This window comes from Phyllostomus discolor, chromosome 12, assembly GCF_004126475.2.
Source record: "Phyllostomus discolor isolate MPI-MPIP mPhyDis1 chromosome 12, mPhyDis1.pri.v3, whole genome shotgun sequence".
Taxonomy (NCBI): Eukaryota; Metazoa; Chordata; class Mammalia; order Chiroptera; family Phyllostomidae; genus Phyllostomus; species Phyllostomus discolor.
The window spans coordinates 43,734,643-43,795,590 of record NC_040914.2 but is presented as its reverse complement, the minus strand read 5'-3'; the positions used below and the strand labels follow the sequence as shown (position 1 = coordinate 43,795,590).

The 60,948-nt window shown below is 57.5% G+C and overlaps 2 protein-coding genes across 4 annotated transcripts; one reads left to right on the top strand and one right to left on the bottom strand.

The window, feature by feature from the left end:
* Positions 1-1,256: 1,256 nt before the first annotated feature.
* On the bottom strand, positions 1,257-39,375 carry SH3GL3 (SH3 domain containing GRB2 like 3, endophilin A3). Of its 3 annotated transcripts, none has more exons than XM_036013175.1 (9): positions 39,186-39,375; positions 26,370-26,438; positions 25,580-25,652; positions 23,072-23,215; positions 20,801-20,934; positions 19,502-19,660; positions 15,332-15,435; positions 14,096-14,205; positions 1,258-1,526 (listed from the first exon to the last, which is right to left on the bottom strand). In XM_036013175.1, exons 1-9 carry the CDS (start codon positions 39,228-39,230, stop codon positions 1,321-1,323), a joined length of 1,044 nt encoding a protein of 347 aa, XP_035869068.1. In that variant the 5' UTR covers positions 39,231-39,375; the 3' UTR covers positions 1,258-1,320. The 3 variants fall into 3 exon arrangements, with proteins under 3 accessions (XP_035869069.1, XP_035869068.1, XP_028358040.2); XM_028502239.2 differs by lacking the exon at positions 1,258-1,526 and adding an exon at positions 7,663-7,750 and having other exon boundaries at positions 39,186-39,374; XM_036013176.1 differs by lacking the exon at positions 39,186-39,375 and having other exon boundaries at positions 1,257-1,526; positions 23,072-23,208; positions 26,370-26,384.
* A 5,313-nt stretch (positions 39,376-44,688) lies between these two features.
* LOC118497828 (60S ribosomal protein L7a-like) lies at positions 44,689-45,237 on the top strand. Its single transcript, XM_036013554.1, has one exon. It carries the CDS (start codon positions 44,689-44,691, stop codon positions 45,235-45,237), a length of 549 nt encoding a protein of 182 aa, XP_035869447.1.
* The last annotated feature ends 15,711 nt before the right edge of the window (positions 45,238-60,948 follow it).

The window sequence follows — 60,948 nt, the reverse complement described above, 5'->3', positions numbered from 1 at the left end:
TAAATAAATAAAATCTTTAAAAAAAAAAAGAAAAAGTTTACTAATGCTCAAAAAAAAAACAAAACAAAAAAAAAAACGTTCAGCGTGCCGATGTCTGGACAGCTGAACAGGAACTGGAGAAAGTCATCACAGAGACAGACACCCAGGCCCAGGCGCCAGCGTCCGAAGGCACCTGCCCAGCCTCTCCCGCAGGTGATCCCCGGATACCTGTCCCCTGCGTCAGCCTCCAAGTTCCTGCACCCACCGGCCAGACGTTGGCATTTCAAGAGGCCCCATGAAGAACCGAGCGAGAAGACCCAAGATGAGAAGCAGGGAAACTGAATCCATCTTATCCCTGGAGAAAGCTACGCTGGAGAGTGCAGCTGAGCTCTCCGGGCCGCCTCATCCTGAACCCCACAACCAACCACACTGACCCACCCGGCCACGGAAGGCCCTCCCCCAGGGTAGGATCTTTATCTCTGAACCACAGGGTGCTCAGGAGGGATTCAGGACTCTGCTCTCTGCAGACAGGCCAGGTCCTAAGGGGAAAGGGAGAGGGAGCTCCCGGTCGACACACCTGCCTCTGTCTAAACTCAGGTGCCACGTCCTCCCTGGGCGCAGCTGGAGGGAGGCTGGCTCACGGATAAACTCCACGGCGCGCACTCTTGACAGCACGCACGGAATGGTCTGCATCCCGAACTGGAAGGAGTGTGCTGCGTTCCAGTCGGGCGCACAGTGCAGGCCCACGGCGGGGGACGGGGTGTGGGCTGACGACCCCCCCCGCCGTCAGCCACGCAGCACCGGCGCCTGCAGCTGGACCACCGTGCCTAGAAGTCCACTTCACGTCAAGAACAGGCAAGGCCGTTTGCCAACAACACACGGTCGCATTTATTGGGCTATTCAAGGTCAGCAAACACAGGAGGCAGGGACGGGGCCGGCCACCACCGGTGACGTCGAGAAGGAGAGCCTTCGGCATTTCTTCCGCTTGGACCCCGCATCTGGCGATCCGCCGGCGTGCACCCCCACGGCCCGATTTACTTCTAGCGACTGACCAAGAGCACATCCGTCCGTGGGCGGGGCCCACGGCGTGGAGGGCGACAAGCGAAGAAAGAAAAGCTCTACCTTGGGGAGCTACCACAGGAAGGTCATTTATACAAACGGCATCGATATAAAATACGTTACAAAGGGGACACACTTCCAAAAGTGGTTAAGCCGGTCACAGCGCGAGGGTGTCACGGGCCGCCACGCGGTGCGGGGTGGGGGGCGGCGGCGGGACACGGGGGCAGGGGGGCGGGCCTTCCTCTGGGGGCCGAGGGCTGGTCCGGCGTCCGGGCCCCACGCTCACGGAGGCAAAGGCACGACCACGTCCACGTAGTTGATGGGGAAGAACCCGGACTCCCCGCGGAGAGTCCCCTCGTACCAGTTCTCGTCTATCTGGCTCGTCAGCGTGATGATGTCCCCCTCTTTAAACCCTAGCTCTCCCTGGTTCTCCGGCTCGAAGTCGTAGAGGCCGCGGCAGCAGGGCTGGTCCGGCGGGGCGTGGGGGCCTGTGCACGCACGGCGGGGAGACAGAAAAGCAGAGGTTAACGGGACGGGGCGGGTCATCCGCGGGGCGCTGGCGAGGCGGGGGCTGGCCCGTGGCCTCTGTCCCCCTCAGTCATCCCCACTGTCCCCTCCTGACCGCCGGGGCCCAGGGCTTCTCTCGTGGGTCCTCCCAGCCAGGAACGCCAGCCCAGCCCATCTCCGGGCAGCGGCCACACAGCCCCGCCCAGCCCCCCGGGACCTCTGGAGCTGCAAGGCCCTGCCCCCGCCCTCGGGGGCTTCAGGTTTCTCCTCGGAGACTGGACACTGCGAGCAAAGCTGCCCCTGAAAAGGCCAAGACGAGGTGGGCGCGCTCAGTGATCGCTCGGACGCTCGGGGCAGGGGAGGAGCCGGGAAAGGCCTGGGCGTGCGGGGACACGCCCCCAACCCCCGCCAGAGCTGGTGACCGGCAGCCTGAGCATTCCCGGGCCACCCCGACCTCCCGGGGTTGGCGTCCTGACCCGGAAATCCTCCGAGTCACGTTGTTAAAAATAACTGCTCTTTTATATTTTCAAAACTAGAACCAGGTCATGGCGAGGAAGAGGCAAGGAAACAAAGGAGCAAAGGCGGGTGCGAAATTAAGGAAAGTCAGCGGTAACCACCAACGCGGGCACACCCAGCGCTGGCCTCGCCTGTTGGCGTACGGGCCGCCGTACAGGTGCGTTTGTGTTCTTACATGCAGTCGTTTTCGTAAAAGAGTCTCCCTACGTGTTACAGTGAGCGTCTTTCCAGATTACTTTTTTTAAATTAATTTATTTATTTTTAGAGCGAGAGGAAGGGAGGGAGTGAGAGAGGGAGAGAAACATCCATGTGTGGTTGCCTCTCACGCGCCCCCTACTGGGGACCCGGCCCACAACCCAGGCATGTGCCCTGACTGGGAATCGAACCTGCGACCCTTTGGTTCATTCGCAGGTTAGCACTCCATCCACTGAGCCACACCAGCCACAGCTTCTTCCCAGGTTACTTCTCATCATGGATCAGTTGTCAACTATATTACTAGACCATGCCTTTATCAATATATTATTGGATATTTGAGAACCCTTCCTACCTTCCTTCCTTCCTCTCTCTTCCTTACTTCCTATTTTCCTTCTGTTTTCCCTTGCTTTCATAGATAACTGTGAAAAACGCTCTAACAGACGTGTATTTACAAATGTGCACAATTAACTCCTGAGGGTGAACTTCTGGAAAGGACTGTGCTATATCCCCAGGACATAAATTTTTCCAGGACTTTCATCACTTTATGGTTCTATCATCCTTTGCATTGAAAGCTTTAGGAGTCCCTGTCATACTGTAAATATTGAGCCTTTATCTTTCCAAGCATGGTTACTCACTTATCCTCTGGTTTTATCGTTTTGTTTTTAGGAAGGAGGTTCTGGTTTTTGGCACATAGGGAAATTTTTAACGGTCAAATGCATCAAGTGTTTCATTCATGGTTTCTCTTCCACAACAATACATAAATGTTCCTCTAAATTCATCCCGGTTTTTAAATTTAATTTTTCATGTGAGCTTTTTTCTTTTCATCTATGTGGAACTGGGCAAATAAAGGTATTACTTATTTTAATAACGTTTCAGCAACTATCTCCGCACATTTTAATGAATAGCCCATTCTTTCTCCACGGACTTCACATACCTTTATCTTTTTTATATGTTTAATTACCATGAGCACTGGGACCTACTTTAAGCTTCTTCTATCTTGTTTCTCTGATCCATTCCAGTAACGACCAACCGTTTAAAATACACGTAAAGAAAAAAACAACAACTAGTAAAGTATGTTTCTCCTCATTACGCTCCTGTTTCAAAATTTCCCATTTTCACAAAATCATTCGAGCAGGTGAGCTTCAGTAGCGACACTATCAAGCCCCCCCCGCCCCGGCCCCCAACAAAAACCTCTCATTTTGACTTTAACTGGGTCACGTTTTGGAGTCATCATAAGATTCACTTTAGAAGATTCTTTAAAAATGAGTGACTGTGGCACGCCTTCCGACACCACACGTTTACGGGTTATGTATGCACTTGCATCGTACAGCGAGGCGAGTTTGTTGCTACCTGAGAGTTTCCCTCCCGTGTTTAAAAGTGAAATTACTTCCTTTGTATATTCTGGCCAGGTTCTGGTATCATGTTAACTCTGTCAAGCAAACGAAACTCTCCTCTTTACTAAAATAGCCAAAATTGAAGATTTGAAGACACAAAGAAAAAAAGCGCCCCCAGCGCTCCAGGCCTGTGGATTTCTGACCCCAGAACGGTTTCTACAGGGGGTTGTGAGCGTGACTGAGCAGGTCGGGGAAGATGCAGTCCCCCCGTCCAGTGTGCTAAGGCCCCCAAAGGGGACAAGCGGCCTCAGGGGTGGGTCCCCACGCTTCCAAACCACAGGGCAGCCTTGGGGAGCAGCACCTTCAACACACAATGTCAGTGTCAGGGGGTCGCCCGTGAACCCCCCTTTTTCTGAAAAGGAGCCAGATTGCGACCCCAGAGCCCCACCCCCCAGCCCGTGGTTGCCGTCCTGGTGTCACCACCTACAGGGTCTGGGACCCCACTGAGCACTACCGAAGCCACAGTCACGCGGACCCCAGGGCTGGAGACACATCCGTCACCCCCACTCTGTCAGCTGCCTGCTCGGAGGGAAATACACACACACCACACGGGGGACCCGCCCTCATCCAAGCCGCCACCTCTGGGCGTGGGCACGGGCGTGACCCGCACACGCGCACCGACCAAATCAGGGCAATGACCCATCGCTCACATCTCTCCCTTCCCGTGTTTCAGGGCAGGGACCCTGACCACACGCCCGCTCAGGTGTTCTAAGACCTGGAAAGAGAACTACAGGCTCCATCGGCAGGTGAACCGGAAACCCGGCATCTCCCGCAAGGACACAGCGTGGCCAGAGCCCCGGGTGAGAGTCCCCTGACTCCGTGGCGCCAGAGCACCTGGCTCTCCTGCCGCGTCTATGCAGCCTGAGGCCCGAGGGTGGCTCTCGCCGGCGTGGACCCCGGGCACGTCCACCCCCACCAGCGCTCGGGCCGCTGTCCTCGGGGACACACCCGGCAGGACGATGTTCTGAAATGACACACCCAGGGCATCTGCCGTCCCAGATCGCTGTGGCATGCTGGGGCCCTCCACCCCAGGCGCTGCGCCCCCCACCCCATGCACGTGGGGAGAGGTTGGAACCTGCACGCAAACAAAGCCTCACGTGTTTGGCCCTTCGGTTCCAAACGAATACCATTTCGGCCGGGGAGAGCTTCGGAAGCCAAGGCTGTCTGGTTTCTGTGCCCGGGCCAGAGAAGCTTTTATGAGATTTGTCAGAGAGAGAGAGAGAGAATATATCACTGGGACTTCTGGGCTCCAAGGAACCAGAGCTTGAAGCACTCGGAGAGTGGAGACTCTGTCACGAGCTGCGGAGTGGGGAGGGCTCTTTCCAGGGAAGAGACACGAGCCCTTGCTGAAGGCGGGGAAGGGGCATGGAGAGGGAAGAGGGTGCGCAGGAAGGACAAAAGGCTCCCTGGATTCCACCCTGGGGGGTGGGGTCTGCGGCCCTAACCCTTTCCCCTGGGAGCTCTGGGGGCGGCTGAGCACCGTGAGGGCGGAGAGAGGGGGTCTCAGGGAGCCGCCCGGCTCCCAGCGAACGGAGAACCCACCTCTGCCGAGGCGGCGGCTGGCATGGAATGGCCAGGCGGGGTGGGTAGGGCGGGGTGGGCTCGGAGGCAGACAGCTGGACACCCGGAGGCCCAGGCCCGAGGTGGACAAGGTGAGGACCCCGGAGGACAGGCCTCCTGCCCTGCCCCCGGGACGTCCTGTGAACACCCCACGGCACCCAGGCGACACCTTGGCAGGTACCCTGGGTGGGGAGAGAGGAGGGGAGGAGAGAACCTTGGAGGAAAAAGGCCCACGGCCCTGATCAAGGGCTTTCGACTGCATCGGGTTTAAGTCCTGACTCGACCAAGTAATAAACGGAGAGCCTGCCCCTTCTGTGGGAAGACACTGCGTTACCTGGAAAGGCAAGTTACATTTTTTTTGCATCGTTCCAAGAAATGGAAAAAAGATTAGTTGTTGTTTTCTTTTTGCCAACTGTAGAAATAGAAAAAAGGATCAAGTTGTTTCCGCCCTTGGTTGCCACGGAGGCTCCTGGGCAAGGCTGGCGCAGGTGGAGAGAAACCAGGTGTCCGCCCCCCTGAGGGACGGCGTGGGGCTCCCCTCCCACACCAGAGAAGTCACCGTCCCCGGGGGTGGCACCGGCAGCCCCGGCAGCACCGGCCACATTCCCCAGTGGGGTCTTCCGGACTGGACCCCGCACACGCGTGGGCAGGGTGCCGGGGCGCCTGGCTCACCTCCGCGAAACCGTCCTAGAGAAGAAGACGGGTCCCACCCAGGGGACCCTCTGCCACCCCCTCGGCCACCGCCGCTGCTTGGGTTCAGGAGTCGGCACCCGACACCTCCGCCAGGCAGCACCCAGGAGTGCTCCCGGAGGTGGTGGGTGCGACCGCCACCGCAACACCATGGCCACAGCCCCAGCCCCGTGCTGCCCTGGGGCGCTAAGCCAAGCGTCCCGGGAGAGCAGAGGTGGGCAACACACGGCCCTCCTCCTCCTCCTCCTCCTCCTCCTCTGGGTGGCACTGAGACAGAAGGTGACTGTGACGGAGAAGGGGGCGTGTGTCCGTGAAACACTGAGTGTCCACGCCCTGGCCCAGCCATCGGGGGGAAAGGAAAAGGGGAGGGGACCCGAATGTGGGGCGTCTGCCCCAGCCGTCAGTCGCTGCAGGTGGGGGAGTCACGTGCCCCCTAAAATAAGCGTCCCTTCCCTCTTGGCCATCGTAGGGTCCGGTTTCTAACACTATCGGGTCCCCTCGGATTTTAGCAGCAGGAAAGTGCCCCTCCCCCAACCCCAAGCCCCGGATGCCAGGGGGGCCGCTCGCTCCTCCGTCCAGAGATGCTGGGCGCATTCTGTCCTGGCCGGGCCCCCCTATTCCTCAGCCCCAGTCAGTTACAGGGTCTGCAGGGTTTGTCACCTGCTGGGAAGATACCCTAAGCGGGTTGAAGTCTCAGGGAAGCCCTCTGGTAGGTGCCCGAGTCAGGGGAGGGAAGAGGAGGGGAGGGGAGGGGAGGGGCGTGGGCAGAGGCTCAGAGCCAGGAAGCGGCAGGGGCTGCTCAGTCACTATGTCCCAGCCCCAGCCCATGGGCCCGGCAGGGAAGGAGCGGTGGGTCCCTGCCTTGGAGCATTCTCCACCTCAGTCCTCCCGACGTCCAGGAAGGTCTTCCCAGGGTCCCGCCTCCCCTTGCCGGGCGAGTCCTCGCCTGGGGGGGACATCGTTCAGGTACTTACACTGAGCCCTGCCTCCCTCAGCCTGAGCTGCTGGCCCACAGTGAGCAGCTCCAGGCTTCGATTAAAGCCAAACAGGCCCTGGCCGGGGTGGGGGGGCTCGGTGGGTTGCAGCATCCTCCTGCGCATCAGAAAGGTTGCAGATTTGATTCCGGGTCGGGGCCAGTACGGGAGGCACCCGATCAATGTTTCTCTCTCTCCTCCCCCCTCTCCCCAATCTGTTTATAATCAACAAGCATACCCTCGGGTAAGAATTTCCAAAGGAAACACTGTGGCCCTCCAGGTGGCAGACCAGCACCGGAGAGGTAGCACCCAGTGGGACTGGCATGTCTCCGGCAGGCCCTCCTCATGGGTCCTCCCCCTCTTCCTCCCTCTCTCCCCACCGCAGGCCGGGACCTGGGGGTCTGTTCTCCAGGGCTGCCTTGCTCACCCTGACTGGGAGGTGGGGGTGGGGTGGCCAGCAGGGCAGGAGGGCACTAGGAACCACCGCTTTCCCGTGGCGCTCGGACTTGGGTTATGCTCGGACCACCCGAGGGTGGGCCCGGACTCTGCGCATCTCATTACCAGAGGCGTTTGGTCAGAGCACCCCCACAGAAAGGCCAGGTAGACCCCTCCTGACTCCTCCTTGCTGGGGGAGAGAGGGGGCAGAGAGAGAGGTCCCCCACACGACTCGCGCCCTCACGAGTTCCTACCAGGGCACGGGGGCGGTGTCCCCGGGGAGCCACTGACCTGCGGAGGGCTGTCTGTCTCCTAGCAAATGCCCAAGACCGCCGAGCCTTTTGCGAGTTTGCTCCCGCCTTTTATAGCTTTTGCTCTCGCCTCCCCTGGAGCCGGCTGCGACCAGGCCTCGCTACTCTGCTGCCTCCAGGCGGCTGTAGGCTGGGAAATCAGACAACCCGTTCATTAGCCGCCGCACGGCGGGCTCTGCCTCGGCCCCGAGCCCCGTGCCTGCCGGCGCCTCCAGTGCGCATGAGCAGACCTGATCCTTAGAATAACCCTGCGCGGTCGGGGGCGGGGTGGGGGGGGGTAATTCCCGGGCTTTGGTTGATGACCTCGAGACCTAGCGGTATGGGGCCAAGGTCAGGGCCTCCCTCTGACTCCAAAGCCCGCTCAACAGGAAGGCCTACAGGTGACCGCCCCCCGACCCCACCGTGGCTGGTGGACCCACTCTGCTCCCTTCCTGGTCTGACGCCCGGGGGTTCTCAGTGCGCCCTTAGGACTATGCCCCCCCACCCACGGGGCCGATGGGGGCGGAGAGGAAGGGGCCCATTAGTGGGAGAGCTGGCGGTCCCATCTGGAACGGGACCCAAGTCTCCCTCCTTCTGGGTGGGGGCTTCGGTTCGACCACCAAGACCACCCTGAGACCTGACTGTCTGACTAGAGTTTTTCCCTTGACCTGTTGGAGCAAAACACGGACGGAAACTCTCACGCTTATCTCTGGGCCAGACTCTGGGCCAGGCACCAGGCTCAGCCAACGAGGCACCATCTCTTAAATCAGAACCATCATCGTGGGGTCCGGTACCCTTCAAAAGTTACGCCATCTTTTCTTCTAATTAAAAACGTCTCGAGCTGTGGTCGCAAACTCTTTTTCGAAGCGACCCGGGCACAGCACGGGTGTACAGTTCTGATAAAGATCACGGAATCCGACTCGTTCAGAACCACTAACATGGCGTTTCTGGCCGTCGGTAAGAACATCCTGGAGATAAACTTCCGATCCCTGGGTTCTAGTTCTGGGTCAGCTCTGGGCCCTGATTTCCTTATCGGCAAACTTTTAGGTGTTAATCCATGGTTAATGCAAGTGATGCCATGTGTGTGTCACCCCCAAAATTCATGTGCTGAAGTGGGTCCGGGAAGGCAGCCACCTGCAAGCCCACCAGGGAGCCCTCACCAAGCCCCGAATCTGCTGGCACCTTGACCTTGGACTCCCCGGCCTCAGGAACCGTGAGAAAGAAATGTCTGTTGTTTAAGCCACGGATTCCGTGGTCTTCTGCCATGGCGGTGCCAGCTGACCGAGACGGTTCAGCAGTGACCTTCTAAGGCACATCTAGTAGAACTCTACGAGCTGTCTTTCCAGGGATAAGAACCTTCTATCAGCCCTGGCTGGCATAGCTCAGTGGATGGAGCGCGGGCTGTGAACCAAAGTGTCGCAGGTTCGATGCCCAGTCGGGGCACATGCCTGGGTTGCAGGCCACGGCCCCCAGCAACTGCACACTGATGTTTCTCTCCCTCTCTCTTTCTCCCTCCCTTCCCTCTCTGAAAATAAATAAAATCTTAAAAAAAAAAGAAATGACACTCAACTTTAAAAAAAAAAAAAAAAGAACCCTCTATCGATCCCTAGGAGATGCGGTTGGTGGAAACGACTTGCCAATGGAACTCAAGCTCGACCAGGGCGACCCAGGAAACCCAGCATGTGGTTGGTGTTCACCTTCATACCCCCCACCCTCCACAAGTTCCAAGGGTTTTTAACAAGCAAAGTCGGTGCCCTCGATATCACAAAGCCAGGCTGGGTGACAGGCTCGGCGACTGGAAGCAGAATGACGCACATAATGTCACCCACGTGGCCCTGGCTAAGCGCTCCCGAGGGCAGCCAAGCTCCTACTAATCTCACCGACGTCACAGTGAAATGACGCGGAACGGAACGGCACCGGAGGACCCGCTGTCCTGAGCTCACTTCTGCATACATTTCCGAAGCCGGCTGCATCTATTCACCAAAAGTTCCCAGAGGGGCTACCACGCCCCGGCGCGGCGCCCGCGGCTGCCTCTGCCGCTCAGAGGTAAGGAGCCAGGGAAGACGAGGGAGAGCCTGGACCCGGGGTGGCCTCCTGGCCACCGCTGGCAGAGGGACCAGCTGGTGGGGGTGTTTGGCTGTTTGGCGTGGCCTGCTCTGTGCCTCATGGCCATGTGCGTGAGTTGCCAACATTTAAAAATCAGGAGCTTGCACCTGGATATACCTGCGTTCGCTAGTGGGGCCACCGGCCCTCTCTCCCAGGCACGCTTCCGACTCGGAGGCCAGGGGGCAGCCGTCTGCCACCGGCCACGGGCTGTTCTCCCGCCCTTTCTGATGTCTCTCATCCCCCAAAACTCTGGCGTCAGGGTTGGCGCCCGAGGCCACATCAGTGGGCCACCACCAGGGGGCGGCAGGGGGGTCATTCCTACGGAGTCCACACACAGTCCCTGGAAACAGCTGGTCTCCACACTACTTTTTCAGACCTCACTCCTTCTATAATGACACTTAATTTAACATGTAGATGCTGGTATTTTAAAGTCTAGCTTGAAGACCGGACATATCATTCTAGGATATGCACATACAGTTAACATTCTTCAATATGCAATATTTGAGATAATATAACCGTATCGGCCTTTTAGGCAAGCGGTGGTGAGACCGCCACAAGTCGCACCTCGCAGGCTTTCGGAACGCCCTCCCGACAGGCTGGCAGCCGTACAGGAAACCGCTCCCGGCCGGGAGAGGGCCTGCTGCTCTACAGCTTCCTTTGGATCGAAAAATAAGAAAAGGTCTCTTCCCCTTCCCCACGTCAATACCTACTGATACAACAATCATCATAGCTCACATATTCATTTTTTAAAATATTTAAAAAATATAACCCTGGCTGGTGTGGCCCAGTGGATTGAGCGACGGACTATGAACCATAGGATCACCAGTTCGATTCCCAGTCCAGGCACATGCCTGGGTTGTGGGCCAGGTCCCCAGTAGGGGGCGTGTGGGAGGCAACCACACATTGATCTTTCTCTCCCTCTCTTTCTCCTTCCCTTCCCCTCTCTCTAAAAATATACAAATAAAATTAAAATAAATACATATTTTTAAAATATAGAAATTAGAAAACGTTCAACCTGAGTACTTTTCCAATTTCAAGGGCTGCTCAGTGCTTGTAAAAGATAAACGTGGCAGCCACAGAATTCAGAGCTGACAGAACACAGGACCACGGGGCAGGGGGCGGGTAAGGAGGGGAAAAGAAAACCAGAAACACAAGAACGGGAAAGAAAGAAGAGAAAAGTAAGAAATCACCTCCTGACTGAGCAATCCCCACTGCCGTGTGAAAATTTCATTTCCTCTTTGGAAATTTCGGTTAAAAAAAAAAAAAAGGCATATGTCTCTTTGCAAAACGCACGTCTCTTTCAGTTTTCAGACTTCACACTTCACTTTTGAATCTGTGTTTCTTTTCTTCACGTAATCCTGGAGAGTCTGTTCCAGTGAGGGGGAGGGCCGCACCGAGACATCATTTCCGAGCCCCCTTAGAAGCATCCGGAAGGGCACAAAAGTCTCTTTCATACCAAGAAGAGGCTAGAGTGTCCTCGTGCGAGCCGCGGGGGAGATTTATGTGGCATCGCGCTGACACGCCCTCGGCCCACCTTGGGGACCCGGGGTTGGTCGCCAGCCTCAGCCTTTCTCGTTTCTGAAGCTGACCCCAGTCTGCAGGGTATTACCCCTCAGCTGGGTAATTCCACAGACTTGTACCCTCTTTAGGAACTTCAGTGGAAAAAAAAACCTTCATAAAATAAATGCGTTGGTAAAAAAAATATATAAAATATACTGTGTCCTCTAGTCTTTACATTTATAATTGATTCGCCAAGGGACAACCTGGGCCTGGTGGAAACAACCTGGGGGGGGGGGGGGCGGGGGAAGAGGCGTGAGCATCGATGGCCAGTTCTAACGCCGCCTTCCTCAGCCCCAGTGGTTTTCTGGGAACTGCCCGGCCACACTGTTCCGTTCGAGGGCTTTTCTTGGCCTCCTCGGCTGTGTGGGGACAGCGCAGGCTGACGAAGCGTCACGACTCCATACTCACGGGCTTGGACTGGAGGGGCTTTCTCCCAGCCAGGGCCTGCACTTGGACTCGGTCTGCAATCCATCATTTCAAGATGTGATTTCCACTCCCGCCCCCCCGCCCCCCTTCTCCAGGGTTGGCTCTCGCCCTTCCCGTAAGCACCTAGAAATGATAGTCTCTGAGACTGCATCTCGGCCCCACGACAGGTTCTGCCTAATTGACCTATGTCCTTTCATCTCCCCCCGCTTTTTAAAATTTTTTTTAAATTTATTTTTGCTGTAGGAAGAAGAAATGATGAAGAAAATGTTCTTGGATTTCATTTCTGGCAGAATCCTGGGAGCCTGGCCTTCCATCGTTAGTGAAATGCTTGACATTTTTCCTTCGCTTTATAAACATTATGTGCAAATCATTCAGAATCCTAATGGAAAGTAACTTCCCATTAAGGCAGGCCATAAAATGCCGTGTTCTTTTGAAACCGTGCCTCAGAAACAAACGGTGCGGGACCCTCTACGCTCGCAAATTCCACCCACAAATCAAGGGGGCCGGGGCCGGGGCCGGGGCCGGGGCTGGCGGGGGTGGGAGCTGGAGCTGGAGCGGGGGGCCAGCGCCACCGCCGAGGGCCGTTTAGGGGGAGGCAGCGAGGACCCGGAGGAGGGGCAGGCCCGAGTCAGACAGTGCCGATGAGCCGCCTTCAGAGCCACCTTCTGCACATCTGTGAACTCCGGTTTGACAACGTCATCCACCCAGGGACCGAGCTACTGGCCAAGAAGGAAAAACCCAGAACGGACAGGCGCGGTCCACATGAGGAAGCCAGGACCTCTGTCCTCACCGGGGTTCTCTCGTCCACGTCAGAGCCCGACAGCAGCCCCCTGGCCGGCCGAGGGTTCCCTGGGATCGGGAATCTTGAAAATGAACCCATTCCCGAGGTTCTTGAACACTTTACACACGGCCCCGCCCCCCAGCACTCCCTCTGACGTACAATGAAACCCCAGTGCACATGCCCAGCTCTGGTAGACGGGCTCGGGGACCTTCTGGGGAAACTGCACTTACTCATCTGGAAAATGGGGAGGCAGCAACACCTCAAACACGCAAGAAGGATTCGGTCTACGCCCTGGCCCACAGCCAGTGCTCATCAGTAAGTGTGACTGCTGTGTTGGTCTACCAGTTGTCACTGTTTTATTTCATGGGGTCGCTTCCTATAATAACGGATGTCGACTGTAATTGGAAAATTTAAAAAACGTTAAAAAAAAAAAAGAAAAAGAAACCCGTCAAGCATAGCAATGGTGTGAGAAGAAAATCCCACCTGCAGAGCTTACGGGGGAAGGGTGTTAGGGGGGAGAACTCTGGCCAGAGTCTCACACAGACACAAAAACTAACTCGAAGTGGATCACGGGCTAAAATGTAAAAAAGTGTAAAATTTCTGGGGGAAAAAACATGGGAGGAAATCTTCGGGACCTAAGGCTAAGAATTCTCAGAACTCACACATTGAAAGCATGAACACAAAAGGAAAAATTGGTCAATTTTTGTCATCAACATTTTTAAAATTTGATACCTAAAACACTGCAAAGAGACTGAAAAGAAGTTACAGAGTGAAACACAGTACTTGTAAACCACCAGTATGTCCAAAGACTTGTATTTGGAATATACAAAGAATGCTAAAAACTCACTAACAAATTTGGGGGGAAAAAAAGCCTTAATCTTTATCCACATAGGTAAAGAATTCTTATGAATCAAAAGAAAACATGAATTACATGCACAGACAACTCAGACATAAGAAAAATACAAATGGCATATTTAAATACAGAAAAAAAAAACATTTAACGTCACTAGCTAATCCCAGAAAGATTAAGATCGAGTACCATAAAAAAAAAAAAAAGATGGAGTACCACTTTTTTACCCATGAACACTCGGCAAAAACCGAAGTCTCATGGCTCGGGTTGGGGAAGTCAGGTGTCTCAGCACTGACAGCATCGTGCGCACGAGGGCGGGCAGCTCGGTCACACACTATCTACTGTCACTTAAAACTGGCGGTCACGCAGCAAAGCGACTTCATTTCCAAGGAAGACTAGCCCACCAGGGTCTCTGAAATAGTCCACAGATACTGGCTTTCACCGGCAACAACCCTCGTGGCCGTGAACAGGGAAATGTATGTGTAATAGAAAAGTAGGAGGCTATTAAAAAAACAGTGATCTACACGCATGGCATGGAAATAACTCCGAGAAACAGTGACGCGTTGACAAAAGCAAGCTTCAGAGCGGGAACCTGGTACCATCTTGCATATGGGCAGGGGGAGGAGTCACCAAACAACCAAAAAAATTTTTTTTTCAGGGTCTCAGGACATTCCACAGAACAGAGCACAGCACACTCAGTTAGCAAATGCTCCGTGGTGGCAGACGCCTCCCCCCCGAGCCTGAGTGCAGGGCCCACGGAGCGGGCATCTCACCTGTTGACTTCGCCGTGGAGGAGGTGGGCACCCCGTTGAGCTCGCTGGGGCTCCGTTTCAGGGGCCGAGGCTTGTACTCTCGCTTGGGCAGGGTGGATGCGACCGATATCCTGTAACACACAGCAGCGGAAGGGGAGTCACCAGCCGCCAGAGCCACGCAGAGCGTCCAGCCCCGAGGAGCCCCAGACTTAGGGGGTGACTCCTACATGCTGATTCTCGAGTGTAGCCCCAAGGGCCGGCGGTAATACCCCACAGGTCACGGTTCGACCGCGCATTTGCAATATGTGTCTCTAGGAAAGTCTCTCTGGGCAGCTGGCAATGACAACTGCCTTCTTCCTCCTTCCCCCTGAAAGGAGGCAGAAAATGTAGACTCACTCGTGTGAGCTCCAGGTGACCGCCTGTCCACAGAGCGGATGCCTTGCCAACTGTCCACCCCGTTTGTCCCCCCTCTGCCGTGAAATCCCTCCGAGCGCATCCATGACCTTAATCCCCGTGTAAGGCAGCGTTCTGTCGTCAAAAATAGGGCCCTTTTTTAAAACCCTTGATTCTAATGAACAGGGTCACTGTGCCTGTGACATCATAGTGATGTCACACTGCCCCATGACATCACAGGGGTGCCCTATTGTATACGATGTCGCTGGTTTTCAAAGCCGCGTAGGACACACGGATCCTTGAAGACATGAGGAACACAGCAACCTTTCTGTGATCGTTCGGAAGGAATTTCTCAATCTCAACGCCTCTCGGAGTCCAGGTGACGAGTATGGCCTGAGAGCTGAGTTGTCGGCACAAATCGAGTCTTTTTCCAGATACGGACTCCCCTCCCTCTCCCTCTTCGCCACGTGTCCGGAGGGTTGGGGAGGGAGGGCACGCCATCGCCACCCCCAGTGTGTTAACGGGGAACCGAACCCTCAGGCGGCAGGGAGAGCGGCACAGCTCTGCCGGGGCGGGACTCAAGGCCAACGAGGAGCGTTGCCTGGCCGCCCTAAAAACAGGTCACAGATGCGGGGTTCAGAGAAAAGAAAGAGGAGAGAAACTGCCAGCTCCCTTTTCCCAGTTCTGTGCTTCTGGCCGAAGCGGCCACATATGTATCATCTCGGCCTGATCCCGCACCCACCCGAGGGAGAAACATCAAACAGAGCCGGGTGAGGGGAAGGGGGGACAGGAAGACAGGGTGACACCCGCCGGCTCCGACTCGCAGCCCTGGGGTTGCAGCACACAGTGCGGGGGGGCTCTTACCGCGTCTGCAGCTTGCTCTGCAGCTCCTGCAGGATCTCGGTGGACTGCCTGTGGTAGTCGAGTGCGGCCTCCACAAACACGGCCAGCTGGCTGACTTGTTCTACCTGCAGCGGGAGCAGAAAAAGTTACTCCGTGGGGGGGCCAGAGCCTGCGCTGGTCAGAGAGGCAGGACCACGGCCGGCTTTGCAGGGCCGCCTGCGTCCGCCTGGGCTCGGGTGCCTCTCAGGGCACCCCACCTGGTCCCAGCCCGCAGGCCCTGGACCAGAGCTGGAGATGCTGGCAAAACACGTTCGAACGTAGTTCTGAGTCTACGCCTGACTGAACTCCGCAAAACGTCTGTTACTCCAACGAGACGATGTCCTCGGGAGATGTGTGTGCTATAAAGCCCCAGTGATCTATCTGGAAGCGGAGATCAGGCTTTTGCCGTTACTAGGGAAACCATCCCTGGGCAAACGGACTGCCCCCGACTGGAGTGTCTCCTTTGGCCCTGTCTAGCTAGGTCCAGTCAGGAGACGGAGCCAAGGAAGCTCTTCTCGGGTGGGAAGGACGCCGGGGCAGACGCCTGGCACCCCCGTGCAGGCACCAAATCCCTCCCCCGAGGCACAGAGCCGAAAGGCTGTAGAGAATGGGGTACCGCTCTGTCCCAGGAAGCCAGACCTTGGGGAACGCTGGGCCAAGTAAGAGTGAACACAAAAAAAAATAAAATCAAAACGCTGTGTCCCCTAAGGAGGCCCGGAAGCCCTGGAGATGCATAATGTGAGGACATTTCCAGCAGGCCTGGGAGCTTCCCCGGTTGCAGCAGAAAAAAGGGGTTCATAAGCTCATTCCAGAAGCCCCTGAGGCAGGTCTGCTGGGTGGAGGGGCTCAGGGGTCCCAGCACAAAGCCCACGCACTCGGCATCCAGACACAGACACAAAACAAGATCTAAGACCCCTTCCCCCGCTCCCCACCAGCCGCTGCATCGCTTCCTCGGCCCGTCCGCTGCACATGCACAGCCGGGGGAACCGTCGGTCCTGCCCTGTCCCCCGCACGCAGGGACTCAGCTGGGAAAACCCGCCACCGAGGTGCCTGCCTCAAACAGTCCAACTGCTTTTTGCTTGCTGCTACAGCCCCGGCTTTCTCTGTGTACACTCCACTTCCCCTGCCCACGTCAACGCCATCTCCAACGCAGGCTCAGTGTGCATTTCAAACCAACACGGCTTCCCGCACGGGCCTCGCCGGGCGAGACCAGCACAGGGGACCAGGACACCCCGCCACCGAGGTCTGCCGCGCTCCGTGGCTGGGAAAACACAAGCCCGGCCCCACATTTTCAAAACCGAATAAACAAAACCACGACAGCTTGGCCCCTGCAACATCCTACAGATTTCTTCAAAGTTTTACCTCGTTGGCTCTGACACATAGTTTTTAAACCAGTCCAGCGCCCCGTCCTCACAAGATCAGAACAGAATCTGCTACAGAGAGAAAGGGCTTTCTTCTGAGAGAGCCAGAGCCAGGTGCTGGGTGAACCCACACCCCACCACCCTGTCTTCAGGAAAGCGAATTTCCACGTTAATACCCGCTTTGAAACCCACGTGGCCTTGTGTGCAGGGTAAGGGGACCCCGTGAGAGAGCTCGGTGAACATTCTTTCCGGTACGTGTGGGGTTGGAGGGTTGGGAGGGTCCGCCACCCACCCTGCTCTCTGGTGTGGCCAGAACGCAAGATCATGTAATTGGGAGATGCATTTGTAGCCATGAGATGACTGACTTCGGGAAGGAAATGGACCCCGGACCTCTTAAAACATGGGCTTGGGCTGGCCCTGGCCAGTGTGGCTCGGTTGCTTAGGGCTTCATCCCGCAGACCAAAGGGTCGCAATTTTGATTCCTGGTCAGGGCACACACCCAGGTTGTGGGTTCGATCCCCGGTCGGGGCGTGTACAAGAAGGCAACCGATCCATGTTTCTCTTCCTCTTCACCTCCCTCTCTCTTTCTCTCTCTCTCTCTCTCAAAGCAATGAAAAGTATGTCCTCGGGTGAGGATCAAACATAAGAAGTGTGCACGTACGTAGGGGGTGTCTGAGGAAATGCGACTGGGGGAGAGCTGGTCACTGTGCTCTGAGTCCCCTGTGGACAGCGAAGACCCGAGGTGCCACGGTGGCCTCTCTGCTCCTCCCTGCTGAGCCCGCGCTCTCCCGGCCGTCCCCAGGGCCCTGAGTGGCGAGCCCTGTGCAAGTCCCCCCCCCCACCCCCCGCAGAGTCCCAACCGCACTTATAATTAAACGCCCGGACAGGCAGGACCAAGGGCGCAGCGAACCCAAGCCCGGAGATCGCCAGAACCCGTCGGAAGGCGGGACATTTCTGTCACCGGCTGCGCTGCTCAGTCTGGCAAACCCCCGAGTCTGGCCACTCGGGGAAGGTTCCCTGGGATGAGGAGGCGGAGGCCTGGGCTGGAGCTCACTAGCTCTTTCCCTTGCCTGGACAGGGTGGGAGGGGCTTGACTGTCATGTGACAAGCAGGAGACAGGTCAGTGTCCCGCGTGGACACAGGACTGAGTTTCTGTGAGGAAGGATCACTTCTGACCTCGGACTGAGGTCTCCTGGGTCAACCACCCAGGGCAGAGCAACAGAGACCGGAAACAGTCCCCCGGCCCCAATGGGGCACGTGGGTGAGACCACAAATCTCACACAGGAATCAACCCGAGGGGTTGAACCGCCACCCACGGGTGCGGGGCTGGAAGGAATCCAGGCATCTCACACACAATACACCAGAAAATGCTTTCCCAAATACGCTCCAAGAAACAAAGGTGGCAACCCGAGACAAAGCCAAACCCAAATCGCCTACGGCTTGGGGACACTCCCGAGGGGAACAGGATAGACTTGCGGTAAAACCAACCAACAGAACAGAACACACTGTCACACCCCTTCCCGTTTCCCACAAAACGTAAAAAACCTGGTAACACGTGTACGAGGAGACACACAGCCGAGTGTGCCTTTGAGAGCTCCGGTGTAACGGAGGTGGGGTTGCAAACCCTTTCCTCCCCGGTTAACGTCTTGCCGACACTGGGCACGGCCCCACCCAGCACAGCACCGCGGCTCACACCAGGGCTCAGCCCACCTCCCTTGACTTGACTGGACCACGCAAGACCTCGGTGTCCCTTCCAATGAACTGTTGGAAGTAGAACCGGTTCTGCAGACACAGAAATCCTCCGATTCGTGTCCATGGACTTTAAAAGTTCAACATAGAGTGCCCTGGCCAGGTAGCTCAGTTGGTTAGAGCATCGTCCCCGTTAAGCCAAGGTTGCCGGTTCGATCCCCGGTCAGGGCACATAGAAGAATTAACCAATGAATGCATCCATAAGTGGAATAAGTTGATGTTTCTCTCACTCTAAGAAATGAATAAATAAAAAAATTTAAAATAAATAAAAGCCCAACAGATGGGTCCAAAGCAAGTGCTGAGCTTCGACGGCCCACGGCACCCGCTTGGCCAGGTCCAGCGGGAGGTGACCAAGGGCTCCTCCACTCGGTCACTGAAACGCACTCAACGACCCCTCATCACCAACCCTAAGAACCTCATCCTACCATCCGCCGTAATTCCCTGTAATCTAACCCCTGTTGGACACACACAGCTGCTGGCCAGCATCATAGCACACGGCACATCCGCCCTTCCCTCCCAGGGCCATGCCCCGAGACCCCCGCAGTCCCCAAGAGCAGCAGCTCCGCTGCGCCACAGCCGCATAATCCCGGTCGTGACTGGGTGTCCTGAACGTTCGCTCTGACAACTGAAGATGTTGGAACACTAGGTGGTGGGCGAGGCTCCCCCTACAGCGATCTGATACCCAGAGCGGTTTTCACGTCTCACACAATTGACGTGGGTTCTCCATTCTGAAAAACCAGAGATGCTACAGCCTCAAGTACAGAGGCTGGCAACCAGCTAATTCCCGCCGCAACACCCCACCTGCCTGGGGCCGACGCCAGCACAGCTGGGAAGCAATCCTGGGGTAAACTGGACGCCCCAAGATCGGAGACTCCAGCTGGGACCTGCGGAATGTCCAAAGCTATCTCAGAGGCAGGCGAGAAGGGGAATGGAAGGTTCTAGAAACTTTCCTGACAACCAAGGCACCAGAGCTCCCCCCACACACACCGCGTGCACGTGGTTCATTCCCACGCAAGCCTCCTGGCTGGGGTCAAATACTTACATCGTTTTCTAAAAAATTAAACATGCTCCGTTCAGCCAGCTCCTTTGACTCTTCAAATTTTTCTACCGCTTGTCTGACTTCTTCGTCTGGAATCTTACCTACTCGCTTCTTCTTATAATCGTAGTCCAGGCGCCGGCCCTCCAGCTTCTTCAGGTGGTGCTGAGGGACGGAGGAGACAGCCCCTTAGCGACGGCTCCGCTCGCCCCGCGGCGCGGAGAGGCAGGCGCTCCTTCTTTCTCCGAGGAGAACCTGTGTTTCCCCCCCGGCCTCAACTGCAGGGGGCAGGAGCCCACCTCACATTCTGTGGTGGTGGTGGCACCTCGGCATCTATGAGATGCCAACTCTTAAGGAGTATTTGGGAAATGAATGGATGGGTGGTGAGTGGACAGACGGACGGACAGGCGGGTGGGTGAGTGAATGGATGGCAGAATGGAGGAGAGTCGATCTGGAGCGGAAGGACACAGCATCGACACTCAGATTCCGTCTCCCGGGGTCCGTCACAGAACCCCTCCCTCGCTTTGGCTCTGCTTGTGTCTGAAGAACTTCCAGCCATGCTAACCAAGCCAAACACAGGGCTACCCGTTTCGGCACGATCCCCAACTCCTCACTAAGCAGGAAATGATAAAAACACTCATTCTGTCATCCTCTTACAGGGGTGTCCAACCTTTTGGTGTCTCTGGGCCACACGGGAAGAAGAAGAGGAGTTGTCTTGGGCCCCACATTGAACACACTGCAACATGTAACCACACACACACACACACACACACAGAAATCTCATGACGTCTTAACTAAATTTACGATGCTGTGTTGGGCCACATTCACAGCTGCCCTGGGCCGCAGGTTGGACACCCCTGCTGAGTCTCCCACCAAGTCCCCCGACCATGACAGAGCAAGCTGAGCAGGAGCTATGAGCCATGCGACACCCGCACCCACATGAGTGTACTGGGTGGCCGGCTGCCATCGTCATCCAAAACGGAAATGAGGTCAGGGGCAATGACGACCATTCATGCAAAGCGTCCAATGGATCGAATGACTGCAACATGGTTTTCAGGATCAAACACCCACTACACACAGCCTTGGAGTCCTTTCCCGTGAGAAACCACTGCGGAAACAGGTGCTTCGACGAGCTACAGGGGACTCCTACCAAGACAGCCAGGAAGACATCACTAGCAGCTTATTTTTCCACTGCTCACAAACATTCGATGCTTCCCCTGGGTCCCTACAGGACCGTCCTAATGGCTTTAAACACAAACATCCTTTGAAGCGGCAACAGGTGGGTTTCCAGCCGAGAAAACTTACCCCGATCTCTTTTAAGTCTTTGTCTTGCAGTAACTGAAGTGGGTCAATAAACGTTTGCTTTACGTTAATATCAAGGGCGTCTTTCACCTCGGCCATGAGCTTCATGGATTCACCAACATCTATCAGTGCACCACCTGGAATGGGAAACACCCATGAAAAGGACCCGTTAGCAGAGGGCAGGAAGGTTGGCGGTGACATTTATTCCTTTCCCAAAGTCCGCAGATGATGGTTTAACACGGTCTTCGCTCTGGGACTGACTCAGAAATAAACTGTTTAAAAAAACTCTATTTCTTTTCGACGTTCCACATCGTCTTCCTAAAGCTCCCCTGGAGGCTGACGGGCCGAGGCACTTACCATTCTGGCCACTAGGTGGGGGTAAAGCTCCATCAAAAAAAAAACAAAAAAACACGCACTTTTGTGAGCTGGTACCCAGGGTTTCTTAGAAAGGCTTCAGAACACAGCCGCTCTTTGTAAAGAATCAAAGGATGGAGTCATCATCGGGGCTGAGCGTCAACCAAGAAAGATCACAATAGAAATAAAGGAACAAAACTGCATCTGGGCGCTGGCTGCCTGAGGCTGACCCTGTCCGCCAGAGGGTTCCAAGGCTCCCATCCCGGCCTGACGTCAGAGAATGCCTGGCACCAGCGCCGCAGGGGGCGTTCCCAGCAGCGGGGGCGGGGTCTTCCTGGGCGGTGACGGGCAGCTCTGGTGGGATGACGCCCTGGTACCTGGGCACCAGCTACCCCGCTGGTTCTCTTGCAAGGGCTGGGGAGGTGGGGGCGGTGGTTCCTTGCAGCAGCGCACAGTGAGGCTGCAGCTTCTTTTACAGACATCGCTGGGACATCGCTCGGCCGCCCTAGACCGAACTAGTTTTCCTGCTTGGGGAGGGCGCTTCCAGATGGAGTTTGTAAAAAGGCAGGGCTTGAGGTCTCTCTCAACTCCCGGGCTGAAAGACCTTGAAGTCCAGCCCCCAAATTTGTATTTCTAACAAATTCTGACCTTCAAGAGTCTCACCTGTTGGTGGAGGGGGAACACCGTTTATTCGCCTGCAAAGCTGGGATAGCATCATCGTCTTCATGGGTTTTTTTAAGAAGCACACTAGATAGTGTACATCGTAGGAGCCTGCAAAGTCTCAGTGGAAATATTACTCTAACCCACAGAGGGCTGGGACTCCCTCTGGCCCACTGGCAGCTCCCTGCCTTCCGAGGGGCTCAGCTTCCTTCACGAACACTCAGTTGTCTGGTTCTACTACGCCACTCTGATGGACATGGGATGCCTTTTTCCAGCCTGGAGACTCTTCCCTGCCCAATAAGTCAGAAATGGGCGGGGGGGCGGGGGGGGGTTGTGCTTCTGCCCCCACTCTGGCAACCCATGCCCCAGGTCGCCAGGTAATTTAGCTTCAAAAGAAACATTTCCAAGTATCTTTCCTTGAAGACCCCAAAGACAGCCTTCTGCATGGATCAGACACTCTCTCTCCCTGCCCCAAGGTGAGTGCTGCCGATTCCAGCCGGGCCTGAGGCTCCGTCCCTGTCCCCTGTGGCTCCTGCACACCAGGGAGGTCCCAGAGAAGGTCCTGATGCAGCGCCCCAAGAAAGCACCCCAAGAAAGCGCCCCTCAGCACAGCCCCTCCTCTGAGCAGCATGGACCTACCCACACCTGACCACCCGCCCCTCCTGACATCAGCCCTCCTCCTCACCCCAAGTCCCCGTGCGTTGCCGGGCACCTGGGAGGCCCCCAGACTGTCTATCCACGCCCCCTATGCCACCACCCTGGCAGGGATGCCCCTGGGTGTCAGCCCACCTGGCAGCCTCACCTGTTCCCCCATGGATCTGCCTTCAGGGTTACAAAAGGAAGAAGAAAAAGCCCACCTCGTCTCCATGCAGAGGAAACAAAATAAAATCCATGCTCTGCTTCTCCGACGAACATTGTTGCGCTCTGTGACTAATCATGTGCTAACGTTTGGGTTTGTTTGTTTTTTTTTTAAGTTTTCAAAATATCTTTCTCCCGATTTCAAAGATGAATTACTCTGGCCAAATATCTGAATTCTCAACTTCCACATCCTTCCTTGTCACCATCACAGGAGTAGCGAAAGGACCAAAACCTCCCGAAAGACTTACTATATGAAATTCAGGTCACACCCCCTTCACACCCTGTTCACAGCCATCCCGCGAGCCGCAGGTTGGACACCCCCGAAAGGCTCCGTGGACAACCTACGGGCCACGAGGGGGCGCGCCCGCTCTCCAGGCGCGCGCCCTGCGCGCACGCACTCACCGAAGGCGGAGCCGTCCCCGAGCTCCCGGCCGTACTTCAGCATGCAGTCGCCCAGCAAGCCCTCCGTCTGCGGGTAGCCGGTGGTCTTCACCTGCCCTCGGATCTTCGACACAGTGTTCAGCATTCCCAGCTTAGCTCTGTATGCTTAAAAACATCGTCATTTGTAATTCCTTCGAGTGACGAGGCGGAGCGGCAGACACGGAGCATGTGACACACGCGGCATCGAGGTCGCCCAAACCCAATGCCAGGGACCCGAGGCAAGAAGGGACCGTGTGCGCCTCTCCTGGGGGTTTCCCCATTCCTTGCCGGGGTGGGGGGCTCAGGGCTCGGCTGCCTGGGTTTTCAGGACCTAAGACAGCGTCCGCCCTCGGGAGCGCCGCCTAGCGCCTGGGAGGCAGATTACACAAGATGCGACTGTGCCGGGGACGTGGGTTGGTGTGCGGCAAGGAAAACGTCGCCCTAGGCTGAAAAAAGGTGGAAAGATGCCTCCAAAACGTGCCGAAACAGGAGGTGTAGAAGCGGGGGTGCTAAGGTGTTGCCCATGAAGAGCAGGCGGCTGGACCTCGGAAGAAATTAACACAGGCCCAGTTGGAAGATACCCGTGAAACATGTGAGTGTGGACCAAACAGAAGAATCGTACCCCAGCTTTGGGGGGCTTGAGATGAGTTCAGCTAGTAAAAGCGTACGCTTTTCTTTTCTTTTCTTTTACTTTAATAATTGAATATTTGTTCGAACGCCTACCAATCCCCCAGGATCCTGGGCCAATGCAGAGTCTGATGCAGTCGGTCTGGGGTGAGTGGGTTCCCTCCCCACGGCTCCCCCGGGGGTGCGGACCCTGCCGGTTGCGGGGACCACGCCTCAAGCATCGAGGCTTCAGACCCTCCCAGAAACAACCTTGCCCACCTCGGCCTCCCAGCACGGACCTGCCTGGTCCCCGGGTGCAACGCCGTCACACCCCCAACACGCACACGCACGTGGGCACACACGGACCCCCCCCCAACACACACACACGCCCCTCCTTCCCGGGGTGGAACTGTGTGTAGCGAGTGGCCAGTGAGCGAAGCTGTCACACTACAGTAGAGGCTGCGAGGCCTCTTCCTCCTTCCCGGGAACGGCCAGGGCCTCTGGCCACGGGCACACGTTCATTGCCAGCCAGTGTCTCCCTGCCCCACCCCAGGGTCAGTCCCAGGAGGGGAGGACCTCGGTGCGGCTTCACCGCAGGTCTCAGAACCCCGGGAGGCGCTGGCCGACTCATCAGTAAAAGGAACTTGGGTGCTTCACCCCCACCACTCACGAGGCCGGGAGCAGAGGTGTTATGTCGGCTTGAAAAACACAGCCATCCACACAGGCCTAAAGAATGCCACACCCACCAACCGCCCAGGGCCAAGCTTTTTATACAACTGATGTTTTTAAGTGTTTTACTTTCTAGATTTTTCAGACGGTTTGGTCTGGGCTGCTTCCTACCACCAAGGCCCAGAGCAGGGAGAGGGGAGAGGCGTCACAGTCACTGTAGATAAATAATCAGTTCCTAAAAAGTACAGGCAGTTTCGGAAATCCACAGGATTCAAGGCTTGGACGCCTCTATCGGTTTCTATAATCTATAGCCCATCAGGAATGCCGCTCCCTGGCCCTGGCCGGGTGGCTGAGTTGTTGGAGCATCGTCCTTTGCACCAAAAGGCTATGGGTTCGATTCCCAGTCAGGGCGTGTAAGGGAGGGAAGCAGCCAATCGATGTTTCTCACTCGCATTGATGTTTCCCTCTCTCTCTCTCTTTGCCTTCCTCTCGCTCAAATCAATAAACATATTTTTTTAATTAAAAAAAAATTTCTTATAAGCCCTGGCTGGCGTAGCTCAGTGGATTCAGCTCGGGCTGCGAACCAAAGCGTCGTAGGTTCAATTCCCAGTCAGGGCACATGCCTGGGTTGCAGGCCACGGCCCCCAGCAACCACACATTGATGTTTCTCTCTCTCTATCTCCCTCCCTAAAAATAAATAAATAAATAAATAAAGTCTTTTTACAATTTTTTTCAAAATTTCTTACAGAGAATGCTGCTTTAGATACCCAGGCATCTAAAACCTCCCTTGGAGTAGCTGCCATTAACTCCGGAGCCCCCGCTGCTTATCATGTCATCACGCCTCGTCACTTGAGCATTGGAGCCACAACACGAAAGCCATTTCCAACTAATACACACCTTTCGAACAGGGTGGCACACTTTTTTTTTTTAAAGGAGGAAATGACTCAACAGGCGAACATTTACGAAACGTGCAGCGGGTTTCTGAAGCGGCTCCTAACACACCTTCACTGAGCAGAGCCGGCTGCTCCCCCTGACCCCTCCCAGGTGCGTGGCCCCATCCGCTCCAGAGTGGCCGGAGAATTATCATTATGGGGACCCAGGGGGCATGGTTTCTAGGTCACGTCACAGAAGCGCCAAGTCGGCGGGGGCTACCAGCGTCTGCCCCGGGGAGTGAGCAATGGAACAGTAAGAGTTCCAGGCATTTTCCGACTTTACCTGGATTCGGCTGAAGATATTCCGTGGCTTTTGAAAGAATTTCTGCGACAGCTTTATTGGTGACATCTATTTTCTTAAAAAAGAAAAAGAAAAAGCATGTAACATGTGGGTAAGTGACAAACGATGGATTCCTGGAGAAACAAATAGAGGAGTGACTGTCACCTAAACAAAGGGAGGGGCACCGAGGGGGCTGGCGATTCCTGGGGACGCCCCTGCGTGGGCCACACGCTCAGGGACAGAGATGCGCCGTCTTCCTTCGGAACATGACCCGGTCACTTCTGTGCGAGCCCGGCCACAGCCTCCCCCCCACACACGGGCGTGTTCTGCCCCGCCGTCAGCAAGGCTGTGGGGGGCGGGCAGGGCCCTCGGCGTCGGCCACCCTGCGCCACGGACCTGGCTCTGGGGCAGCCCCAGGACACGTGGTTGGTTGAGCAGCGGCTGTGACCCGGGGAACCGACATTGATACAGGGGAAGGATCTCGTCCCACAGACACGCGTTGACCGCCCGCGGCAGAGGGGTGCGACGGCTGGGGCCGTGTCAGCTGCTGGCCCAGGCTGACCGTCTTGGGAGCGTTGTGGGTTTCGTCCACTAGCAGGAGAGGGGGGCCCGCACCCCATCGTCACAGCCAAGGCTTAGACGTGGGAAACGCCTGGCTCTTGGGCTCCAGCTGCGGCCCCTGAGTGCGGGCTCCCGAGACCCCCGCCCCCCAACCGCCCGCGCGGCGCCCGCCTTTCCCCTCTCACGTGAAGGTCGGGTTCGGGCCACCAGGGACGCGGGAACGCCCTCTTACCCTCTCCATGTCAAGGAACTCGTCATCTAGTCTCGTTCCTTCGATGCCACTGATTTTCTCGCTGAAGAGCTGCAGAAACAAAGACAGACGATCGCATCGGACAGTGATCTGTGACCAGTGTCGGACCCAAGTGATCGCACACCCACAGGAAGGAAGAAACCCCTCGGAGTCGGCTCGCTGGATTTTTTTTTTCTAAGTCCTTTAAGAAAATCACCGGGAGGAGTAAGTACCTAAGGACCTAGGAAGACACAATCTCACTCACTTGGCAGATATGTATTATGCTTCTGCTGTAAGTAAGGCACGGAGTAGGTGCTCCTATAGAAACAAAGATAAATAAAGCCCTGGCTGGTGTAGCTCAGTGGATGGAGCGCGGGCTGCGAACCAAAGCGTCGCAGGTTCGATTCCCAGTGAGGGCACATGCCTGGGTTGCAGGCCATGACCCCCAGCAACCACACATTGATGTTTCTCTCTTTCTCTCTTTCTCCCTCCCTTCCCTCTCTAAAAATAAATAAATAAAATCTTTTAAAAAAAGGAACAAAGATAAATAAGGTACGCTCCTCGTCTCCCAGGAGCCCAAAGTTCAGCCAAAGAGTTGACAGATCAACACTCAGCTGAAACACGAGGAGGAACCATGGAAACAATGCAGCAGAAGAAGCCGGGGTACAAATTAGGGCGAACACACTAGGCGAGGGGCATGTCAGCAGCTCCCCGAGAGGAGTCTGAGAGGCCGCAGGCGGGAGCCGTCCAGGGGGCTGGTCCACGGGCACTGGAGAGGTGGCGATGATGGGGGGGGGGGGGGCCTCCCAGCAGGGGGCAGGATGAGAGGAGACTCCAGTAAGACAGTTTCTACATCTGGGCCTCTGGCTGGCTGGAGCAGAGACCCCTTGGTCGGGGGGGGGGGGGCCTGCATCCCCCGCCCGGCTGGGTGTCTCGCAGCCTCCCTGGCCTCTGGGGAGGGGAGAGCAGAAAGGGGGCGGGGCCGGGTGATGATGCAGATTCTCAGACGCCGGAGCAAAGAGTGGGGTCTGTCGGACACCAGGCGGGGAGACCCGTCTCAGGATGCCCATGGCGGGGGCCGGGGGGGGTGGGGCACTCAGGCCTACAACCGAGCAGCAACGGAAAAGATTCAATTTGGGAAGCGCCAAGCGTGTGTGTGTGTGACTTTTCATGGAGAATGGCTGGGTGTTTCACTGGTAAACGTCACCCCAACCTCAGTCTGCTTCTGGCCCAGGCATCTCCTTTCAGACACACCCGGGCTTCTCCATCCTCTGCCCTGTTACGAAGCAACAGCTGAAACAGCCAGAAAGCCAGATCCGAGGAGAGAATGGGAAAAAGCAGACCGTGCACCTCCAGAGCTGGGCGAGCTCTGCAGACCCGGATTTTGCGGTTACAGGAGCCACAAGACGCCCGCCCCTGGGGGTGGGACCCGAAGATGGCTCCTGGGCCATTTAGACGTGACCAAGGAAACTGGGCCGACTTCTTTACTGGAATACTTTCCGGAGGAGGAGGAGGGGCGAACTGAGACTGTGGCAAAACGCCCCCTCTCCCCTGGCCCCTCCGCCTGTCCTCCCAGCCCCCGGGGTCGCCCAGCTCCGCTTTTATCAGCCTGGGAACCAGGGAGCCCTCAGTTACAAACATAAAGAGTGAGGCCCCCGGTGCTGAATTGTGAGCAGGAGCGGGAGGCGAGGGAAGCTGTCCGTGAGACCCAAGTTATGGCAACTTTGGAGACGGCGCATGATCTGCGAGGGCATCGGGGAGCCACCCAGGAGGGAGGCTCGCGGAGAGCAGCCTTCTCCCTTTTTGGAAGCTGTGCCCTCGCAACGCAACGCGCGACTGAGGAGGGATGGGAAGGCCGGGGGGCCGGGAACTGGAATCCCAGTGGGCTGGATGCGGGAGAGCCGACCGCCCTGTCTGTCGCCTAGGAAACGGGGACCGGAGGCCCAATGTCCAGGAAAAAGGAGGACACAAAGAAGGAAGCCTGACAGCTTATCCGAAATTTCCTCCTGAGGCGTCATCTGACCATTCCCGAGACGCTCGGTCAAAGCAGAGTCTGCAAGGCCCGAAGGTCGGAGCCGGGATTTCCGAGGCCGCCCAGCGACACCCAGAGACACCCAGCGACGCCCCGACGGCCCTGGGTTCGGGTGCTGCGCCGGACCGAGAGAAACGCCTGCCGTGCAGGGGTTCTCGCGGCCCCAGACCGCAGGGCGGAGAGGGGCACGCAGCCAGCCAGCCGGGTCTGGAGAGGAGGACGAGACGGCCGACCACTTTGCCGGACCCTTGACACTAACCCAGAACAGCATGGAGTGTTAAGTGTCATTGAAAAATGAAATAATTTCTTTAAAAAAAAAGTTACGGTGAGGAAGCCCGAGGGCTGGCTGCAAGGACTGGGGTCCCCGCGCCCTCGGAGGAGAAAACGCACTTGTCTGGCTGGCCCCTCCCCCTCCCCTCTCCACAGGGCCTCCCTCCACCCTCCACCCCGGGCTCCTCCCCCCCAGGCTCTGCTCAAGATACTCGGGTGGCTCCACCCCGTCACCTCAGTTCAAGGCTGCAGGGCTGAGGCGCTGCTGTTGCAGCCAATAAATAGTAACAACGAAGTGCCCTCGGGTCTATTTTGAGCGGCTGATAAGAGAAAAGGTAGAAATGAATGTTAACATTCTTCTCACTCTCCGGGGTGTGTCCCTGGAAATTCACGTGAATAAATCTGGTTTTTGTAATTCGAAAACCTATTTTAAATGCAAGTGAGAAGCTGGCTTATTTAAAAGGCATCATCCAAGAATCGAATGAGGTAAAAATCACCATATATCGATTTGTCATATAAATTACATCTATTATTATAAGTCAATTATGTAATTACTTTCTAGTTATATGATGAAATAGTCGTTATAAAAATAAGCATAAAATTTAATAATTGATAATAACTATTACTAATACTCTATAACACAGTGTTTCCTACTTTTCATTTTCCTAGGAAAGAAGTATTTTTTTTAAATAAAAAATTCTCTTCACTACTACAGTTACAGGGGGCGCACCATGTCTGAAATCAAGTAAGTTCCGGTTTGCTAGAAACTCATTTTGCTAAGGGCCAGGGAGGACTCCAAAGTTCCCAGGAGGAGCTGCAGGGCCCTGGGCGCCCCCCCCCCCCCCCTGCAGGTGGCCGGCCCTCCCTGGAGGAGGCACCTCCCACACTGGGGTGCCCGCCCACCCCCCAGCATCTAGTACTCAACCTGCTCTCCTGATTGGCTGGTCTTTCCTGGGACAGCCCCCATGCCACATCCCTGCCTGGGGTGGACTCACTCTGCGTCATCCTTGCAGAGCCCCAGAAAAAAGATGATCTCATTGCTTCTGACTTTCGCTCTGGCTGCCAGGAAGCTCAACACAAACAATGGACCAATAGTCATCACTCCACAGGCCTTGTTCCCTGCACTTTCGCATACAAACGCCCTCCCACCGGGCCCCAAAGTCGCCCCCGACTTCCCCACAATGCATTTGCGTTTTCCCTGATGATGATTCGTGCTTACTAACAGGAGGTTCCTGCATCAGCAAAGCTAATTTTTTTCCCCCTGAAAGATATACTATAGAGGCCGTCCGTTTCTTTTAAAACTCACACAGCTTCCAAACAATGAGAGGCACTTTTCTTTCTCGTGAACAAAGACGTTTTATGCACATGCGAATGAAGCAAAGACCGCCCCCTCCCCCGGCCCCTCCGCACGGAGCGAGGTACTTGGCACCAGGCACGGCCGTGCGTTGTGCGTCGGGGACGGAGCTGCCCGATGACCGCACATGCAGGAACAACAAAAGGCGCTTTGTGCGGACAAATAAGAAAAGGAGAACTCCTTATACACGACCGTGACACCCTCTTCTGTTTCTCCCTCGTCACAAGGCCTCGGTGGCCGACCCCATACATGAATGCATTCGCTGGAACCCGGCACCGGGCGTGGCCCCCGAGACAGAGGCTGTGTGTGGACCAAAGGCCAGAGGCACGAAACCAGAAGCACCGGATATCTTGGGCCCCGGTTCTGGTTGACTCTCTTTCCAAGAGTGTGATTTAAAATAGATTGGGTGGAAGAGGCCGGGGTGGGGAGGAATCTCTCCAGAGGAATTGCAAACTCCTTCAGGAAATGACAGGCTAGTGTCTACTTATTTTAGGGTGAAATCCCTGAATTATTCATGTTTTCTAGCTAATTAGGGAGGCCTTTTTTTTTAAAAGATCATATTGTTTAAAGGATGTGGTCCTCTTTCCTATTCCAAAAGTTTAAATCATCTTCTTAAAAGTGTTCTTAGCCTGGCTGCTGTGGCTTAGTGGATCAAGTGCCAGCCTGCAAACCAAAGGTTTGCCGGTTCAATTCCCAGTCGGGGCACATGCCTGGGTTGCAGGCCTGGTCCCCAGTAGGGGGCGCACAAAAGACAACCACACATTAATGTTCCTTTCCCTCTCTTTCTCCTTCCCTTCCCCTCTCTCTAAAAATAAATAAATAAAATCTTTTTTTAAAAAAGTGTTCTTAGTATACTTCTTACATTCAACAGGAGCCAAGTTATACAAATGACTTTGAAATATCAAGTCTTAACTTAAAAACAAAGTTATTCATTCATCCCGCTATTGAGCAAGTTACCGACAAGGTCCGGTTTCCTGGATGAGCAGCTAGAAAGAAGTAACACAGCAGAAAATATAAATAAAAGAGTGTCACTCTGGGATCCACAGCCTGATGAGAACCGTGCACACGGAGCTCACGGACTAACCCTGAAAATGTTCCCGAGACATCGACGGACTGTTACTAGCGGTGCGAACTGTTGGGGAAATCTGACTGGTGACATTTACCCACTGAGCCTCTTGTAAAGAGCCAGGGCCGGGAGGAGTTTTCATTTCAACACGACGACAACAACTAGATTCGCAAATGAACTCGCACGATTTACACGTGGCCTTTGAAAGGTTAAGGCAGAGTCGGTTTTTACGTCTCCTCCTTTCACGAACTCCACAGAGCAGGACGTACCTGGACCACGAATCTCCCTTCCTGAGCCCTCGGCCGCTGAAGACGAAGGGAAGGGGAAAGACAGAGCTCCTTCTGGCCCCGCCGGCCTGGCCAGGCGGGTCCTCAAGACTGCCCGCACGCTGCAGGGTGGGACGAGGGGACGGCAGGCCCGGCCCACTGCATCGCCCAACGGGGCAGGGAGTCTGCCCACCCTGCCGGCTGGGTGGGCAGACACACTCGGAGGAGGGGTGGGAAGTGGTGGCCATTTATCCCCTGGGGCCACCGAAGGGCAGTTAGAAGACACCACAGACTCAGATCTCTCCATCCGGCTCCTGCGAACCTAGGAGGGACTTCCATGTCTCTTGCCCCAACCCCTAACCCCACCCCCACCCTGGGCACCACAATCCAGGGGGCAGCCCGCTGGAGCTGCTGGCCACCGCTCTACGGGAGGAGCCCCACAGCCTGGCTTGACCCCCAGCCTGCTCTCCAGCTCCCTGGCATGAACAGTCGGGACCCTGGCTAGATAGCTCAGTGGGTCAGAGCATCGCCCTGATACACCAAGGTTGTGGGTTCAATCCCCGGTCGGGGCACAGACAAGAATCAACCAATGAATCAACCAATGCATCAGTTTTGGGGGGGTGACCCGCCCGGATGAGAGCTGGGGTGCCCTGGAGCCAAGGCTGGGGAGAGGACAACACAGCCTTGACTCTGAGGAGAGGGACCGGGAGGCTGCTCGTCACGGGCTTCATCGTGTTTTCTCTTCACGTTTAATTGTGGAGACTTTCTGAACAGGTCTCAAACGTGGGCAGAGCAGTGTAAGGGGGCACGACGCAGCCATCCCCCGGCCTCACATGACATCACCAGTATCCCCGCCCGGCCCCTCCCCACCCACCCCTGCTGATTATTTTAAAGCAAACCCCAGACAGCACAGGATTTCACCTGCAAAACCCTCCCGATGCATCTGTAAGAGACAAGCCCTCATTAGCACAGCCTAACCCAGAAACAACGTTCACACCTAAAGAAACCGAAGAATCCTCCTTAAAACCCTCTGCCGTCTATCCACGCAGCGGTCACATTTCCCCAACAGGCTCGCCCCTTTTGCAGACGGTGGTACGTGGGACGCGGGTGCCGTGGAAGCCTGCAAGGTGCACCGGGGCTGCTCTGGCCCTCGGTTTGGTTCCCCCGGAAACGGGGCCCAGTGCAAACAGCTCGCTGGGAGACGGGACCGGCCAAGCTGGCGGGGGGACAGGGAGGTGAGCCCAGGAAGGGGGTCGCACCCGGGAGGGACTAACAAAGTCAGTTCCTCCGGAGAGAGGCAGCTGGCAGCTCTGAGCATTATCCCCGCCCCAGGGACTGGGAGGGAGCTGGGTACAGACCCCCCTCCACCCGTCACTGCCCCAGGACCCATTCCAGAGACATCTACTCGCCGGGTCACGAACTCCCCGGCTCCCTGCTCAGCTGGCCGAGCTGCGAGTTCCCTTGCAGACGGAATAAAAGCCCAACAGCCCGCAGCCCAAGGGGCACCAGCATCCCTGGCCAACAGCCACCGGCAGGGAGCAGAAATAAAAATGGACCTGGCTGGCGTAGCTCAGTGGATTGAGCTCGGGCTGCAAACACAGGTTCAATTCCCAGTCGGGGCAAATGCCTGGGTTGCAGGCCATGACGCCCAGCAACCGCACATTGATGTTTCTCTCTCTCTCTCCTTCCCTTCCCTCTCTAAAAATAAATAAATAAAATCTTTTTTTAATAAAAGGAAATTTCACCCTTTAAAAAAATAAAAAATTTTTTTAAAAAGAAAGAAAAATGGAATGACCACGGCGTCAGCGGTATCTACCCCCGTCTCCTAAACATCCCTTTCCTCTGTGTGTCTCCGTCTTGCTCCTTTCAGTTTACTCACTGGAGAAGCGTGTGGTCAGGCCTTGAGAATCCCCACGAGACGGAGCTGGCGGACGGCGGCCTCCCGGCGGTGTCTCCCGTCTTCCTCAGTGCTGGGCCCCGACTCGGTGGGAATCTGATCGGACCCCCATTCTGATTTCTGACCGGAGCACCCAGAGGGGACTCGGTGTCCCTCCAATGGCATTGCATCGGGAAGCGAGGGCCTCTGTGAACTGAAGCTCTGGTGCGCCAGCGTTGTTGTGGGTTCGATTCCCACTCACGGCACAGGCGGGGATCAACCAACGCACACATACACAGGTGGACAACAAATCAATGATTCCCTCTCTAAAATCAATGTTTTAAAATGTCAGGGCTTGCCTCACGTGAGACAATCCTGTTCCGCCTCTCACGGGTCGGTTACGTTCCTTGATTCAGCATCTGCCCGGCTCCCCCGCCACTTTGCAGGCCTCTGAGGGCCAGCGTCACCCGTGGGCGGCGGGAGACGGAGGGCAAGCCAATGGAGGAGCGCACGGGCCGGGCCGTCCCCAGGCCTGGATGGCAGAGTTCAAGCAGCGTCTGCTGTGGCGCAGACCACGCCCCTGAAGGTGTCCTTCATTCTTCCGCTCGTGAGCACACCCTCCAGCCCCCAGGGCCGGTGGAAACCAGCGCCTGGGGAAGACCAGTGTGCGCACCCCACCTACGTCTCTGACTGTGAGGGTTGCTGGGTGACTCCAACGGCACTTTGGCCTCCACAAATGCCAGAGCGGAGGGATGCTCCGATCCTCGACATCCCACTGACACCCTTCCTCGAGAAAGGTCCGCCCGCCGCCCGGCTACACACAGGCTCGGATGGGGGTGGGGTGGGGAGGGGGGGCTCTGGAGGGAAGCCTGCATGAGCTGGTCCGGGGGTGTCCAACCTTCTGGTGTCTCAAGGCCACATGTTAAATACACTGCGACCCGTAATCACAAAACGATCTCATCACGTTTTGCGTACATTTATGATGTTGTGTTGGGCCGCCTTCACAGCCAGCCCGGGCCCCACGCGGCCCGCAGGCCGCAGACCAGACAACGGGGCAGCCTTTCCTGACACACTGAGCTGTAGGAGAGGCCAGCCGCTGGCGCTTAGGGAAGAGCCCCCCTCAGTGCGATCATCCAAGGAATCAAACTTTCTCCCGCCGCTCGAGGTGTTTTCCAATTCCCTCATCCAGACAGACAGACACACGGGTGCTGTGAGCTTGGGGACCAGCACCTGGCGGGAGGAGTCTCTCCCAGTGGCCTCTGTGAGGCCGGCTCCTTGCCCGTCACCCCAAACTACCAGGGGTGTGCAGATCTCAAAAAAAACAAAACAAAACAAAACAAAACACAACACAAAAAAAACCCACACAACCCAAGTACAGATGCAGACAAATCGTTTTCAGAGCTCCGTCCAGGGCTTCAGAGACGAGCATCCCAGCACCCATGGGTGCCCCGACAGACGGCTCAGAGCTGAGGTCGGTGAACTTCACCTGCAAAGGGCCAAGCGCCCACGTTTCGGGCTGGGCCCTCCCCACGCTCAACTCCGCGACATGATGACTGTATGAAATCCGACTTGCATGTGATTGTCCTGTGGCACAAAATGTTATCCTTCTGATATTTTTTTCACCCGTTAAAAAGCTGTAGGCCCTGGGTGGGCGGGAGCGTGGTTCTGTACACTGAAAGGTTTGGGGCGCGATCCCGAGTCGGGGCTCGCGCGAGAGGCAGCCAACCCATGTCTCTCTCCCCGACCCCTCTCCTTTCGCTCTAAAATCAGTGAAAAGAACATATCATCGGGTGGAGACCAAAAATAAAATAAAACAAAACAAAATCAAATCTGCAGGCGGCCTTGGGGATGGCAGCGAATACTCAGAATCGCAGCAATGCCTACTGCACCCCAGGCCCCTCCCCCTAACGCCACGCCCTTCCCGGGTTTCCGCTGAAAACAAAATCCGATTGGTCACGTGTCGCTGAGGGTCACGCCGTAGGACACCTACTATGTAGGCAAATAAAATAGGATATTTTCTGGGTGAACAGGTCAACCATAGCTCCCCCAAATACAAAAGGCCCCCACCTGCACCCCCTGCACCATGTCACTGCAGGGGAAATGTAATTTACGTTCAATTTGCTAAGAAAACGGCAACAGGGATCTGAAAAAAAAAAATCGCTTCCGCCCCAAATCCCCGCTTTCAGATGCACTTTCACGTCACATTCCAAGCGATACCCTAAGTGACACTGATTGCACAGGGAAAAAGTCCCCAGAGCTAAGAAAGGCTCGGGTTGGACCGTGTCCTGCAGCCACGACAAAAATCACCATCAGTTTGGCCTGATCATCGACGCCGGCACCTGCCTTTAAAAAAATAACGCCACACAGATATGCGAATTAATGCGTCAGGCGAGCTGGGGGGGGGGGGGGGGCAGCTAACACGCCTCAGCTCGACCTGTTTCCTGATGCGTCCGAGAGAAAAACCACATCCCTATGGACTTTGCAAAGTGCATTTTCATCTGCGTCTCCAACGAGAAATTGAAACGGGAGACGTGCCCCACCTCCCTGGAGAGCCTCGTAATTTGCAGAGGACCTGCTTCTGAGAAGTGTTTACCCATCAGCGGCTGGGCCCCTGGCGGCTGCTCATTTTTCTGGTTATTTTTCTGGTTAATGCGTTAAGAGAGAAAGGGGGAGTGGCCCCTCCCTGTAAAAAAAAAAAAAACAAAAAAAACAAACTTTCTTACATTCCCACTTTCCCTGTTGTTGCTGGGTCCCGTGGCAGAGGTTGAAGGGCCCTGCTAGGGGAAGGATAAAAAAAAAAAGAAAGTCACCTTAACACAAGCCCACAGCGTCCTCCCTGCACGGTTAGCCTGGGGAGGGAAGCAGACAGGTGTGGCCGAAGGCCCCACCCCAACCGACCATAATGATTACGGACTACTGAGTGGTAATGCCGGCGGAGTTATCGTACGTAGTATTTTTATTGGTCAGGCACCACGTTTCCCAGGAAACCACAATGCTGTCTGGAAGATATCTGTCGGCTGCCCTGGCCAGTGTGGCTCAGCTGGTTGGAGCATCATCCCATGTACGAAAAAGCCGGAGGTTCGATTCCCAGTCAGGGCCCCAACGAGAGGCAACCCGTAGATGTTCCTCTCCCCCCTCCCCACCTAAAACCGGTAAACACATTTTAAAAGGTATTTGCGTATATCTCTAATGACTCAAGCTGTGCCCGGACAGAAGATTTAAAAATGTATTGAATGACCATGCAGGTGGGTGCCGGCCCCCAGTGCTGCAGGCAGGAGTTACATTCTGTTCTCCTGCTTTCCTGTCCGGCCCCCTGGCCCGAGCACAATCCCTGGGCTTTCGGTTCTTCATTCCCTGGAAAGGGAGGGACCTTCCCTCAGAGGTCGGGAGGTCAAGGCAAAGAAGGACCAGCGAACCGGTCGGTTATCGGTCATTGTCACTTGCCCGTCACTGAGAGAAAGAGAGAGAGAGAGACACCATCTGTTTGCCACCGTCCTGGTCCCTGATTTGCAAAAGACCGACCTTAGTCAACTTTGTCTTCGTCTGAAATGCGTTAAGTGGGTTACTTACAAATGTTCAGAGCTGGAAACTGTATGCACAGACGCTGCACTGAGATACAAATCACACAACGTACAATCTGCCCATCAAGTGGCGTCGAGTTTATTCACAGTCGTGCGAGCCATCACCGCCATCACCTCCGGAGCGGAGACTCGGCTTCTGAGTTCTCTAATCCACCACGAGAGAGACACCAAGGTCCAGACGGGTTCAGTCACATCTTGAGGTCACAGAGCTGGTGGGTGGCAGAGCCCGACTGGACGCCTGGGAATTACCACACCCTTGCCATTGTCCAGGACACCTCCGTCCCTGCCCCACCCCACCGTTCCCAGCCGGAGAAAGTAGGAACCAAATTAACACCTGCCGTCCACACGCCCTGCTCCCTCTTGGCGCAGTGACCTGGGTCTAATTTCTCCACCGAGTCTGCCCCGTGGCAAACTCATTCTTAGCACGGTCCACACTCTGGCCACAACCCGGGCATTGTCCAGGCCAGAGAGGATCTGGGATATCTCTCTTTTCGGATAAAATCGCAGAAGAGTTCAGCGCCTGCAAAAAGGGCTAAATTAGACCCTCTGCTCATTGAGTTTCTCTCGGACTGATTACGGGAGCCAAGCCCCCAGGCCGCCGGCCAGCGCGGTGTTTCCGACGCCAGTGGTCTCCTCTGACGCCCTCCGTCCGCCGCGCTGGTCGGTGGTCAGAAACCGACCTGATTTACCCAAGGCCTTAGGTCTCGGCCATCGCCAAGGTCCACTCCCAGGACGTCCGTGTGCAGTAAAGGAACATTTCTCCGAAGAGGAGGTTAGTTCCCTGCCCGGGCGGGCGAAGGGGGCCCGGGGGCCCCAGAGGCCCCGTCACCACCCTGCCCACCTTTGGTCTCCGCCTCTGCCGGTTCCATGACCCTTCTCCCCACTGCATCCGCCAATCTCTTTCTTCCCAGGCCCCTCACCCCAAAAGCTTCATCCCTGCTGCATGCACACACCCCTACGGAGTGGCCACCACGCTCACCAAGCCCCGGGCCACGCAGGGCCCTGCACGTGGGAGCTCCCCAGAGTCTGTATGCGCTCACTGCATTTCCGGACTTCCGCTCGTTCCCGTATTTTCACGTCCCCATCTCGGTCGGAAATGCCAAACCGTGGGCAGCCCAGTCTTGGCGTCACGCCCCTGGCCCCAGGTGAGGACACAGGGCACACACCTGCCCCCAGGCCTTTGACATCTGAATGCCCCCCAGACCCCTCCAAGGGCCCGGGGCCAACAGGGAGCCCACTGACTCCCCTCTCCAGCCGGCCCGTCCTGCGAGGCTTCCAATCTCCCTGAAGAGTGCTCAGTCCACCCCAGGCCCCCAGCCGAAAACCGGGGGTCTTCATGGAAGGGGAGTGAGGGACGGAAGGGCAGCGCCTTCAGCCTGGGACCGAAACAAGAACAGAATCCTCTGGTTCCAGATGTTTTCAGGGGCCAGTTTGTGGGAGACACAGGACAAGACCTCAGAACCTGGTTTTAGCAAGGGGGGGTTGTGGGGGTGGGAAGGGCGGAGCCACAGGTCCACGGCGCAGGTGTACACAGATTTACAATGCGCGCTCCCCCGTCGCTGGAAGAGGCCACGGCGTGCGGGTACAAACAGCTTCCACACAGCCCATCTGCCCACCTCCCGGCCTGTGTGCCTCCTTCCTGGCTCAGAACGCCCCTCCTCATCCTCCGCAGTGCCCACCCCCATCTCAAATTGCTCCTCGCACTTAATTCTCCAATGACGTCTGCCCCCCACCCCCGCCCCGAAAGCTCCCCCGCCCACCCCCGCGGGTTGATCTGCCGGGCTGCGCGCGGAGGTGTGTCTAACACTGTTTGTTTACGTGTCTGTCTCGGTGTCTCCCCATACCTGACCAGCAGCCCTCTGAGAGAGAGAGCCTGGTACCCATCCTGGGGCACCCCGGGGAGACGGCGGGGGAGGAAGGATGGCGGTGGGGAGTCCCCTCCCGGAGCTGGGCGCAGTCCAGCGGATCCATCGCGGGGAGCGCGCGCGCGCAAGGGCGAGCCCCGGGGACCCAGCACACGGCGCCCCCAGCCCGCCGACGCCTGCGCGAGGATCGCACTGCCTGAGTCCTCCTCCCAGTGCCGGGTGAGAGAGGCTTGAGCAAAATCCCCGAACGCCCACCCTTTCCCGCGCGGAGACCCTGCAGCCCGCCACCTCCTCCGCCCCCACAGATCCTCGGAATTCCAGTGGCTCCGACTGGAGCGCGGGCGGGGGCTGGGGAGGAGCGAGCCGGCGACCCTCACTCCACCCCCGCGCGCTCTTAGGCGGGAAGATATGGAGCCTAAGAAAGGAGCTAGGGGCGTCAGATTCCCAAAGGCCCGGCGCCTCGGCGACCCGGCTCCCCAGTCCCCCGCTCCCTGCTCGGCGCCCCCTACCTGGCTGGCTTTGTGGAACTGCTTCTTCAGGCCCGCCACCGACATCGCGGCTGCGCCCGGCCGGGGGTGAGTGGTCTCTGGACTCGGCCGGGCCGCGTGGCCGCGACGCGCTGGGGAAGCGGGCGCCGGGGCCGGTCCCCGAGCGCTGGGGTCCGCCGGGCCCGCCTCCCACGGCCACGGCCACAGCCACGGCCTCAGCCACGGCCTCAGCCGCTGTCACACACGCACACACGCGCGCACGCAGCTGGCAACATCGCGTATCAAAGCCCCCGCGCAGCCCATTGGTGGAGCCGCGGCGTATGCAAATGAGGCCGCTGGGGCCGCCCACGCATATTGTTGCGTGGAGACCGGGAGGACCCCCAGTGGCAGGGAAGACCTGCCTGGGAAGCTGAGCGTGGCGAGGTCTGCATGCAGGGAGCGGAGCCACACCGCACTTCTGGCTGCGCGCAAAAGGAGAGGCTTTTGAATGGCTCTGCGCGGGGAGACAGGCACCACCTCTCTAGGTTTCTGGGACGTGTGCGTGACCTGCCTTCGCTCACAGGCAACGTCGCCTCCCTCCGGCGCAACTGGGTAGGTTTATGTTTCAAGGCAGGGACTCTCCAAAATGCTCCTGGAAGAGAAAGGCCGCACAGGGCGAGGGACCTGCCGTAGGAGGAAGAGGCCTGCGGGCGGCTGGGCTGTTTCCTCCCTCCCCACTCGGTGTCCTGGGTGCAGTCTTCCCAAACGGTGCCGGTCCTCCGGGAGCCCGAGTTACTGGGGACCTGACTGATCAACGCGGCGCTCGCCTCCCCGGAGGGCTGAGCCGCCGTCATCTCCATTAAGAGCAACTCTGTCTCCAAGGAGCCATAAGCAGCGTGCTCAGTCCCGCAGGGAATTCACCAGACGGCAGACCCAGCTTCCTCGTGCGTCCCTTACAATGTCATTTTCCCCGGGGGCGGGTGGGGGGTGGCAGGAGTCGGCACACCCACGGCCAAGGCCTAGCCAGGGGCCTGCGCATCCGGGTTCGTCCTCATCCTGGTGTCCAGCCGGTCAGCACCTGCGCTCAACCTGACTGCAAAGGTCCCCGAGGGCTCCCAAGACCTACAACCCACTCAGCAACGCTTAACGCTGAACCACCTTCCTCCTCCGCGCTCCCCCTACAAAAAGACGCTCCTCGTGGTGGGCCCTCGGCCTATCCACCCAGGAAGACCTTGAGCCCCCGTTCGCCCTGGACACGCAGTGTACCGCCTGCCCCCTGGCGCCCCCTCCTGGCTGCCTGCGTTCCTCCAGGCCAGAAGGCGCCCCCCCCCCCCCCCCCCCCCCCCCCGCCTTTGCTTTGCCTTGAGCTCCGGTTCCTCCGGTCCCTGATTTCCTCCTAGTGAGGATCGGGCTGGTGACTCCGCCTCTCTGCGCCTCAGTTTCCTCTCTTTCCCTGCGAGGGTGTGGACAGGAGCACCTCCCTCTGATACGGGAGGAAATGAGTGAATCTGGTGGAGGGGATGAAGCCAGCCATGGAGAGGGTTAACTAGCACCAGTTGGCTGTGGGCTGTGGCCTTGACCGGGTTAGGAGGCTCTGCCCTTTCCCCGCCCCCCAAAAGGGGCAGAGGCGGTTGGGTCTAGGACCGGGGGTGCGGTCCCCCTTGTCCTGGGCTACTAGTCCAGGGCTGCTTGGGCCCATCCACCTTTTCCCCCCGCTCCGTGCCCCAGAGTGGTTTAAGTAGCACGGGTTCGGAGCAACTTCCCCCTAAACCAGTCCGACTCCCTGCCGTTCGTGTGGGGGGGATTTCTTTTCATCAGTTTATCGGCATTTCTTCCCGATTGGTAGGGTCTTCGGGGTCCCCTCCGCGTTCGTTTTGGTGACTCGCTGCTTCATTTCCTCAAACGTGCATGCGCACGTCCCGTTCTCCTAGTTTTCAGGCTGCAGACTGTTTCACAGACGTTTTGTCCTTGTCAAAGCAGTTGTGATGTTTAAAATTTTTAAAAAAACAACAGCAACCCAAATGCTCAGAGATGCTTACTTGGGTGCTCCCTGACCTCTTCACTTCCTTCCGTGTGGGGGTGATTTTTATTCTTCTCGGTGTTATCATCGGCACCTACGAAACTACGAATTCACCTCCTGCGCACGGTTGTGAGTTCACACCTTGTTTTCATTATGTCATGTAGTTCCGATTATTTTCTTAATAAACTTGTCATTGTCGTTTCAAGTTCCTCTTTGAGCCCAGTGTTATTCAGGACAATTTTCTCAGGCCCTGGCTGGTTGGAGCGTCATCCGGATGCCCCCCGGGGTTGCGGGTTTGACCCCCGGTCAGGGCACATACAAGAAGCAACCAGTGAAAGCATCAATAATAAGTGGAAGGACAAGATGATGTTCTGTCTCTCTCCTTTCCTCTCTCTCTCTCAAGTCAATAACTAAATAAAAAACCTTTTCTCAGTGTTTTGATTTCTTCTACTCATTGTATATTAAAGTCTAGACTTGTAGGACTATTATCAAATAACATGTCTTGAAATTCCTTTTTTTATTTTAAACAGGAAGATCACCTTCGTTAACTTGGAGAAAAGCCAGCACCTGAGCACCCTGTAACCCGCGGAGTCCCGACACTCCCTCCCCTCCCCCCGCCCCCCCCAGCCCTCCCCGCCCCACGCGCACCGCACCCAGGCAGCGCCCTGCAATTAAGTCTGGCTGCGCGGGCAGTCCCCGACTCCTGAAGCGACTCCTGACGCTCAAAACTGTGTTCTAATACCCAGACGCACTTCGTAGCGACCCTCAGAGTGACGTGCAGCTGCCACTGTTCCGTGATTGAGGCTGTTTGCTCTCAGAGCTGGTTTTTTGTGCAAGATGGCGTCACGGCAGCATGTTTCTAGTGAATTCTTTTTCACTCTTACGTCTTTATTTTTTTACATTTTTCTCAGTGACAGTTTATAGTCAGTGTGGCTCGGTCTGAGTCCCAGGCGCACAGCACAGCGGCCAGACAGTCGTACACTCCACAGAGTGGCCCCCCGAGAGTTCCAGGGCCCACGGGGCCCCACACACGGTCACTACGTGTCACTGACTGCGTCTCCCGAGCTGGCTGCCCTGTACCCCCCAGTCTGGACGTCTGGGCCGCTCCCCCTTCCTCGCCCAGCCCCCAGCCCCCCTCCCCTCCGGCGACCACCAGCCTGTTCTCCGTGAGTCTGTTTCTCTTCTGCTTGTTGACATTTCCGGTTCACCGGCCTGTTCCGGGAACACGGATGAAGGCGCCCCGCGGCCGCGTGCACCCTCCGTGTCCGGGAGACAGTTGGCAGGGAGCGTGTGACCGGAGCACACGCTCTGCCCCAGCCGAGAGCTCGGGCAGGGAGCTCAGACTCGTGCTGGCCGCAGCCACACCAGCCGGTTCCCGTCGTTGTCACCTCTCCCAGGGACCCCGGGGCCCACAGCTCCTCCATCTGTTCAGGGAAGGACCACACTAAGGGCCTGGGCTGTCCCACTCAGCCGTCCACCCCGGGGCGGGGGGGGGGGGGGGGAGCCTGGGAGGAGGGCCCGGGGCACAGGCCGGCGTCACACTCCAAACTGCAGGACCTTTGGGCATGTGGGGGTTTGCACACATCAGTGACCAGAGGGACGCTGGGGTTGTCTCTGTCCTTAAACCCGAAGCCTGAGACAAGTGCCAGGTCATAGCTCTTGGCAGCCTTTGGAGACCTGAGTTCAGATGCCGGTGACTTAAATACTTCCCGGCGTGCTCCCTAAACCAGGACCTCCCCGTTGCCAGCCCTGTCTCCATTGTTGCCTTCAACATCCCCCGCCCCCTCCCTCCTGGGGAGGCTCCGGGGGTGCGAGAGCGAAGGGGCGGGGCCTGGCCTGCGGAGCGGCCTCTCCGCGCGCCCGGTGCCAAGTCTCCACTTAAACCAGACCTGGAAGCGCCCTCCCGCTCAGTTTAGTGCCCGCGCACACCCGGCTGCGGCCGAGCGCCGAGGGCGCGAAAACCGAGTTGCTGTCCTCATCCCATCCTCGGGCTTTGAGAATCCGTGCATCTGGGAAAAACGTGTGCCCATCGGTGAGGCAACACGGCAGCCCTGATGAATCCCAGATGCTGACCGTGGCCATTTGCCTTGAGCTTGAAAGATGCCCGCGGGGGACGCATGTACAGGTTTTCTTCACTTATTTGTTTTACGTGAAGCTGATGGGAAATCAATGGATCGGTTCAAGGAAAGGGCAGAGAAATCTTTTCCTTTGAAAATGTACAGGAAAAAAAAAACCTTGGAAATATTTGTATTTTAGAACAAAGATTAGGTGAAGAAGTACCACCTCTACAGAGAAAACAGAAACAATTCACTGCCAAATTAATAAGCATTAATTCATTATCCACCATTTACGATGGGTGCACTCTTCTGGACTCTATTAATATTCAGTTAGAATTCTGGGTAATGCTCTTATTCTATTTGGCCTTTGTTCATTACAGATATGCCTTTTTTATTTTTCACATTTACCCCCAAGGTCTCTCTCTCTCTTTCTTTTTTTTTTTTTTCTTTTTTTTTTTTTTTTTTTTTCTTTTAATAAAATGATGTTGGAGGTTTCTGGTGGAGATAATGGAATTAGCGTGCAGCGGCTTTTGTAAGGTAGTGCTGCCACCTGGTGGTGATATTGAGAAATGACACCGATGACACCGGTAACCATTTAGGAACCTTAAGTATATGTATGAGTCAGGGCTTAGTTTCGTATCATTTCGTTTTGTAGGTTAACGCTGCCACCTGGTGGGGCTCATGAGGTATTGCAGAGGTAAACAGAAAACGTAGTACGCCAGCCAGTGGTGGTTTTCCTGCCATATTTTTTTAACCTCAACCAAAGACACGCTTACTGATGTTTAGAGGGATGGGACGGGTGGGAGAGAAACGCAGATGTAAGAAACATCCATCGGTGGCCCCCCCGGACACGCCCCCAACCGGGGACCAAACCCACAGCCTAGGCGTGTGCTCCGGTCAGAGTCAAACCCACGACCTTTCCGTTTACAGGACAGCACTCCGTCCGAGCCACACCAGCCAGGGCTCAAGCGTTGTGTTTTTGTAAGCTTATGCTGTCACCTTGTAGACATACGAGAAATGGCACAGGTAAACCTTTAGGAAATGGGGGTTGGCCAAAAAGTCTGTTCAGTTTTTTCCCATAAACTAAAAGACACATTTTTCATTTTCACCAGTAACTTTATTGATTTGGATATTTTGAGTACATCAGCTCTCTCCCACTATTGGCTTCTAGTGGGTAGAGGCCAGGGTGCTGCTAACTATCTTCCAGTGCACGAGACAGCCCACAGCAAGGAATTATTTGGCCAAAACGTCAATAGTGCCAAGAAACCTTGAGAACCACTTTTGACACGTTCGATCAGTCACAGCACCTTCTCCGTACACTGCACAGATCTTTTTGTGTGTGTGTGCTTCAATTGCGTTTTTACCTTTCTTGGAACAATAAAGCATACTATGCCAAAAGTGTGTATTCGCTTCCACCTTCGATATTCAAGTGGCTGCAAACTTGAAGCGCCTGAAAGTGCCTCCTGCCATGAACCGGTTCACCCAGGCCTCGGACCGCCCAGCAGCTACGCAGCTGCTCGAGCGGCCGCACGGTTACCGACCTGAGAAGATGCAGAGGCTGCTGGCCCGGGCCGAGAAAAAAAGTGGCCGGCAAAGGGGATGTCCCCACCCAGGGGCCCCCGGTCCTCCAAGTGGAGTGAACACTGCCACCACCCTGGTGGAGCACAAGAAGGCCCCACTGGTCGTCACGGCACATGACGTGGACCCCAGGGAGCCGGTGGTCTTCCTGCCCGCCCTGTGCCGGAAGGTGGGGGTCCCCTACTGCATCATCAAGGGGGAGGCCAGGGTGGGGCGTCTGGCCCACAGGAAGCCCTGCACCACTGTCACCTGCACACAGGTTGACTCAGAGGAAAAAGGAGCTCTGGCCGAGCTGGTGGGGGCTCCCGGACCAACCACAATGACATACAATGACACCCACCACCACTGGGCAGTCAGCATGCCGGGTCCCATGTCAGCTGCTCGCATCGCCCAGCTGGACAAGGCCACGGCTAAAGAACTGGCCACCAAGCTGGGCTGAGTGTGCCCTGTGGTTTCTGTACATAAAAGCAATAAAAACTCCCCTTCACTGCCCCCCAGAAGTGGCTGCAAAAATATTCACTAACTTTGGCAAGTTTTTTTTAATGCACCCTGACGTGACAGCTATCACAATACCATGTAACAAAATTATTTCAAATGGAGTTAAAGACAACTAAGCGCTACTAGAGCCCTCTTATGGAAAGAAAAAACAAACAAACTTCTTGACCAACCCAGTAGACATCTACCAGTCAGTGGTTAGTTTCCCGCCACATAATTTTGTGAGCTCATGTTGTCACCTTGTGGCCGTACTGAAATATGGCACGAGTAAACCTGTGGAAAGCACAAACACATCAGCCAGTCATTTTACGCCATTTACGTCTGTAAACTAATGACGTCACCACCTGGTGATACTGAGAAACGGCAGAGGTACAGCTTCCGGAACTACAAGCGTGTCAGCCAGTGTCGAGTTTCAGGCCCCTCACTTTCATAAGCTGGTGCTGCCACCGGTGGCGGAACTGAGTCATAGCAACTAGAGGTAAGGAAAATGGGAAGGAAACTTTCAGGAGCCACAAGTGTATCAGACGTTGGTTATTTTCAACCCATTTACTTATATTTCATAGTTTTTGAGGAACCAGCCAGCACGTGTAGCCTCTAGCGAGCACCTTGAGTCAGAGATGTTCTTCTGGATGGTGCTGAGTGCACAAAGGTTGCCACAGGGCAGGCACCTTGAGATGTGCCCCACACCTGGGCCTCCGCATTCTCCATGGAAGAGTGTCAAGAAGGGCTCTCGGTCGCCATGGCAGCAGCCAGAGACGCAGGAGAAGAACAGGCAGTGTCCGGCGTCCCGGCACCAAAGGGGGAGTTTCAAGAAGGAGGAAGTGGCTGTTAGCGCCAGCGGCCACGGTCACGGCCCCTGCATGCCAGCACCTCACTAGGTTTTCCTCTTTCAATCACTTTATCTTCCTTTCACAGCTCTCTGTCTGCCTGCCCTATAGTAATACCTGTTTTCAGTGTTTCACCATCCACCCCCAGTACCACAGTGGATGGGGCAGCATGGTCCAGCAGGACTGTCTGGGAGGAGGGGCATCTCTCCCTGTGGGCTGTCCAGAGCCAGCCAACGGCAGCTGTCCATCGCCTAGTCACTGAAAAGGGGTCAACTGCAGCTCTCAACGTCTAATTTTATTTCATTTTCAAATATAAAGCGTAAAGAGCCACATGTGGCGGGTGGCCAGAGATTGCTCTGCTCTGTCAACTGTACTTCTCCCCGAACCGGAAGGGACCCCGGAGTCTCCAAGTTGCTCAACACACACATGGTCCCTTCGAGAATGAGTTGACGCCTCCAAGGAGGGGCGTACGAGGACCTAGAGCAGCAAGATGCTGAGGGGAAGGTGTGGTGAACGAAGACAGAGGCACAGGGCCCACGAAATGGGAGCCGTTGCTGGTCGCACTGTGTCACGTTCCAGTGGATGGGAGCTGGGTCCCCCAGCACCGACCTCCCTGGGGTGGCATGAGGCAGCCGTCAGAGGCTGGGCCGGAGGCCGGGGATCCTGCCTGGGCAGCCAGCAAAGGCAGGGGCACAAGGAACAGGACTCCCCCCACCCCGGGCACGCCTGTGTGGGTGTCCACACGGTGCCATCACAGGGGACACAGAATCCCTGCTGGCGTGGCCGTGCCCCTGACCTCGAGGGACGCAGAGAACCTTCGTGAAGGGCCGTGTGGTGAGGCATTTTCTTTGGTGTCCTAGTCATACCCCCTTGGTTCCTCCTGGGGTCCCTGCTCAGTGTCGAATCCAAGGCCGCAACCCTCCTCAGCCAGAGCTGCCGGCTCTAGACGCCACCAGGCCACGTGTGAATGTGTCCGCCCACCTCTGTCACCTCCAGGCGCCACCTGGGGGTGATGCTCTAACTGGGCCCATTGTCCCATTCTCCTGCCGGGTGGGGGGGGGTGTCAATCCCCTTTACAAAACGTGCTAAATGAATCTACAAAGGACACCCCTTCCAGGACGTACAGGCATTTGCTAGGGAATTCTAGATCACCGGAATCATTCTAATAAAACCTCAAAACAAAACACAGACTTCCTATTTTAAAAGGAGAATGTTGGCCAGTCTAATATATCAAACTTTACTTTTCTTCCATCCATTTTTCTAGGAGCCCCAATTTTTCCGGGGCAGGGGAGGGGGAATGAATCCCCCCATGGACTTGCCATTTCTCTCTTTGCTGCCCTTTGCGGTTAGTTCCCCTTGAGTGCAGAGTTTTGTCGTGTTTACAGATGTGGCGTCAAACGCCCTTAGCATCCGGTGTTTCAAGAATCTCCCATTGGTCCTGCATGTGCCTCTCATCGTAAAAGAAAAGTTTTTAATAGCATCTCTCCCTGGATTGACTTGGATCTAATAGGTAGTTGCAATTCACAAACTATGGCCACGAGATGGCAGCAAAGACCGCAACATGAAACAACGGACCGGGAATTGCATTTTACAAGCTGTTGCTATTCATGACTATGGCCACCAGATGACAGCAAAGACCGCACAATGGAACAGTAGCCATTTCAACTATACAAAGTCGACTGCAGACGCCCAAAGCCCTCCAAAGCGGCACTTCTCAGCCTTAAAAGCGCATGCAGACCCCCAAGGCGTCTGGTTAGAACGCAGGGTTGACTCCCTGGGTGCACAGGAGATGCCCACGCCTGAGATTCTGCACGTCTCACAAACGCCAGGGCCAGGGAGCCGCAGGGCCCCTGGGAGTCTCTCAGGCACCCAGGATGAAACTGTTTTTTTGGGTTTTGGTTTTTAATTTTTTATTTCTAGAGAGAGGGAAGGGAGGAAGAAAGAGAGGGAGAGAGACATCCATGGTGGTTGCCTCTCACGCGCCCCCTACTGGGGACCTGGCCTGCAACCAAGGCATGTTCCCTGACTGGGAATCAAACCGGCGACCCTTTGGTTCGCAGCCCATGCTCAGTCCACTGAGCCACGCCAGCCAGGGCACGGCTGTTTTATTTACACGGATAATGGACTCTCACAGCCCACAGCTCCCGTGGCTGCTGACCCGGCTGGACGGAAACAGGCAGAGTTCCTGGCGTGTGTTTCCCCGGGCCGTGGGGGAATGTCATCTTCTTTGCTGGGACCTTTAGGAGCTACTCTGCTGTGTCGCGCCCTTGGCCAAGGCGGGTGTGGGACTCTGGCCTGGTCTGGGCAGAGCTGGCACCGAGAGTAGGGTGTGCGCCCCGCCCCCTGAAGCACAGAACTGGTGGCCTGGGTCACCTTCCGCGGCCCGGGCCACAGGACGCCCCGGGCATGCAAGCAGGAAAGTGTACCATGTGCCCGTGACACTCAAGGCCCACGTGCATCGTCACGGCAACGCTGTGAGGTGTGACCTCCCGATTCGGGGACAAGGAGACCCAGCTCAGGGAGAGGACGTGTGTCCCCTGTAATGGGTGGCCGACCCACCTCCCAAGTTCTGGCCTCAGGCGTCCACCCGTCGGCCAGCGGAGAACCAGGACTTGGGGTGTTTGAATATCCCTCGCCCTCAAGTGCACTGGGTTCATCCAGCTGACACAGTTACTGAGCACCTACTGTGTGCCTGGCCTGGGGCTGGGGGCTGGGGCCGGCAGAGAGGCATCAGAGCTCATCCTGTGGACCTGCCATGTGAGGCAGGTGGCTGGGTTTCCCACAGAGCCCCGGGTCTTAGGAAAAGCCGGGGGTCTAGAGAGCGGACCCCTCAAAGCGCCGGCCCCTGAGCCCGGAAGTGCGGGGCTATCTGGTGTGAATTTGGAGACTGAGTCACGCTGTGACCACCTGGGGACCCCCCCCTTCCTCGTGGTTGGCTGCGCCTTCCTTCTTCTCCCGCCACACTCAGAGCCGGAAAAATGGCTTCATAGGCCCGTGCCGGTTCGGGCAGTGCCGTCCCCTTCCTTCCGTGACTTTTCCTGACTCCTGACCCTTGGAGCCACACTGGGGACAAGAGCAGGTGCCGCTGGAGTGAGGGAGGGGGCCGGGTGGACGGTGACATCAGCCACTGCCACCGGGTCCCCCCTGAGAGCTCAGCCCCAGCAGGCTCCTGGACCACGGAGCTCGCCGGCCCGTCTCTGCAGACACAACGCGCACACACACAGACGCTGCCGCGTACAGAGCCGAGGACCCCCTGTCGCCCACAACATCCGAGACCTCCGCGGCTGCCTTAAGAACCTCCCACGGGCTGACGGAGCAGGGATGGAGTGAGTTCGGAGTTCGTTCTGCTCTGGGCAGACCTGCCTGGGCTGGTGGGAATGTGGATGCCGGGACCCCATGCAGGGGGCGGAGGGGGGGGCGGGGCTGCTCGTGTTTGTCAGTCCGGGTGCGGGTGCGGGGCGCGCGAGAGGGTCCGCTCTGTGCAATACACCCCAAACTGCGCGCTCCGACACACGTGCGCTGTTCTAGAGGCGCAAAGAAATCACGTGACGTCCGTAACCTTGGAAGAGCCTGTCCTCGCGGAGCGGCAACCGGGAAAACGGGCGCTAAGTCAGTCATCGCGTAGACCAGCGGCCCCCAACGAGCGCCCTGAGCTTTCCCCTTGGCAGGGCCGCGTCACCTGCTGCTTGAAAGAGAAAAAACTCATCCCGGGTGGCCTGGTCCCGGTCGACCCCGGGGCAGCGCCTCTGAGGCCTGAAATTCAGAAACATCCAGCCAGAAACATCGCCCGGTCTGCTCTCTGCTCCCCCCCACCCCCCCCCGTTCTGCTCCGTCCGCCCCCCTCCCCGCGCCCTGCTGCTCGATGACCTCACCTGGTTCTTGCGCAGAGAAATTGAGTCCATGTGGCGCGGGCTGCCCTCGCTCCCCCGTCTCCCCCTGACGGACTCCTGGGAACCCGCGTGCTCCTCCCACACCTCCCTCCGACTGGGGGGAGAGGGACCCCCACCCTCCGCCTCCTCTTGGTCTTTCTGCAGCTCACTCTCGCGACGACCTTGACCCTGACTCGGGCCTCCGGGGGGTGAAGGGGGGGCGTCCCCCCCCCCCCCCCAGGAAGCCGCTGCCGGATGCTGCCCCCACCCCCTTGCAAGGTCGTGCACTCCAGGAGGAGCACTCCAGCCTCTCCCCTCCCCCCGAGGACAGCGCTGGGAGTCTCCCCGAGACCGCGGCTGCGCTCGCCTCCTCCACGGCCCTCACCTTCGGGCCGCTGCCTTGCATTTCCTTGATTCCTAGACGGAGGTGGGGCCTCGTTCTTTCAATCCCCACCAAGGCCATGCTTCACTGACTTTAGGGAAAGAGGAAAGGACGGGGGAAGGGGGGGCGGACACACATCTATCGGGGGCCTCCTGCACGTGCTCTGACCGGCAGTCGAACCTGCGACCCCTTCGGTGGCTCAGGGCGACCCTCCCACCGCCCGAGCGGCCGGGCCAGGGCTGGGGATGGTTCTGAGAGCACCAAGGAGCTGTTGGTGTCTCTCGGGCACATTGATAACTATCTTTTAGCCACTCCTTCTAACGACACAAACCTTCCTTTCCTGTTTCTGGGACGTATTTGACGGATTCCCAGAACGTCGTGTCACCAAGGCATCACGTTTCTCTCCTTGACGTGTCTGGATGTCACCTCACCATTTAAAAGTGGGTTTTACAGAACTTGGCACGCCACGGGGAACCAGGGTGCTCGGAGGGCTCACGCTGAGTGAGGGGTGCGGCCCGCGCGGCGAGGCCGAGAAGACGCAGGAGCCACGGCATCTGAGAGGGAAGCTACTCCATGCACCCGATGTCGTTTGCTTGAGGTTAAGGAGTCTAGTGCCTTCTCACCTCCACTCTCCTGCTGGAGCCCGGGCTTTGCAAAGCTGCGGCGCCTGGGAGACAGCCCCCCACAGAGCCCACGGCTGGGGGGAAGGCGGACCCTGCCCCCGGATGACAAGACACCGGAGCCAGGCCAGCGGCCCGGGCGCCTGACGCACGGCAGGGAACCAACCCCCCTGGAGGCCAGGTGGGCATGGCGGCCCCTGGCGATCCCACCAGCCAGCAGGATCCGAGGCCCCTCTGCGCCGTCTCCTGGAAAATGGAGGGATGCCCACTCCGAAGGCTCTGCCCACGATTGAAGGAGGCACCCCCGAGGCCACGGCCAAGGGCAGTCCGTCGGGGACACCGGGGGACGAGAGGACCCGGGCCCGAGCCGGGAGACTGCCGACTGAGCCGGAGCAGGGAGGGGACCCCGAGACGACGCGCCAACCCCCACCGGAGAGGGCGCCCTGAAACGCCGGAGCGAGGCCCGTGGGGACGCAGCGGGTGGACGAATTCCCGTCGCCCCAGGTTCTCCAGGCAGACCTCGGCCGGGAGGGGTGAGACGGGGAGAAAGGCGGTTCTCGGCCAAACAAGGCAGATGCACATGTCCGTCGTCACCTGGTCCCCAGCCCGCAGCAGCCGCCGGCCGCAGGAGGAAGGCCGTGCGAGGGGAGGTGGGGAGGACAGGCGTCCGCAGGGTTCGGGGAACCGGAGCTGACTCCCCGTGTGAGCGGAACCCTGCCCGCCCGCGGGGGAGGTCACGGGTCCCCACCGAGCCACAGGGAGCAGAAGCCCCCGGGGTCTCGGGGACCAAAGCACAGCCACCTGCCCAGAGAGAGGACGGCAAAGGGGCAGCCATGGGAGGCTGGAGGGATTTCCGGTCTAGAGGAGGATCCGAGGGGACCCCAGACTCAGACCCGCGTCCCTGCAGGAGACGGGGGACCGCTCTCCGGGGGGCTGGGCCAGGGGAGGCTCGGGGCTGCGAGCACCGAGGTGGGAGTCAGCACAGCAGCCCCCCTGCCCCTGCCCCTGCCCCTGCCCCTCCCCCGCCCCGGGGCAGTCCTGGGAACTCGGGCTCCAGGAGGGCGGTCCCCAAGGGGACACCACGGATCGGACAGACGGACAGGTGAGCTGGTGTGTTTGCACAAGGGAGCATTTTAGAATGTTGGGGGGCTGAATCCGTGGTCATTACCTGCTGTATATATAAAATGGGGGGACCAGCACCGGCCGGGTGGTTTGGTTGGTGGGAGCGCTGCCCCCACACAGCCAAAGGCTACAGGCTTGGTTCCCAGTCAGGGCACACGCCCGGCTTGCGGGTTCGATCCCCGGTCCCGGTGCATATGGGAGGCCACCGATCGATGTTTTATCAAAACCCACCCTCCCTTCCTCTCTCCCTGAAACCAGGTCACATATCCTCGGGTGGGGCTTTCAAAACAAAACCTGCGTGAACAAAGACATGATCATTCAACCGGTACCACGACGGAAATAAAATCGTCAGACAGAGTGCATGTCTTACTGTGAGCACTATTTGTGCAACCGCTGTAATGACAATCCAAATGTTAATTTGATTAAAAAAAAAAAAAAAACAAACACGACATCACCCACGCACAGAGGAGCAGGGGTGGACGGTGGCGCAGGATTTCAGAGCCAGCGAGCCCGCCGGTGACGTCTGCCGTGTTAACGACGGGGACGGGCCCCAGGAGCACTCGGGGGGGACGCGCCGAGGTTCACAGCGTCTGCTCCCGGCGGGAGACGAGGGGAAACAGGCACTGAGGCTCGGGGGAGGCGTGGTGGGGTGGGGGGCGGCTCACCTCCCCGGGTCCCTTGGCGGCTTTGAGAATCACAGACGCGCAGTGGTCCAGTGAGGAGCGGGTTACGTAGTTTCTGAAAGGAATTTGCCGGACATTCTTCAGGATTAGGGGTGGGCAGGCTCCCGGTGGGGAGGGGACCCGACCACCCTCGGCCGCCCCTAATGGCCAGCAGATGTGCGGACTTCTCCGGAGCGTAACGGGAGGACCCTTACCCAGCCGCCCAGCGGCTGGCCCATAGGCATGCGGGTCCGCTTCCCCCGGCCTGGGTCCACCCCCTCCAGCCCAAGGCCACGGCCGCCTGGGACGGTGCGGTGCCTGGCTCCACCGGTCTTGATTCTGTGAAACTGAGCACAGAGGTGACCACTACGCAGACCGGTTGGGGGCGAACTTGAGGGTGTTGCTTGGAGGGAGGAGCACCCGTGTGCCAGCCGCCATGCTCCCCCCGCTAGAGTTACGGGATGGCACCCCATTTGGGAAGGGAGGGGTCCTCGGAGGGCCAGGGCCACAGCCCCTTTTGCAACATGGAAGCTGCCTCCCGAACAGGCCCCCCAGAGGAGACACCCCCCAGAAACCAGGGGGCACACTGTGACCGAGAGGCGGGGCAAGTCCAGGCTCAGACGGAGCCGGGCACCCCTGTGTCGCTGGTCGGGATTGGGGGGCTCCGCTGGTGTGGCCACGGTCTGCCTTTTCAGGCTTTAGCTGTGACCCCTCATGTCTCCATTTTACGGGGGTCGGGGGGTCCTATAGAGAGTGTATCTTTTCAAATCCAATCTGACAGGCCCTGGCCGGGTAGCTCAGTTGGTTAGAGCGTTGTCCCGATGCACCAAGGTTGTGGGTTCGATCCCCAGTCAGGGCACCTACAAGAATCCACCAGTGAGTGCAGAGAGAAGTGGAACAACAAATCGATGTCTCTCTCTCCTTCTCTCTCTCTTCTCCTCTCTTCCTCTCTCCCTTCCTTCCTCTCTCTTTCTCCCCTCTCTCTCTAAATCAATAAATAATTCTAAAACCACAGATTCCCAAGCCCCCTCATGCAGAGCCATCCCCCCAAACCAGACCCCCTGAATCTCACAGCCCGTGGCCAGCGTTCCAGAATGAGCACCCCCACCGCCCCCCACCCCCGTGCACTCTGCGCCTCCATAGAGAGGCGGGGGGGGCCCCAGCGGGAGTGCTGCTGTTTGATGTCAGATCGGCAGTGGGAAGCAGTGATTGTCCATCTTGGAAGACCTGGACAGCTTTCCCACCAGCCCTGGCCCTCCAAGCCCCCCCCATTCCCGGCCTCCTGGTGCGGCTACCCCAGAGCTCATGACAGCCGCACCCCAGAAGGATGGGCGTAAGGTAGGGAGTCCGCGGGTTCCTGGCTGACCGGCCCTGGATGAGGCAGATCTCGCTGACCCCGGCTCTACCTCCGGGGTGAGATTCGGCTCCCAGGGCCGGCTGCCACCGCCCTCGCTGTGGGGTGTCCCCACGAGTGCCGAGGGGGCCGAGGTCCCACCCCGGGGGCTGGCTGTTTGGTTCTGCATGCGGAACCGTCTCGGGACTCTGCTTCGCCGGGTGCCCAGCCCCTCCACGGCCTTCCAGCCGGCACCGTCCCGGTGTCTGTCCAGAGCTCGACTGGCACACAGTAGGTGCGACGAGGGTGGATGAAGGGGGGGTTGGTGGGTAGATGACTTGTCCCTCCCTCCACCGAGCGGGGAGGTGACGTTGATCAGAGGTGAAGTCTCCAGGGCACTGTCCATCCGGGGCTTCCCCCAGCAGGACGCAGCCTCGGGGCCTTGAACACTGAGGTTTCAAGTGACTGAAAATCTCCGTCTCCCAGAGAGGCCGGGAGTTGGGGGGCTGGGGCACGGAGCCCTCCCCTTGTTAACCAGTGTGTGTGGGGGGGGTGGCCCTTGGGCAGCCGCGGGTCCCACTTCCAGGAGCGCACACACGGACATTTGCGCCACTTTGGGCCTGCAGCCCGGGAACCAGGCACCGGAGACACTCACCGTGAACCCTCGGGCCCAGGACGCTCTGCAGGGCCCGCACTGGGGACGAAGGGATCGGCCGGTCTCCACATCCCTCTGCTGCCCCCAACACGGAGCCTCCCTCCCTCAGAGGCTCCTGCAGCTGCTGGGTGGGAACTGGAGACCCAGCCCCTGGGTGGGTGGGGGGGGACCACCACTGTCCTTGTAAACACTTGGCATTCACAGCAGCAGACGGAAGGCCCGCTGGCGCCACGCCGTGGGTCTCAGCTTCCCCGTCTGCAGAACGCAGCTCCCTGAGGACGCCCCGGCCGGGAAAGGGCTTCCCCGGCCGCTCGCAGGTGAGCCGCACCAGCGCGAGGGGGTCCAGCGGGTGGGCCGGCCGGTCCGTGCCAAGTGCGCTAATGCACTTGAAAACCCAGCAGCGAGCCCGGGCCAAGGGATAATGGCCTGGAGGCCCCGGGGACGCCCCAGGTCTAATTCCCGGCGGCCACGGGGCTCCAGCCGCATTGGGCTCCTGAAGGGACGGTGGAAGCAGAACCTGACGGAGCCGCTCGCCCTGGCCTTGGGTCAGATGTGGGGGGAACAGGAGACGCCAAGAAGGTGCCTTTGACGTCAGCAGGGCGTCCCCCAGCAGGACGCAGCCTCGGGGCCTTACAGACCGTGAGGTCTCCAGTGGCTGCAGATGGGTGTCATGTGGAGAGACCAGGACGTGTGGGGCGGGGGCTGGGGCAAGGACCCCTCCCCTTGCCAAGGGGGGCCCCTGGTGTCCCTCACCACGCAAGTTCCGAATTTCTCTGTCCGTAAAATAGAGTTAATGGTGCCTATCCCCAGAGGTCCAAAGGGTTGTCGTGACAACGCAACACACGTACCGGGTGTGACACAGAATGACGCCCAACACCTGGCGGCTGTGGCTCTGTTCTGTCGGGGGGGGGGGGGGGGTGTGCCTCTGCAGCGAAACAGCCACACGAGTGTCCAGCGTGGAGAAGCACAGTCCACTCTGCCTCAGACCCGAGACACAGCCTGCGGCCCCGAGAATGGGCCCTGCGCTCCTCTGGGGAGGGCGTAGTGTCCACGGGGTGTGTCTGCCTGGGGGGGGGGGGGGGCACTTTTCTATCCGCTTCCTCCAGTCACCAGCCCCCTCCGCCAGAACTCACGCTGGTTCTCCCCCCGCCCCCGCCCACATGCATTCTGTAATATTCACCCCGGACTCGAACCCCCACTTCTCACCATTTTGGCCACAGCCCGAGCTGCCGGACAGAGGACACCACGCCTCTCTCCTGATAACTCCTCCCAGAATCAGTTTTCACACCCAACACCCCTGCGTCTGGGCCAAGAAGGCAGGTGTGTGCGCCTCGGGAGTCACGGTTTCCACCTCAGTGGAAGAAGAGCACGGAGACGTCCATTGACCGGAACTGTCCGATGTGGAGGCACACACCCACACGCATGTGCACACACGTGGTGGAGGGAGAAACTCCAAGGGCCGGAGCCTGGCTCACGCCTACGCCACGTCCGCACCATGGAAGGAAGGCACGTGTTGGTCCAGGTTTTAATTCTCCCCCAAATTTACCTGTAGCTGAATCCAGTCACCATCCCGAAGGACAGTTTTGTTGTTGTTGTTGTTGAAACAGAGGCATTCCCTACAGATTGTGGGTGGAAAGGCAGGGACCTGGGGGAAGCAAAGCCGTCTTGGACCAGAAGACCAGAGTTTGAGGACACGCACGCCCTGATCTCCAGTTTTCCGGAGAACTACGGGGACCGGGACACGCAGGTCAGCAGGTGGGCAGAAAACAGGCCCGTGCGGGTACAGACGTGGGTTTCCAACCAGGGACCTGAGACAATGCCATGAAGGACAAGGAAGCTTTTCAATAAACGGAGCAAAAAAAAAATTGGGTTCACGTCCATACATTAATGTGAGATGTAAAGTCATTAATTACTGATTTAAACGTAGACGCCCGGACGATGAAGCTTCTGGGATGAAAACAGGAGAATACACACACAAAAAACGTCTTATTGGAGATCACACACACACACACACACACACAGAGAAAGTCCTGATAACCCGCATGGCCCTGAAACCAAAGTGTTATGCGTACGAAGAGACACCGCTGAGACCGGGAGGGCCCCACGTCACGCTGCAGGGCACGCGGGCCTTTTCCAGGGGCTGCCGACTACGGCCCCTTTGCACCTTTGGCGACGTTTTTCTCCAAGACCAGCGTTTCTCAGCCCCTGACGCTGCTGATGGCTGGGCTCGGCGGTCCTCTCCTGCGGCGGAGACAGGACGCCCTGGGCCCCCCACCCCCAGCAGCCGTGACCGCCAAACACGTCTGGGGCGCACACTGCCCTCCGGCGAGAACCACCGCCCCCGGCGGAAACCTCCCCGAAGAGCTGGGAGGTGTTCCCGCGGCTGCTGCCGCCGCCCGTGGCCGCCAGAGGGGGCGCTCCCGAGTCGGACCCCCTCGGAGCACAGACCGCCTCCGCGAGCACCTGTGCGCCTCCGCGCCTGCAAATGGCCACGGCCCATTGATCCCCGCTCGCAGGCTCCATTAGCCATTCATAGTCTGACGCTGAGATGTCCGCTCCAGCGCGCCGGCTGCGTCTAATGGCCTCAGGGGGCCCCAAGCTTCCCGCCCGGAGGCATTTCCCAGTATTGACCGCGGCCTTCCAGAGAAAGCAGGCTGCCTCTGCGGAGTGCACTGCGCACTGTGGCGGGGTCTCCCCTGCGCTTCAGGGGGCACCTGGTCGGCGCAGTAATGGAGCGGGAGGGTTTCTCCTCGCCGGTGTGCAATTCCCATCCCCCCCCTCCCCCGGGGAGGCCCGGGTCCTCCCTTCCTGGTTTCCTTTCCTGACGTCCCCGGGAGGCCTCCGTTCAGACGGCGGTCGCGGTGCCGGCCGTGTTTGGAAACCTCCCCCCGGGGTGGCGCTGTGTTAGCGGGTCTCGTTTCCACTTCTTGGGATCTCTTCTCGTCGGGAAGCGCTTCCGTGTGGAGAAGCTGGTTCGCTCCCTTTCACCGAGAGAGGAAACCAGAATCTACCTACACCAAGCGGCTGCTGTGCCTACAAACCCCCAGTGCGTCTTTTCCGCTGCTTCTGCCGAAACCACAGGACGAGTTCTGTCGGCCTCCCTCGGTCTCTCAGACACATCTGCTTTCTCCAACTCACTGTTACTGTTCTCCTCCACGCCCGGGGGGCCTTCCCCTGAGCTGCATCCACAGCCTCCCCCCTGCGGCCCCTTCGCTCCGCCCTCCGCCCCTGACCCAGTCCCCCCCCGGGGAGCAAAGCGTGCGCCCTTCTAGCCACAAGCCTGTCTCCAGCAGAAACTCACCGCCTTCCCCAGGGGCCCTGGTCAGTGGGTGGCAGAGCTACGATTCAAACCCACACCAGCCAAGAATACAGTCTTGCTCACCCTGCCTCCCCAGAGTGAGCACGGAGGGAATACGGGGCCCACCGTGTGTGTGCTCGTGAGAGAGAGAGATTCTGGAGAGAGCAGTTCATTTGGTCACTCCCGATTCAGAAACAACGCTGATGGCCGAAACGGGAAGGGCTGGGACGGAGCAGTGACCTTTGCCGGGAAAGGTGGGCTGGGGAAGAGCCTGGGCCGTGCTCAGACTCGGCAGGCGGCCCCCAGGGTGCGGAGCAAGCAGGACACGCAGCCAGAGAGCCACGCCGCTGTGCACAGCCCTTCCTCGGCCACACGCGGCAGCCCAGAGCGGGGGTGGAGGGCACCGCTGCTGTGTCAGACCTCAGATTCCAGGGGCCACCCCGAGAGAGCCAGTCCCCCGGGCCGCCGTCTGCACCGCCTCCCACAACAGACCCTCTGTCCACCTCACCCCCTTGGGGAAGAAGACGGCTCTGCAGAATTGTCAGAAAAACACCACCGTTCTCACCCGATGGTGGGCCTGCCTCTGGTGACATGAGTTTTAAAAATTAATATGTGAGCCTCTGGCTGGGCTAGCTCAGTGGATTGAGTGCAGGCTGAGAACCAAAGTGTCGCAGGTTCGATTCCCAGTCAGGGCACATGCCTGGGTTGCAGGCCATGGCCCCAGCAACGCACATTGATGTTTTCTCTCTTTCTCCCTCCCTTCCCTCTCTAAAAATAAATAAATAAAATATTTTTAAAAAATGAATATGTGCGCAAGTAGCCTATTGGCCTACATTGCAAGACGGCTTTGAATGAGTAGACACAGGTGCCTTTTGGTGCTTGAATACAGAGGCCGTGTGTGTGTGTCTCTTTAGATGCTGAGGAACGTGAGACCCGGTGGCCCCAGAACTTCCCCCCCCCACCATAACGCCGTCTTCCCGCACGGATTCACGAACAGCGACCTCAGGACTCCTGCCTTCTCACTGCTGTTGAAGCCGCTGGCGACGACATCTCTGCCCTGTGAAAAATGTGGGGTTTTCTTTCAGAATGGGACCCCGGGGTTAATTTACAGATTACACCAAGTGCACGTTCCGAAGCCGCTCATTGCGTCCGACCTGCAGGAACCCATCTGCTGCCCGCGCGCCCCGCCCGGCTCCCGGCGGTGGCTTCCGCCCGGCTCCTCTGATTAAAGGGAAGGGTTTGTGTGGACGTCATGGACGGTATATCAAAGGCCATCAGGCCCCCGTCTCCAAGTCCAAGGACTAAAGGGGAGCGGTCAGGACAGCGGGGCGGGGGGGGGGGGGGGGGGGGGGGGGGCAGACGTCGGACGAGTCGGATCAGGGGAGTGAGTCACGATTTGGAAGTGAGCATTAGCAGCGGTTTGGGTGATCGTCATGCAGGGTCGGCGATGTTCAGGGAAGGAAAGCTATTTCCCAAACCGCCATCTGTCCCGAGCGCTGAATTCCAGCCCCGCGGTGGAACCGGCGTGGCCGGGGGATCCGGCGGCATTTGGCAATCATTTTCCCGACGGGGGCACGCCGCCGGTGCCGGCGGTGCGTCTGGATTAGGAACACGCCCTTACCTTTAATCAAAGCATGATGAAAAGCTTTTGTTTCTGAATTGCAACAAGGCTGCCAAGAACGTCCTTTCTCTTTTTAAAAAAGTCAAAATATGCACTGCTTTCTGTAATTTTTTTTTTTTTTTTTTAGCTTCTGGAGTAACCAGCTTCCACAGGGAATCACTGGCACTTCCCGGAGCTCACGAGATGCCGGCTGTACGACTGGTGCTGAGCGGGTGGGGACGGAAAGGTCGCTTCCTGCCTGGAGCCGCTTCCCCGTGGGCCAGGTCTTGAACTTCCAGTGAATGGGGTGGCGCCCAGCTGCACCGGCTCCCGTGGGACCTCGTGAGAAACGCAGCCTTGCGGGCCCAGCCTGGGCTCCGCTGAATCAGAGACCCTTGTGGTACCGTCATGGTCCAGGCAGGCCCAGACATCCGCCTTCTTTTCTTTTCCCAGCCTGATCGATGTTAACAGAAAAAAATTGCCCTGGCTGGCGTAGCTCAGTGGATGGAGCACGGACTGTGAACCAAAGTGTCGCAGGTTCGATTCCCAGTCAGGGTACATGCCTGGGTTGTAGGCCATGACCCCCAGCAACCTCACATTGATGTTTGTCTCTCTCTCTCTCTCTCTTCTCCTTCCCTTCCCTCTCTAAAAAATAAATAAATCAATAAATAATCTTTATAAAAAATTGTAAAGGGTATTATTTTTGAGAGAGAGAGAGAAAAGCGAGGGAGAAAGAGAGAGAAGGAGAGAGGAACCTCTATTTGTTGTTCCACTTGCTCATGCGTTCATCAGTTGCTTCTCTTTTTTTTTTATGTACCCCACCTGGGGATTGAACCTGCAACCGGGGTGTATCAGAATGACGCTCTAACCCACGGAGCCATCCGACTGGGGCCTAAGCTGTTTTTGTTGTCACTCACCTGTCAAACTATTAAGTGACGCGTATGGGTCACACGTGCCGGTCTGGGAGCCAGAATAAAACAGTGATGGAAAAGGGTCTGTCCCCTTGGAATTTAAAGTGACGGCTGGTGGTAACGGTATTTCCGAGAACGCCTCTCCTCTCGCTGTTCAGGGTCACGTGCATCTTCTGATGCTTGCAGACCTTCTTCCCAGCCAAGTCCATGGCCACCCTGCCCTTCGGAGGTGCCATCCTCTGACAGACGGCGTCACGGACAGGGAGCAGCAGCGTGCTTGGCTTCAGTGCCTTTCTCACCTGAGGCCGGGGGCCCGCGCCTGTGGGACCCAGTCTGGTCTCCCGGGGCGGATCCGGGGAGCCCCCACCAGCACGGC

Bases quoted from the DNA above. Each gene is read 5' to 3' on its own strand.
- SH3GL3 (XM_036013175.1), bottom strand. From the start codon at position 39,230: ATGTCGGTGGCGGGCCTGAAGAAGCAGTTCCACAAAGCCAGCCAG. The intron at 19,661-20,800 runs GTAAGTTTTCTC...TCCGTCCCTCAG, and splicing joins AAGACTTAAAAGAGATCGGG to CACCACCTGAAGAAGCTGGA. The intron at 14,206-15,331 runs GTAAGAGCCCCC...TGTGTGTTACAG, and splicing joins CAGAGCAAGCTGCAGACGCG to GATATCGGTCGCATCCACCC.
- LOC118497828 (XM_036013554.1), top strand. From the start codon at position 44,689: ATGAACCGGTTCACCCAGGCCTCGGACCGCCCAGCAGCTACGCAGCTG.